Here is a 68329-nt window from a genome sequence, read left to right as displayed (position 1 = left end):
CTGGTACCTCGTCTCTCTCGGTCTCATGAGAGTCACCTTGAAAACTGTTGTAGCTTATAAGGAGAACCCTTGCTTTGTCTGGTCAGAACGATTTGGCAGCACTACTGAGCGCATCTCCAATGCTGTAAAATCCTTCTCTCTTGCAAGATTATAATAAAGCTGATTCTGAGTGACAATCATCGGTCTCTGTCTTGGTAAAAACAAATTTGTCTACAACAGATGTAAGGGTGCACGGCCACTGAGACATTTCCAGGTCAAAAGGAGAATTTTAAAATCTATTCTGTGTCCTATAGGAAGCCGGTGAAGGGAAGATAAACCCAATAAATATGTTCAAACCTACAAAATCCAGATAAGAGACAAGCCACAGCATTCTGGACAAGCTGGAGACATAAAAGGAAGACCTCAGGTTCTGCATAGCTAGATGGGGTCCTCACTTGGGCATTGCGCCATTGACCCGCTCTAGATAACACCTTTAAAAACTTTTGGAATGTCAAATAACACTGTGGATGTCATGATTTCAGGGGTTTTTGTTTGGGTTTTATTTATTCTTATTTCCAGTTTGTGTTTTGGATCCTGCTTCTGTTTATAATTTCCCTGGTTGTGCTTTAGTTTCTTATTATTGTTTTCTAGTTCATGTTCTGTCCGTTATGTTTTCTCCAGATTAGTTTGTATCATTGGATTTCTGTTTTGCCCGAGTCACGCTTTGTTCGCCATGCCTCTGTCAGCCATAGCAATCAGCTTCATTTGGTCCACCTGCATCATGCAATCAGTCTCTTTGTTTCACCTGCACCACGCTCCATATATATGTCACCCATCTTGTTCGTTCTGATCCAGCAGGTTGACTTCACGACAGACACATTCTGGTTCTCTGTATTTATTCTAACAAGAGACAAATAAACAAGTTGGTGGTTAGCAGCTCCAGCAGCTTCTGCCCCACAGTAACAGACAGCAACAGAAAAAAGGGCGAGCTGACTGTGATTGTATAGTGGTTTTAACATAAATTTACATCAATTTTCTACATTATATTTAACACAGTTAGCAATGAATACATATATTGTGGTAAAAGAAACAGAGTACACACAAATATTTAACATTCAAAGACTATCGTACAATTGGCAACTGAATTGTTACTTTGTATCTAAAAGTAAAACATACCTAACAAGAGACAGATAAACAAGTTGGTGGTTAGAACCTCCAGCAGCTTCTGCCCCTATACATTAAATAAAATACAATAAATAACTCTAGACAAACTACTGAGTAATCAAATGAACAGTTGATAAAACAGTTAGCAGTTGTAACATCAAACACAGCTGAAATACACAACATGAATTACAATAACAGTTTAAAACATTTACAAAATATGGCAAAATCGAATATGAAAACATTTATATAATGAAATTAATCTAAAATATATGTAGAAAAATCATATTTGTTAAGAAAACACAGAGCTGATCCTAATACATACTACTAGCAACCAGTAACAGTCAGCTCTTCCCCTTTTTCTGTTGCTGTCTGTTACTGGTTGCTATGGTAACCACCAACTGACAAGAGTAACATAAAAAATGTATATAGCAATAAAAGTCAGGAAAAAAATAAATTGTTGATTAAATAAAATGAATTTGAAGAATAAATAAACCAATTTTGACAAACTTCACATCAATAGTGATGTTAAAATAAAACCCCGTTACACTCTCCTCTCCTGAATTTGTCAAAATCACAAAACAAACACAATGTATTCAGGAAACATATAGAATAACATCCCCAAAATTCCAAATAAGTCCCACCATATCTCATAATCAACGAATTGAATGAATAACACACCAACAACAAAGTGTGCTCTGGCGAACTGTAAAGCTGTTCAATGAAGAACTCAGGAGGGTAGTGCAGTGCTAATCACAAACCCATCACAGACAACATAAAAAGTGCCCGAATACACTTTTAAAATTCAATTAAAACTTATACTAACCAATCTACAAAAATATTATTCAGAGATATATGGAGCAAAGAAAGTACATTGAAACATTCACAGGAGGGGATGTCTAATAAACTACGCTCTGTTAACACTAAATAAGGAAGTCGCCCAATTTCTCAACTTAGTCTGTGCCTGCAATGTCTGGGTGTTCATAGATTGGATAAGCCTACTGACAGGTCGAACAACACGACCAGTCATCATTGACTATATCTTCACAGATATTATCTGTCGCACCAGTGTTTGCAGATGCTACTTGATCTTCAGGCAGATGAGGTGAATCCATGTGAGGAATCTGAGAGACCCAGTGCTGAGTGCGAACAGTATTGTCTACTGCACAGTCAAGTGTGAGCTGCTGACCAGAGAGATTCACATCTTCATTCTCATCTGATACACAAGAAGGAGTAAGAGAGGCAGGCTGTGTATGTTGCTCACTGGAGAAATCGACAGCCTCATTTCCAACTGAAGCAGAGGATGAGATATGAGAAGCACTTTCACCAGCTTCGGGCATGACTGGCGGGAAGTTTACACATAGCAACAAATTACGGTGAACCACTTTTGTCTGACCTGAGATGGGATGGCGGACTTCAAAGATGTGGGTCTGAGGATTGGTGCTGACCACGGTATAGACCACTTCTCCCCATCTGTCTGCCAGCTTCCTTCGAGCTCTCTCTGCTTTGTTTGCTAAGATAACTCTGTCACCAATTTCAATCTCCACACCTTTGACTCTTGTTGTATGTGTTGGCTTGCCGTCTTTGTTCATCACTTGAATGTTTCTCTGCCACCATCATGGCTTCATGAAGATCTTTTCTTAGCTCTTTGATGAACTGTGGGAATGAGACTTCACTGTTGTCTCTCAGAGCAGATTTGAACAGGACGTCAACAGGGAGGCGGGGAACTCCAGTTGTCTCATGAATGGTGCTATTGTACATGAATGTCAAGGTGTGTAACATCTGAGGCCAAACATGTTTTGCATGTGGTGGAAGAGTTCTAATCATATTCCCCAAGGTACGGTTGAAGCGCTCAGCAGATCCATTTCCAATTGGATGATAGGCTGTGGTGTGAGACTTTTTTTACACCAGAGACCTGAAGAAGGGCTGACATCAACTCGCTCTCAAAGTTTGCTCCTTGATCTGAATGTATTCTTTCAGGGAATCCATAGTAACAGAAGAAATTATCCCACAGTTTCCGTGCTACTTGCTTGGCTGTCTGATCAGGACAATAGAAGGCATGTGCCAGCTTGGTAAAATGGTCAGTCACAACGAGAACATCAATAGTACGGTTCTTGGAATCTTCTGCTGTCCAGAAGTCTATGCATACTAATTCCAATGGTGCTGTAGTTTTTATGCTCTCAAGTGGTGCTCGGCCATCCGGGTCTGGTGTTTTACCAACTACACACCTGGCACAGTGCTTAACATGATCTCTTACATCCTTCTCCATAAAACACCAGTAGAACCGCTGTTTCACAAGGGAGAAGGTTCTGTCTTGACCTTGGTGACCTACATCGTCATGACACCCATGTAAAGCATCCTCTCTGAGTGACAAAGGCACAATGTATTGGTGTCTCTTCTTCCTGGTGATTAGATCCTTAGACACACGGTACAAAATACCGTCCTCTATCACCAGTTTGTCCCACTGCCTCATAAGCCTCAAAGCACTCACAGTTTCCTTATGTCTCTCCCTCCTTGATGGTTTACGATGTTGTTCAACATAGAATATTACTCTTGCTAGGTCAGCATCTTGTCGTTGTCTGTCCCTAAGATCTTGTTTGGAAAATGATGGCAATACATCTTGGCCAGTGGACATCACACTCTGGATGTGGTCCACCAACAATGTAGATGTGATTCTTGTGGCTGTATCCCAATTATTATGACAGTCTAGGAGAGCTGACACCTCTGATGCAGACAAAGAGCTGACTGAAGGGGTTGTTTTGTTGGGTGCTGTCACTGTGCTTTGGCGTGAAGGTTTCTGGGTGGCTTGACGAATATTTGACTCTCTGAAAACCTCTTGAATATCTCCTCCAGATAGACTCTCAGACTCCTCTAACAGACATCTGTATGGTTCACTGATCAGACGCTGACTTATCCTTCTCCCAGCAAAAGGCTCTCGACTAAGGGCATCTGCAACAACATTTTTTGGCCCGGGTACGTACTTGATATCAAAATCATAAGCAGCCAGCTTTGCAACCCAGCGTTGCTCACATGCATCAAGCTTTGGTTTGGTAAGAATATGGGCAAGTGGGTTATTATCTGTCCAAGCAGTAAAAACATGACCTTTCAGTCAATGGCTGAATTTCTCACATACTGCCTATTTTAGTGTCAAGAACTCCAACCGGTGAGCAGGGTACTTACTCTGAGCCTTGTTCAAGGTCTTACTGGCAAATGCTATAGGACGAGCCCGTTCATCACCTTCAGTAACTTAGGATAGTACAGCACCTAAGCCATCAGACGATGCATCGGTGGAAAGGATGAATGACTTGGAGAAGTCAGGGTGAGCCAATATAGCATTATTGAGCAGTGCATCTTTAAGGTTTTGTAAAGCTTGGTCACATTCAGGAGTCCAGTCTGCAGCTGTGAGCTTTTTGTAAGTATGTGGACGTTTACGCCCTCTCCCTTTGTTTGAGCTGTTGTTCTTTGTTTCAGATGTCAGTCCACAGAAGAGCATTTTGGGATAAAACGTTGGTACCACATGACTAAGCCCAGGAACGACTTGATCCTCTTAGGGCAGGGTATTTGGCTATCAGGAAACATCAGATCTGACTGGGACATCTTAGTTATAGCTTCTACTTTGGCAGGGTCTGTTGACACACCACTGCTATCAATGACATGGCCCAAGAAGTGGACTGAGTGGCGCAGAAGGTGACACTTCTTGGGGGCTAGTTTGAGGTTGTGTGTACGCGACCGTTCAAAGACCATCTCAAGCCTCTTTATGGCCTCCTCCTCACTGGGTGCGAAAACCAGCAAGTCATCAAGGTAACAAAGTAAGCTCATGAAATTCTGATCTCCAAAAATCATCATCATCATGCGCATGAAGCTAGCTGGGCTATTACAAAGTCCTTGAGGGAGCCTGTTATACTCATGAAGACCAACAGGTCAGAATCAGAATCAGAATCAGAAAAGCTTTATTGCCAAGTACGTTTTTGGACATACAAGGAATTTGTTTTGGCGTAGTCGGTGCAATACAATACAAATTAAACAGTACAAACATATCTACAATATAATATAAATATAAGTGCACAGTTTTAAGTGAGTGAGAGTAAATATAGAGCAGTATAAGATGTAAGAGCAATACAACAGTGCAGGTGATCATTGTGCAAGTAAAGCAGGAGTCCAAGCTGAGCGTTAATGTAACGCATAGAGTTACAGGTTACAGGTGTCCTGTCAGCAAAAAAAGGGGGGGTGTGGGTGAAAGGGAGAATGTCAGGGTGGTTTCTGGGCTTTGTTAACCAGGCTGGTGGCAGATGGGAAAAAACTGTTCTTGTGGCGTGAGGTTTTGGTCCGGATGGACCGCAGCCTCCTGCCAGAGGGGAGAGTCTCAAAGAGTCTGTGACCAGGGTGGGAGGGATCAGCCAGAATCTTCCCTGCCCGCTTCAGGGTCCTGGAGGTGTACAGTTCCTGGAGCAACAGTAGACTGCAGCCAATCACCTTCTCAGCAGACCGAATGACACGCTGCAGCCTGCCCTTATCCTTGGCTGTAGCAGCAGCGTACCAGATGGTGATGGAGGAGGTGAGGATGGACTCAATGATGGCTGTGTAGAAGTGCACCATCATAGTCTTTGGCAGGTTGAATTTCTTCAGCTGCCGCAGGAAGAACATCCTCTGCTGGGCTTTCTTGATGAGGGAGCTGATGTTTGGCTCCCACTTGAAATCCTGGGAGATGATGGTTCCCAGGAAGCGGAAAGATTCCACAGTGTCAATTGTGGAGTCACAGAGGGTGATGGGGGCAGGTGGGGCTGGGTTCTGCCTGAAGTCCACAACCATCTCCACTGTCTTTAGAGCGTTGAGCTCAAGGCTGTTCTGGCTGCACCAGTCCAACAGATGGTCCACCTCCCATCTGTATGCGGACTCGTCACCATCAGAGATGAGTCCGATCAGGGTGGTGTCGTCCGCAAACTTCAGAAGCTTGACAGACTGGTGACTGGAGGTGCAGCTGTTGGTGTACAGGGAGAAGAGCAGAGGAGAGAGAACACAGCCTTGGGGGGAACCGGTGCTGATGGTCAGGGAGTCAGAGACGTGCTTCCCCAGCCTCACGCGCTGCTTCCTGTCAGACAGGAAGTCAGTGATCCACCTGCAGGTGGAGTCGGGCACACTCAGCTGGGAGAGCTTCTCCTGTAGCAGAACTGGGACGATGGTGTTGAAGGCAGAGCTGAAATCCACAAACAGGATCCTGGCATAGGTTCCTGTGGAGTCCAGGTGCCGGAGGATGAAGTGAAGGTGAGGCAAAGGCAGTGAACTTCTTGTGCTCTTTGTGCAGGGGAATATTGTAAAACCCAGACGTGAGGTCCATAGTGCTGAACAGTGCATTGCCTCCCAGAGCAGCAAGACAATCTGCTTGGTGTGGAAGAGGGTGTGCATCCTTCACTGTACGTGCATTTAGCCATCGGAAGTCAGTACAGATGCGGAGTTCTCCATTTCTCTTCCAGACTAAGACAAGTGGTGAAGCAAACTCACTGCATGATTTCCTAATGATGCCCTTGTCTTCCATTTCATTGAGTGTCATCCGCAGCTTTTGGTAGTGAGCTGGGGGCACACGCCTGTAAGGAAGTTTGAAAGGTCTTTCATCTACAAGGTGGATTCTGTGGACAAAGTATTTCACTTCACCACAATCCAGTCTATGCTTTGAGAAGATGTCAGAATATTTCAGAGCAAGCTTATACATTTTTCTTTTACAGCCATCTGATACCTCACAAGAATGTGTCAGGATGTGACATTTTGGACTTTGTGGTTTTGTTTACCTTTTTATTAGATGTTTCTTACTTGTGTTTTGTATTCATGTTAGTTGTGGTTTTCTGTTTTGGGTTATCTTCTGCCCCCCATTGTGCTCTCCCTGTTCCCTTGGCATTGCTTTCCTGTTTATTTTCTTAGAATGGTTTCCTTATGATTATTATTATTATTTTCTCTTAGTTCTCTGGTTCCCTTGCACTCTCATTTATTAGTTTCTTTTCTGTTACTCCTCTCGTCATTTGTTTTCCCCTTTTAGTTTTTACTCAGTTTAAGTTCCCTTTATTCTCCAGTTCTTCTTAGCTTTGTTCCTCTAGTTCATCTTTGTTTTCCACCCTCTCCTTTATAGGTTAGCTTTAGTTATTGTTTACTTAGGTTTCTTTACTTTTGTAGTCTGGGTTTCCTTATGGTTTCTGTTTTTGCTAAATGCTTAGGTTGTTGTGTTCCCTCCAGTTTCTCAGTTTCCTTCAGTTTATGTTTATCCTTGATTCTTATGCTTTATTCTTTATCTTGGTCTGCTTACTGTCTTGTTTTTAGTCCCTTTCCTCATGCTTTGGTTTTATTAGGTTCACCTGCTCCCTCTGCCTCCCAGCCTCCTTGTCTCACCTGTTCTTAGTTTCTTTGATTACCTGCCTTTGTTTTCCCTCTGTTTATTAGTTGGTTTTGTTTCATTGTTCCCTGCTGGTTCCTCTGTTTGTTTACACTCTGTTCTGCCTGTGCATTCACGCTCACTACCCTCGTCCTTGCCTTGTTTCTGCAGTGTCAGTAAGTTTGTTTTGGATTCCGGTTCTGTGTTGTACCTGCAGTGATTTTGTTATGTTTTTTTTGATCCTTCAAATAAAATAAGGATTATTTAAGATGCTGCATCCAAGCCGTTGTCTGCACTTTGGTCCACACCAAAACCACACCTTGACAGAATGAAGGTCCAGATCACTTAAGCCACATTCTGTCAGGGCCTCAGCCATGTCTGACAAATCTGAATCCTTTTCAGCTTTGATGTGTTGTCCATTGGACTTCAGATACTTGATCACATTTGTTCCTAAGATAAGCTCATCCACTTGACCAGGAACAACTAAAGTGGGCACGTATACTATATATATAGTATATATCCATATACTTCAAACTGTAGATCACAAACTCTCTTTGGATGGGCTCTTTGTCCTCCACATCCAATTAAAACAAGATCTAGATTCTGCTGAAAATCACTGCTCAAAATGCCTGCAGCAATGAGCTTCTGTTCACAGAACATGCCATGGAACCTGTATCCAACATAGCAGACACAGTTACACATCCATTAATTACTACAGGTGTGTAGAACAAACTATCACTGCCATTTAAACGCTGTGTACTCTGGAGAATTACTGTCTTCTGGCTGGAAAAGCTCTCACAGGCTGACTCATATACTGACTAAATCACTGCTGAGGGAATTTTCACTCAGGGTCACATTGTCCCTCTCAAAATGTGGCCTGTCTAGTTTTCCTGATGGGAAGGAGAGATTGGTGCAGACTGATTCAGTGGAGAGGACAAGTTAGGGTACTGAAACGTCATGTGGACTGGCTGGTGACATAGAAAACACAAGCGATGTAGCTGGCAGTGAGCGATAGTAGAGTGAGAGCTTTCACTACAGATGCTACAACCTCTGGGCCCTGAGACCCTCCTTCTCTGGAATGAGTTATTGTGGCCTCGGAAGGCAGTAGGCCTTGAAGAAGTAGTCAGACTACTCAATACATCACTAAGCATCTCAGTGATCTTCTCCATGCTGTTCTGTATTGTAGTGAATTTCACGCTTTGTAGGAGTTAACTTACATTCTGCTTGTGGGAATGCATCATAACTTCTGTCTCCATTTTCCCACCCTCCTGTGTGGTATTGCTCATCACTGAAACAGCTTGTCTGGGGTGGCTCTCTGCTATAAATGTACTTTGAATTTCATTTCCCTATGATATTCATCAATCCTCTCTTGCACCTCTTTAGCTGTCCAACTGTCTGCCAATTTGTTCTTGAATACAACAGACAGTGAAGGTTCATTGCAGTGTCTCACAAACATCATGGCCACCTCTTTACTGATGTCACCTATGCTTTTCCTTTGACGCTGGAGACACTCCTCAGCTATATCAGCTGCTTTATTCAGACGAACCCAGTAATCAATTGGACTCTCATTAGCTCTGGGAAGTGTACTATAGAAGTCAGCGAGAGGCAAGCACGAGTATGTGAAGTCACTGAAATGTTTGAGGATTGCATAAATTGCTTCAGGTTGCAGTTCGACACTGAGCAAAGGGTCACTGTGTATACCTATTCTTACAACATCTCTGGCTCTTCCCATTAACTTATCCATAATCTCACCAGGCTGATCTGTAATGCTAACGTTTTTCTTTTTCAAATACATTGACATCAGATCGACCCATTCAAGAACAGAGCTTTTGTCAGTTACATCACCACGAAAAATGGGAGGTTCTTTGACATCCCATTTAAGTGCCATGGTGAGCTGTGTGGTCAACTGTAGTGCCACAAGCTTGTACACATTTGCCTTCTCTGGTCTGGTTAGTTACAGTGTCTTTATCTGACAGTAGCCTTGCCATGACTGAATCTCCTATGTGTTTTCCTAGTTCTGTGATTAGAACACTTAAATGTTTCAATGTAGCATCTGTTTCACTAGGCTGGGGATGAATTGGGGAAGAGGTATGAGGGCTCTGGACATTGTGCCCATTGAATAAATCAGCCCCACACTCATGAGTGTTAGTAGGAATCCCTCTGCCATAACCTGGAGAACCCATATAACTTAGATGAGGTGGTGATCTTGTGTATAACATTGTTCCTCTACCAAAACTCACTCCTCTAGAATGTGTCCCCATGTTCAATTAATTCTGTATTATGTTCTATATCAAACTCTTCTGTCATTCCTACTCGAATATGTCACAAATCAAATTAGGGAAAATAAAGTATATATAGATTTCACAAAACGAACAACAAAAAAATGCTGTATCAAGACAAAATTATTTTTGCTTTGTTGTTTTTTGTTTTTTGTTAACCACGGTAGCTGATAAGACTTTTTCTCCAAAAATAACACACTGTTAGATAGATATCAAAAAGGCTGAAGAACAAATAAACTCATACAGTAATATGTAAATGCTAGCAGAAGGATGCTAGAATGCTGTGCTAATCATCTGATCCGTAAATTGCTGTATCACCAGTAAAACCTGAATATTCATATGGAGTCTGACTTTAACCCACTGGAGGTCAGATTAGCTCAAGGCTGATCTTCATTAGTCACGAGGTCACGGCACCAGATGTAACCAATCTTGTTGGTTCTGATCCAGCAGGTTGACTTCACGACAGACACATTCTGGTTCTCTGTATTTATTCTAACAAGAGACAAATAAACAAGATGGTGGTTAGCAGCTCCAGCAGTTTCTGCCCCACAGTAACAGACAGCAACAGAAAAAGGGGAAGAGCTGACTGTTACTGGTTGCTATGGTAACCACCAACTGACAAGAGTTACATAAAAAATGTATATAGCAATAAAAGTCAGGAAAAAAATAAATTGTTGATTAAATAAAATGAATTTGAAGAATAAATAAACCAATTTTGATAAACTTCACATCAATAGTGATGTTAAAATAAAACCCTGTTACATATACACCATCATTCTGTTTACTCGTCGCAGAAACATCGCTTCTCTTTGTTTGGCTGTGCCTGTAACGCCAGCTTTGTTAATTCCTGCCTTCTCTCGAGACTGATATTTGTTTTTCTTAAAATAAAGCTGATTTACTTTCGGTCAGCCTGCCTGGGGTCCACCATCACACCACGTCTGACAGTGGCTGAGTGGAGGTATTGTAAACCTGGCTCTTTGGGGCCGGTACTGACTGAAAACATAGAAAGATGGCAGGGAAAAGCAGGACAGAGGAATGTTTGGAGAATGTGAATTAAATATGTTGATGAAGCAATCTCCAGGGAATGTTGAACAGATTAGAGCAAGGTTACAGGAAGCAGGAATACTGCAGAAAAGGCAGATGAAAAATGCTGTGAGAAAGGCAAAAATATTCTTATCAGACTGAGAAGTTAAAGCCTCCATTTAATTGCTCTCCTCTGCACAACAAATGCAAACACCAGTTAACACCTCGAGTCCCCCAGAAGCACGACACCCTGACCGCACAGATAAGAAGGTGCGTCATCCAAATCCCACATTTTCACCTTCTCCCTACGTGGAAACATGACTAATGATGGAAAGAATGTTACAAATACAACCTACTATCCACACACCATCTGAACCTCAGAGCACAGCTCCCATAATGGACCTTTGTTGGTACCAAATGAATTACTGGAAACTGACTCCTTCCCTGGAGATGATCCTGATAATGGAGCAGCTGTGCATTACATCACAATAACTGCAGAGAAGAGTAAAAATCCTTTACTTTATAAAGACAGAATCTGTTATGGATTTCACTTCCAATCCGTTCAGCCAGATCAAAACTGTGTCCTAAAGAGACCTTTTCAGGTCGTGTTATCTGCTCATCTGGTCTACAGATGACCTCCTCCCTCAAGTCTGACATTTAACAACACTCCAAGCCCACCACTGTTAAATCCATGATGGGCTTCCCAGGTCCTGTTTCCATACAGCAGAAACGTCGTCCCAGATTTCTCTAACCTGGTGGTCCCACTGAGAGCTCTGATTAGACAAGCAGGATATGAAAATAAAACTCTCCCCCCCCCCCTAAAATGGACCATAGAGTCCGGAAAAGCATTAGTGCATATGAAAACTGCGCCCCCTAGAGCATGTAATCTGTGCTCTGAACCATTTCATCTTGATCCTCATCCCAGCCGCTTCACACTCGGCTGCAAACCGCCCCAGTGCAAAGGGTGACAAAGGTCCAACATGCACCGGGAACAAGTCCGACTTAGTGCACAACACCTGCTGACCAAACTCCTGCTCCGCTTGTTCAGAGACCAGCTTGCCCCTGATAAAGGGCCCCTGATAAAGGGCCCCTGATAAAGGGCCCCTGATAAAGGGCCCCTGATAAAGGGCCCCTGATAAAGGGCCCCTGATAAAGGGCCCCTGATAAAGGGCCCCTGATAAAGGGCCCCTGATAAAGGGCCCCTGATAAAGGGCCCCAGACTGCGTACTCCTAGAGCGCCCCCCACAGGGCGGAGCTGAGTTAGAAATTCATCAACCTTTTTAAATAAAAATTCATGAATTGAACAATTAAATCCTGAATTACTTTGAAAGTGGACTTTTATTCAATAGAATGAATGAAACAGTCAATGTGAAACATCTTCCTAATCTAATCTGGATTATAGTTACTATACGTGGTTATTATATTTTAGGGAACACAGCAGTATTAAATAATGCTATGTCTGAATCGGATGGGTCGGTATGACCTGCATATAAGTTTTAATAGAAATCTCCTCCAGTGGAGACTGATTCAAGACATTTTCTTCTTCTGTTGCATCTGGAGTTGACTTGTTCCTGTAGTAGAAATTCTGCGAGAAAAATCTTTGAATCTGAAATTGTGTTGTTTGCTTTTAGCAATTTTAGTTTTCTAATCTCAGATTGGGAGATGTGACATTAGTTGCGTCCAAATATAGTATCTTTGGTCCGGCTTCATTTCAAGTTTTTCTTTTTTGAAGAGAAATATTTCTGCTTTGACGCCAGCCAGAGGACAAACAGAGAGACACAGTTCTGGACATGGGTCGGAACCTTCCGGCTTGTATGACCAGAAATCTTTCAATGTAAAAACAATATTTAATTTCTGCAGCTGTGCCTGTATTTTAAATGCAAACAAACATTTGGTCGCCAGGAGGAGCTCTGAAGAACTAGATTCAATGACGTCACTTGAAAGTCACATGACAAAACAGGAAGACAGACGATCGATCCCAGACGTCCCGAAACCAGCTGCGGATTAAAACCGAGTCGGAACCTGGATTTTACTTTGAAAGAATCAGCGCGAGGGAAGGTAGGGGTTCATGTAGCGCGAGCCAACAGGTGATCTGACACGTGGCTGCGCGCGACCAGGTGTAGTAATCAAAGAGAAACATGCAGGAAGGTGGAGCCCTGAGACAAAAATGAACACCTCAGAGTTCATTCGGAGGAAAAATGAACTGAGTCTGGTCCAAACGCCGAGTTCTGGTCCAAAGAACTCGGCCAAACAGTAACCATAAAGCAGCTCAGGTCCAGTTAAACTGAATAAAATCTGAATGGAGTCTGGTGCAGAGTTAAACACAGCCCAGTAACTGTTCATTTTTGATCAGATTTAACTCAGTTCCACTCCGATTCTTCAGTCTGAATGTGAACAGTTCAGTTCTGGTTAAACTGAATAAAATCAGCATGGAGTCTGGTACAGATCAGTCTTTGAATTTTATTGATTATTTGAACTCAGATAACAGATTTTATTAGGATACCAGTCATTTTATCCATAATGTCACATGTAAGGATTGATAATACATTGATTATTGATAATCTCCTTGCAGTATGGAGGATGATGAACTTCCGTCAGAGGATGGGCTGGGTGGCTGTGGCTCTCTTCCTGCTGCTCAGCATCATGGTAGCGTACTACGTCTTTGAGATCATCAGTCTAGAGCAGGTACAGAGAGACGGCATCGACTCATTGGCACTGCCTCCTGCTGTCTCTGCCCACCTGCCACCACTTCCTCTGTGGGCGTGGGCATCGGTTTTCCTGGTGCCGTACCTGCAGCTCTTCCTCTTCCTGTTTTCATGCACGAGGGCAGATCCCCGTGCTGTCGGATATTGCATACTTCCTGTCTGCATCTTCCTGCTGTGCAGTCGCCGTGGCACAGCCAAATCTACCAATCAGAGAGCTGGATTGCTTATTCACATGTAGAGACAAATGGACCAGTGTGATGTCACTTCCTGTGCCTGTAAACAAACACGCCAACAGTTTGAGTGTTCACTGCCCTCAGTACAAACTAACAGGAGCTGCAGGCTGCGGCTGACAGTCCATGCTGACCAATCAGAGAGCAGCATTTTCTGTTTGTTATTGCTGTATTTAATGACATGACACACTGGTTACCATGGCAACTTTAATATGGCATCAATAAAGTAACAAAACACCATGTTTCACAGCAGGAGTCTCAGCTGGTTTTGGATCTTTTAGCTATAGGCTGCAGGTCAGAGTTCAGACTATTCTCCTCCTCCTCTTCATCTTCATCACTCTGTTCATCTCCACCATCGGCTTCATCACCTGCAGCGGGTAAAACAGGTAAATCAGACCAGAAAGCAGCTAAACACGACTTGTTTCTCATTACAAAGAAGTTCAATAACAGCTGCTGGAAACCTGCAGAGCCTCATTCAGGAGATTTAACCCATCAGATTATCTCCTGGTTATCTGGTTTATCCGTCACTAACCATCAGGTCCCAGTAGCTCTGTGCTGGCTATCTGGTTTAACTTTCCCACTGTGGAAAAGGCAGACGGGGTACTCCACTGTACAACATGGAATACTGTGGGATTCGTTTAAATGTGGATGTGATCTAATGAATGTGCTTTCACAGAACAACGGTGTCCCTAAAAGGATGATCACATTGAAAGAACAGTGACAGGGAGAGAGTGTGTTGGTTGCTGCAGCTCCCGGTCTGTGTGTGTGATGGGAAACAGTCAGTCAAGGCACCTGTCAGTGTCTGAGAAACCGGATACAATTTCTGAAAGTAGTCTACCATGAAATGTGATAATTTACTTCCTCAGAGTAAATTTAAGCTCATTATGGAGTCCTTTAAGGAAGAACGGGGTTTAAACAATGCTTACAGTTGAGCACGGTGATGAGGAGCCAGGAGGCATGTACTTCATCTAGGTTTAATCACATTTAATTGTATAGATAATGTTAACAACTAAATTAAATGAATTATCTTAAGCATAATAAATACATACAGGTAATCAATAAAAAATGTGTTTAACAGAAACAAACATTTCTTTAGCCTGTCTGAAGAGCAGTCATGGCTGAACTGAGGCATATTTTTTATTTACAGTTTAATCATATTTGACATTCTGAGTACTCCACCTATTATTTGCTATACATAATTGATATGGATTCCATCTGAGTTTTAAAAGTGCAGACATTTATTTGTAGTCTATAGGGTGTACCTTGCCTCCCACCCATAGACTGCTGGAGATGGGACCCACTATGGAAGAAGCCGTATAGAAAATGACTGACTTTATGGTTTGCAATAAAAGTCAGAAGTGTATTTTCTATAATTAGATAAGAAATGTATCCTAAAGAAACTCATTAGTGGAAGTCAATGATCTGTAACAACCGACATGATGGTCAACACCCAACAGATGAGGATAAAACCCATCAAGGCCACTAGAGGGCGAATTTCTGATGGCAGACTGATGAACATTCGTAAATATAATTTTATAATTAACTCTTTAGCAACATTTTAACTGTTTTCCTGATGAATTTCAGTATTTAAGCTAATAAAAGCTTCAAAACAATGATTTCATTGGCTGACGCAGCATGGCTGGCAGGATCACACGATAACAGTGCCGCCATATTGCCTGGGTAAAGATGTGTCCAAAGACGGAAAACAGCGCGTAGATGGTATGGGGTAAGAATGGTGTCAAAAACAACGTGTATGTAAAGACGGAAATGTGTGCATATTAGTCAATAGTTGTGCAGAAGTAAAATCCAAAAGAGGTAAGTCCCTGCAGCTGTTTGTTTAGGTGACGTGATGTTTATCTGACCATAACGTGCAGCGCTCCCGCCCCCTCTCCCGCAGTATGGCAAGCCGTTAATATCAAAATTAAGGCGTTGTAATCCGTAAAAACCGGATGCGCCGTTATAATGTGCGGTGGCGTTTAATGCATATTTATCACCAAGAGACAGTCCTATTAGCGCTCAGCCACTAGATACTATGGCATTTTACCCAGTCAGTTCACTGCAATGCCAGGCACAACCAGAAGATTCCTGATCTTTGGGGAATGACAAGAAGTAAGTACACGCTCCTGCCATTCTGCTGCTGCCTTAATCACACCCACTTTAACAATAAAGTTTGGTGGACAGTCAACTCACTGTACTTGTTATTTCTGGACAACAAAACATCAGTCATCTTTAACAGGCAATTAATGATCAGTTTAGCTAGATAACAATATTTGATTACACATACACAACCTACAGAAAGACTTGCGTCATTTAGTCCACTGCTGTATTTCTTCTACTGTTTATTTGTTTTTGACTTGTACTATGCCTCAGTTTATGTTTTGGTAGTTTCATGTTTAAAATGACAAAAGATGCAATAAAATGATACGGTGTTTATCAACGTGTAGTTCCTCTTAGATTACAGCAAATGTGAGCAAAAGGCTGGAATCTTACATATAAGTCATTAACCGTTAAAGATGACACGTTATTGACGTCACCGCTATTTGAGATTCACGACGCATCCAGTTTACGGATTAGAACGAGTTAACGTACGGATTATTTTTCACCCTAACGTCTTGCCATACCCCAGGCTTTTGTTGCTCAACTGGAGCAGCACCGGAAGCTCACCTCGTGCACTGCCCGCGCGCGCTCTCTCGCTGTCAACGAGCTCGGTAAGAAGCTGTGACGCCTTCTGGTTGAGCTCGGAGATTGCGGTGCTCAGTGCGCTCAGACCGGCTCCGGTTCGGACGCTAAAGGTTCGTTTCTGTCCGTCCTTAAACCGCAGCTCCGCGCGTACAGATGCCGCCTCCATGTTGGTGACCTCTGACCTCGCCGGAAGCCGCCAAATACGAGCTGCTGGACGTCAACCGGAAGTAGCTGTCCGTTAGCAGGAGCTCGCGCTTCGATATCAAAGGTCCGCTCCTATCAGACACACTGATCATCATCGATCAGCTGATTGACTGCTCAGTCACGCTGGGAAGCGTCAGGGCGTCCTTCCGCTCCGGTCCTGCTCGGTTCGGTATGTTCCGTTTCTGATCCGAGTTAACAGCGTTAGCATTAGCAGTCTGAAGCTGATCAGGGATCGATAACCAGTATATCAATAACATGTAATCCTGGGGTAAATGATCAAAAACATGCTGATTATTCATCTCTTGGTTACCATGGGGACCTGTTTGGATCAGTAACCCGATCTTTTATGCCCCGGGCTAATATGGTAAACTATAAATGAAACACAGATTATTTAGGTCTGGGTTACCATGGGAACCTGTGGGACAGGTGACAGTTTTAAATTCGGTTAGATGATCTGGGATCAGGATAATACTCCTGATTCCTGTCTGTTTATGTTTAGCCACAGAGTTTCTGCAGGTTTTTCTTCAGTAAATATTGTCTCATGGATGCTCCTCCTTGGTCCATCATTTTTATCCGTTAATTTGTTTCCTCATCAACTGATCTCCACCCAGGAAGATCTCCACCTCATGAACCCCAGATATAATCTGGAGTCCGGAAAAACATCAGGGATCAAACCAGCTGACTGTTCATTTTAAAATTCCTGCCCGACTTCTCCCAACACTTAAAAGCACTCTGCTGGGTTTGGTTCTGCTCGGCTTCTTTTCTAACGGGCCAGCCCTGCAGCTATCCCGTCTTTCTCCCAGCCCTGCCTTTGGGATGTGGTTTTCCACTGATCTGTGAGTTTCTTCTTTAGGAAGAAGATAAAGATGTGTGAGGAGCAGACCGTGTCTCTGGTGGATGTTCTGGAAGAGGATGAGGAGTTAGAGGAAGAAGCATCAGCTGTGTTGGCAGGAAGTGATTCTGATCACTGCTCGTATCCTCAGGTATTCCTAAACCACACTAGATTAGTAATAATTGATATGTTTAATCTGATGCACCACGGATCAGAAGGGGTTCCTTTTAAAGCATATTGTCCTTACCCATCGGATCTGACTTCCTGACGTGTCGTGTCTGTGTTTCAGGGCTATGTGAAGCGGCAGGCGCTGTACGCCTGTAACACATGCACACCGCAGGGAAGCGAGGCTGCAGGCGTCTGTCTGGCCTGTTCCTACACATGTCACGAAGGTCACGACCTCTTTGAACTCTACACCAAGAGGTGCTGTTTACCAATCAGTAGATGAGTTTAACAACATCAGATCAATAACCAGCTGTTAACTGTATGAGGCTGCCTGATGAGACCCACACAGCTGATCAGTTTCAGTCAGATCATTAATAACCGATATTAATGATCCTGTTAAAACTCTTGTTCTGTGGTTTCTGCAGAAACTTCCGCTGTGACTGTGGAAACGGGAAGTTCTCCGGGCTGCAGTGTAAACTACATCCTGTGAGTTCACCTGAAAACACATGTTAGCACACCTGTACTCGCCTGTCCTGCAGCCACTCAGATGTTAACCCTGCGTGTGTGTGTGTGTGTGTGTGTGTGTGTGTGTGTGTGTGTGTGTGTGTGTGGTAGGAGAAGGACGACGTCAACAGTCTGAATAAATACAGCCATAACTTCTTTGGAGATTATTGCACGTGCCGGCGGCCGTATCCAGACCCTGACGACCAGGTTAGACCCTCAGCTGAACCTCACCTGTTCACCAGGAGAAAAATGAAGCCATGTCTCACTGTGATTGGCTACTTGTATCCAGGTGGAGGACGAGATGATCCAGTGTGTGGTGTGTGAAGACTGGTTGCATGGCAGGGTGAGTCTTACAATGGACAGGTGAACACAGGTGGTACCAGATATTCAATTCAGTTAAAAAATCCTTCATTCATCCCAGAAGGAAATTAAATGTTGTTGTAGCTCATATCATCCAAGGTTTCTTCAAAGAGACGTTGTAGATGCTGATGGCTGTGGACAGGAAGGATCTCCTGTAGTGCTCCGTCTTACAGCAGATCTGAAGAAGCCTCTGACTGAAGACACTCTGTTGTTGTAGGACAGTCTCATGAAGAGGATGTTCAGGGTTCTCCATAATGTTCTTCATTTTATGAAGAATCTGTCTTTCCATAATGATCTCCAGAGGTTCCAGAGGAGTCTCCAGAACAGAACCAGCCTTTTTTATCAGCTTGTTGAGCTTTTTTAAGTCCCTGTTTCTGATGCTGCTTCCCCAGCAGATGATGGCAGAAGAGATCAGACTTTCCACAACAGACTTATAGAAGATATGCAGCGTCTTGCTGCAAACACTAAAGGTCCACATAGAAGTTTATACAGCTTGTTACACATTCAGTCATGGCATTGATGTCCTCTCCATGTGTCTGGCCCAGTGCGACCCAGTCTGGAGCCTTCAAGCACCCTCACATGGCTTCCTAAGCTTCTGTGTCTCTTTAGCTGGTGACTTGTCTGCTCACCTATCGGCTTACCTTCCTGTTTCTCTGTTTTGCAGCACCTGGGTTGTGTAGTTCCAGACTGTGTGGAGATGCAGGAGATGATCTGTGAGTCCTGCATGAACAAACATCTGTTTCTCTGGACCTATGCAGCTCACCTGGGAGGTAAAAGATTCTGTTTCCTGACACCGGTTACCTTGCAGGTACCTGTTGGACATCCTGTCTCACTTGTGTGTGATGTTCTTCTGTTTAGTGCAGAGTCCAGCAGTACAGAAAAAGGAGGAAAAAGGAGAACAGTCAGAACACAGCATCCCTGAATCAGAAGAAAAGGTGAGAACTTGGCTCACCTGGTCTTGGTTGATCTCTATAGCTGCACGGCAACACTGATCAGCTTTCTTTACCAATCAAATGTTTGGCAGAGTGACAACATCGATGAGCCCAGCTGTAAACGCAGCCGTGAGGAGGCGGAGCCAAGCTGCAGACTGAAGGAGCTACAGGAGGCGGGTCAGAAGAGAGACCAGTCAGGAGCCGTGTTCTGGCCTCCTGCGTGGCGCTCCAAGCTCTGCTCCTGCAGCTCCTGCCAGGTCTTTATCTTTCTCACTCTGAAGGTTTGCCTGACCCTCTGAAAAGGCGTTAACTAACATGTGATGGGCTTTTCGTGACTCAGGTACGGCTGTCTGATGCCGGACTGTCCTTCCTGTTGGACGAATCAGACACCGTCCTAGCCTATGAGAACAAAGGAAAGAACAATGAACAAAGACAGCAGGGACACGACCCTCTGATGTCAGCGCTGGACAACCTGAACAGAGTTCAGCAGCTCGAGATCATCCATGGTACACACAATTAGAACTACAGCTCCCATAGTTCCATGCAGCTGTACTGACAGTTTCCATCTTCCAGGCTATAATGACATGAAAACTGAACTGAAGGACTTCCTGCAGACTTTTGCATCTGAAGGAAAGGTGAGTTTAACTTGCTGTGATGAAGACTGAGGGCGGAGGGGTGGAGCTGTGGCCCTGAGTGGGTGGAGCCTTTCCCTCCTGTCTGTTTGGGTCCGGTCTCTGTGTTTCTCACCTCTTGTTTACATTTTTGAATCAGCTGACATGCAGCTTTCTTGTTGCAGGTCGTGACCCCTGATGACATCCGTCAGTTCTTTGAGCAACATAGTCGTAAAAGACGTCGAGCAGACTCCGGACCTTTCTTCTGCTCCTGATCGGTCCTCCTCAGTTTTCATTCTGTGAAGAACTCTTCTTCTTCAATTTTAAACTTTCTGAAATTCTACTTTGAGACATTTTCATGTCAAATTTCTCTTAGTTTCATCTTTGTGTTTCTGTTTGTAATGAATAAAAGTTACCCTGAGCAATAAGCCGTGTTGTTCTGTATCAGGAGGACCAAAAACAGAAACGGTTGATCTGAGAACAACCATGGTCAACCATCTGAGGCATCATTTCCAACAGTCCTCTCTGTGCTGGTTACCAGTAAAAACCTGAATAAAATCTTCCAACTGGATCCTTCAGTGGACATGTTCACACAGTTGGACATTTTTGAAGAATTTTAAAGAAGAAGCAAGGATTTTTATCTAAGATCTGAAACTGATTGGATCAGGGTCTGCTTTCTTAAGTAAAGGTTTAATTGTAGCAACATTAACCCCAGCAGGAACTATCCTGCAGACCCACATCAGTACAGTGGAGGACCCATAAAACCAGATCAGGAATGACTCAGCTCCAAGAATCTGTGGTGTTACCTGAGCGTCAAGCTCCCCAGATACAAAAACTGATGCAACACCACTCATACTGACCCCAGAACCCTCACAAACCCAAAACTAACAGACCATAGAACCAAAACAGACCTGAGAACCCACAGGGACCCCAGAACCTGCTGATACCTAACTTGACCAGCAAAAGAGTAAAATGCAGCATAGTTGAACCCGTTGAGGTTAAACCAGTGAGGATGGAAGTCAGAGACCAGATCAACCACTGCCAGGTTCTGTTTGGGTTTTAACCGAACAGAATTCCTTTGTTTTTACTGCATTCAGCTGTGAGTCAGAGGTAGAAATACTGAATGTAGGTCTGGAACAATTAATCGATTATTGAAATAATTTACTAATTTAGCAATGGAATAATTGTTAACTGGAGTAAACAGAGTGTGAAGCAGCTGGAAGAACAACCTGCTCAGAGCAGTCATTAAGGCAAAACTACAAAAAATATCTACATTTTGCATTTAGGATGAAAAACCTTTGTAAATATGCTCCATCCAGAACTTGAGTGGCAGAGCTTTAGCTTCACCTGGTTTAAATTCTGGAAAACAATCGCCCAATAAGTACCTTTTGCTATCAGATTATTAATGGTTTAATCAGAAAATAGTCGACAGATTAACTGATTTAGCAAAATAATCTTTAGTTTCAGCCCCGGTTTAAATTGAAACTCTTCAGATACACGGATCGGAAACTTTTATCCGTTTATGACCTGCGGGCGATGACTGCTGGTGTGTAATAAGAGCAAAGGGTGATGCTGCATTGGATAAAAATTAGGCACAGTGACAATAAAATGTTCTGTTAATCTTACAGAGAGGTAGAACGGTTCTAAGAAAGGTTCTCACTCAAACCCAGAGAGGATGTACTGAATATCTGACAGAACTGAGACGCAGACAGTGGTACAGATGTTGGTAATGATGCCTCAAAGCAAGAAGGACCTGGAACAGTTCTCCTCAGGTTCTCCTTGTACATCTCTCTGGGTACTCTGATCTCCTCCCACAGACCAGAAACATGCATGGTAGGCTAACCGACCTCTCCTGGGCCTGACCCGACCAGGGTGTACCAGCCCGTCATCCACTCACTAGAGACAGGCACCAGGCCACTGTGACCCGGCATGGATGAGACCTACAGACATCTAATAAAATAGGGACAGTTTTCATATTTTGAAAATTTTGAGCAAGTAGGTTAGACTTTTGAAGAAATTGTTTCATATCACCTTCTGGATTTTTATTGTTAAGTTTCACTTTCCTTTTAACTAAATTTAATTGTTAGAGGCCGTTCTATGAAGGGTGATGAGAACTAGCCATGGCTCTGGACCCTGAGGCAGATGATCTATATTTATTGTTTCTGTTCCTAGCAAAAGAACAGTAAATGCATAAATAAAACACTTATAGAACATTAAAAAACACCAGATTAATCCTTACATGCTGAGAGTCTGGATCACAGCAGGGAAATGGGAAGAACTGACGACTGGATCAGGAGCTTTAACAGCACCATGACCCAAACATGGATTCTGCCTGCTGCATGGCCTGCAGATGTTAAAGCTGATGCAGCCAGATGGTTCATTGTGTTTTCCTGTCATCCATCCGTCTGTCATGTATTTCTGATGCAGAGCAGAGCTCCACCTGCAGTTCTGCTCCAACATCAAACACCTACTTTTCTCAGCCTCATCAGGGCTCTTTGTTCTGCAGAGAAGCTCCAGCAGAGCAGGTTCAGGATAAGCTCCTGGTTTCTGTCTCTGAGGCAGCAGCTGAACGTTATCACATCATCCAGTAGAACCGACCCTTCATTCCGGGAGCTGTTGGTCCGTCCAATCAGCTCTCAGCTGGCTCCTCCTCCTCCTCTTCCTCCTCCTGCCCTCACCCTCAGTTTGACTTTAACCTTCCAGCTGTTCACACAGACCAAGCAGAAGCTCAACATCAGCCAATCACAGAGCATCAGGTGTGATCAGGTGTGGGTTGTCATGACGATGCTAAGCTGTGTCCTGAGGATGGGAAAGTCTTCAAGTTTGACTCGTCCAAAAGAACTCCTGAAGGAGACAAAGAGGATAATCTACAGCAAACCTCCTCGACACCGGATTGGAGCTGCTGTGAGTAACTAATTATTAACCGCCAACTAACCATGATTAACTAATTAATAAGTAATACCTCAGAAAGCAGACTGGAGCTGCTAAAAACAGAAACTGACGGATAATCGATCACTGAGCTGGAGGTGAAGCTCCAGGAGTACTTTCTATGGGTCTGAACTGCAGCTTCACTGAGCAGAGAAGCAGTAGCTCAGCAGATGGCCCGGTCCAGGAAGGTGTCATAGCTAGGCAGAACACCGGACCAGGAGTAGCTTCTATGGAGAGAAACGACAGAGAGAGAACATAAAGGCAATGGCAGCAATAACTGTAGTTAATATATGGCTGTAGTAGGAGAAAGTAGCAGCAAGTTTTAAGCCTAGCCTTAAAAGTAGACAGGGTGTCTGCCTCACAGACTAAAACTGGGAGCTGGTTCCACAGGAGAGGAGCCTGATAACTAAAGGATCTGCCTCCCATTCTACTTCTAGAGACTCTAGGAACCACCAGTAAACCTGCAGTCTGAGAACAAAGTGCTCTGTTAGGAACATATGGACCAATCAGATCTCTGATGTATGATGGAGCTAGATCATTAAGGGCTTTATATGTGAGGAGGAGAATTTTAAATTCTATTCTGGATTTAACAGGGAGCCAATGAAGGGAAGCTAAAATAGGAGAAATATGATCTCTCTTTTTAATTTTCATCAGAACTCTTGCTGCAGCATTTTGAATCAGCTGAAGGCTTTTAACTGCATTTTGTGGACATCCTGATAGTAAAGAATTACAATAGTCCAGCCTTGAAGTAACAAATGCATGGACTAGTTTTTCAGCGTCACTCTGGGACAGATCGGTGGTGCTGTTCAGCTGAAGAAGGTTCTGGAAACATGTTTCAAGGATTAATGCAAAGTGAAACCATTTGGTACCATCTGGTAAACCTTTTCTCTGTTGTTTCTTTCTGACAGCAAAGTTTCTTCGTCATGTCTGTGTTCGCTGCAGCCATGTTGGCTCCGGCTGCCTGGATCCTTCATCACCTGCCAGAATACCGAGAGAGGGCCCAGCAAGTCCCCCGGACCTGACTTTCCTCATCATCATCTTCATCATCATGTTCTGTGTAAAACAGTTAATGTGTACTGAAACCAGTGTGTTAATGGCTTTGGTTCTGAAACCTGCATTTCATAGAAGGTTTGAGATGTTTTGTGTTTGTAATACTGAATTTATTTTGGCATCATCAGCATTTATTATGATGTCATGAGCAGTTCCTCCTACCCTCCAGAGCTCACCTGTCACCTTTTCAAAATAAAAGCGCTCTGTGATTTTGGTCATTTTTCCAACAAATGGAGTGAAACTGAGAGCCGTTTCTATTTGTTTTCTTTCATCTGCTGGATTTATAGAGTTAATCACATCCTGTTTAAGAATGTAGGCTCCCACAGACACAGGAAGTTGTCCTCATCTTCATCACCAGACAGACGATGAAGCATCAACACTCTGGTGTTAAGAGCTGCTGCAGCGAAGCAACAAAAAGTTATTCTGGTTGAAGGTTTAAGAGGTAATTTCTTCAGTCAGATTCATAAACAAGAACCCCCTCTGACCACACACACACACACACACACACACAAACACACACACACACAAACACAGATGCAGTGTGAGACCTCCATCAGCTATGAGAAAATAAACATTGGTCCTGAATACATGAGCAGGAAATGAGGTTTGAGGTAAATAAACGAGTCAGAGATGGGAGCATCAAAAACAGAGATACCAGAAACTTTCCTGTCCCTCCTGCACACACACACACACACACACACACACACACACACACACACACACACACACACACACACACTCTTGTTTTGCTATATGTAGTGAGGACCATGTGTTGACTTCCATTGACTCCCAGTTAAAATGCATTTTTAATAAATTATCACTAAGATTTTTCATTCCTTTGTTTTGAAAATCACTTTAAAATGTAGTTTAGTTGTTTTCCCCTAGCTGCAGATTAACTGTAAACCTGCTGGGATGAAGGATAAATAAACTTTTTGATGGTTGTTTGGTTTTTGGTTTCTGGGTTTTTGTTGGTCTTATTCACAGTTCAAGTTTTGAATCATGTTTCTGTTTATTTTCCTGGTCATGCTTTAGTTTGTCGTCTTCTTCATATTTTGTCAAGTTTGGTTTTCAGATCTGGTTATGCTTTTGCTTCATGTTTTTCTAGTTTCTGTTAGTTTGTGTTCAAGAGTCTCTGTTTTGTTCTGTTAATTCGGATCACCTGCACCTATTAATCTGTCTTCTTGTTTCACCTGGTCACACTCCATAAATATACACCTGTTCTGTCATTCATTGTGGAAACATTTCTCAAACCAAGTCTTGTTTTTTGATCATGCCATTTCTTTCTCGCTAACCTGTTTGTTGTTTTGTTCCTGCCTCCTGCTGTGAGTGAGTTTTTGATATTAAACCTTTTTCACTTACCATCACGCTGCCTGCTCGTCTGCATTCTGGGGTCCTATATCTCGCAAGCCGTAACAGATTTGCTTTAATCACTAGACAAGAAATGATCAGAGTCAATGTTGCTGCCAGTCTTCAACATGCCCAGGGTCTCCATGGTAACCTTTAAAGGAACATTTTTTGTGAAGGAACCACAGAGGATGAAACTGAGACAAAAGATCTTTGCAGCTCAGTTTGTTATTCTGAAAGGTTTCAGAAAGTGCTGCTTCTCTTCTCATCATCCAGGAAATAAATATCTGTTCCTGATCTGTGCTGCTGCAAAACCTCAGGTGCATTTTATCAATAACAGGAAGCAATAGGTAAGAATCTGATAAATGTCCTGTCTTACCAAAACCAGCCACACAGGGACAGTCAGGAGTCAGGTCAGGTTCCTCTGAACAGAAAAACTTAAAATAAAAAAATCCTCATCCATCAGAACTTCATTATCCAAAAGAACATTAACACCGTACATCAGAACTTCTTCATCATCCATCAGAACATCTTCATCATCTAAATTGACTGCTGTGGTTTAGAGTGAAGGACCTAAAGGTGATTTCAGAAAAAAACAACATTAGTTTAAACAATCTGGAGGTTTTGTTTCCTGTTCTAGACAAACAGAAAGAAATCAGAGACTTGAACACATCATTTTATGTAGCTCCAACTGTGAAAGAAGTTTAGGAGGAAGTGAGATAAACTGCTAACTTTAATCCATGAGATTTTGCATCATCTCTGGAGCAGCATCTGTTTCATCAACAAAACCTTCAAAGCTTCACAGGACTAAAAAATAAATCTCAATGTAATGTTCCTCTTCTGTCAGAGCAGAAGAGTCATTTTAAACAACATTTTTCTGACCACAAGAGGCTTTAATTAAATGGACCCTTCAGAACCAAACACGAAGAAGTGAGGTGAATGTATGGAACAGCAGAGCACTGTCCACAAACATGCAGCTACAGAGGAAAGGCTCTCCTGAATCTCCTAAACTCATCTCTCTGCATAGAAAAACTTCCTGCAGCAAGAGTCATTTGTTCTGTTGGGAATGGGTCAGAACCAGGAGAATCTGAATTTGGACAACCAGAGAAAGCATGTGGCAAAGAAATCCATAGGAATGGAAACTCTCCAACATCCCAGCTGGAACATGCTCTCCACAGAGAGTCAGGTGAGATCAACTGGGCAAAACAGGAAGTAAACCAAAGTTTATGTTTCTGTCACCATGGTAACCTCCGCATCACATGCTATCTGGTTCTGTTACCATGGTAACAGATCTGGGACTTTTTTTTAGACATAATGTTTCTCAAACTTCTAAAGAACATCAATAATATTTGTTCAGGTTGGTAAAAATGTGCGGCTCCTGATGCATGATGGGGGTCCTCTGATTGGCGTGAAGATGTTCAGATGTCGGTAAACTTGGCTGAGACACAGTGAGCTGATGGTCCAGGTTTGTTAAAACAGGAAACCAGGAGATGATGCTGATTCCTTAGTTCTGCAGGACCCAGCATTGTTGTTGTTGTTGTTGTGGTTCCCTCCATTGTTTGGTGCATTCTCTCTGGTTCGGTCACGTTCTCTGGCAGAAGAAACACAAAGAGAAACAGTAGGTTTTATAGGACAGGTTTGAAGTTTAGGAGATGAATGGATGTAGATCCTTCAGAGGTTGGAGAAGATGAAGACATGCTTTCACCAGCCAGGCAGTAGCTTCTCCATCATACAAATAAGTATAAGTTGATCCATGAAAACATCTTTCCTTTAATAATAATTAATTAATTAATAATTTAGACTTTACTGATCTCATAATGGAGAAATTGCCCTCTGCATTCAACCCATCCCTTAGAGCAGTGGGCTGCCGTTATGCGGCACCTGGGGAACATTCAGGGTTTAAGGGTCTTGCTCAGGGACCCAGAGTGGTAGGGTGTGGGATTCAAACCAGGCTACTTGTGGCCTCTCCAGGACGCAGAGGCCCTGCTCTCTAACCACTAGGCCACCACCCCCAGGAGTTTACTAATTGGTGTATGTCAGTTTGTAAGATCCATCATTTCATTTATTGGTCACAGATTCACTGAAATCAAATATTAAACAGGAAGGAGAGACGAACATCACACCATCCAGAGCTTCTCTAGTTCCAGTTTCTCCTGCAGACCTTCTGTTTGGAGACCATGTCAAAAACATCTTTACAACATAAACTGAATTCCCTCTAAAACCAGCTCTTATTCCACACCTGATCCAGTAACTTTTCTCGGGTTCTGGTTGCTCCTCACATGCTTACAATGAGAAGATCAGAGGTGTGCCTTACAAACAAAACCATGTCAGCGGTGTTTATTAATTTAGCATGATTAATTTAATCAAAGAAACAGTGACAAACATGTCCCCAACATCACTAGTTAATTGCAGTCAGGTTTCATCTTCACTCTCAGGTTCTGTTTTCATTGATCCAATTATTCCCAAAGGTTCGGTAATATTCGGTAACGTAACTTTCCTCGTCTGTTTTCAGTTAACCACCCACCTTCTCAGCACTTTATAGCAGACGTTGAAGGCCATTAAGAGGATCACAGCGGATGTGGAAATCGTAAGGAAGATGTTCCGGAGCCCCGGGAACTGAAGGCTCACATCTGGAGCATCTAAAGGCCGAACTGCAGCAGCACAGAGAGATGATGGTGAGGAGGAGGAGGATGAGGCCAGGGGGAAGAATCAGGATTAAACAAACAGCTCAGGGACATTTTTTGCTCCACTCAAACTAATTAAAATGTCAGATTATCAAAATAAAAGCCTCCAGTAGCTGCCAATCAGGAGCTGGAGCCGCCCACACCTGGAATATGAATACTGCAGAGGTCAAAGGTGAGAAGGCTGAGACACAACGAGGCTTCGATGGTGTTCAGGTTTGTTTCCTGATTTGTTGAGTTTATGCAGCTGTATCGGTACCAATCAGTACCCATCAAGTGTCCATGCCTATCAATACCAACCAATAAGAAGGTGAATCAAGAGCAGAACTGTTTACCTGTCAGCTCTCTGGGTGGGCGAGGAGGAGGCGGGGGAGGAGGAAGAGGAGGAGGAGGTAACAAGAAGAAAGGACCACACCTGTAGGTTGTCTCCATGACAACATGTGGACACGCCCCCCAGATGATCTGCAGATGCAAAGACATGAGGTGAGCTTGAGTCTTTGTTTTCATGAAGATCAGAACTCCTGAAGGACCAGTTCAGAACCACCTCAGAACCAGTTCAAACCTCTCTAATAGAAACCCTTTCTGACAGGTTATCTCTCTGACATCAGGGCACTGTCTGCCCCCAGTTTGTCCTCTCAGGTTGTAAGCTGATATACTTGGAAGCCAGCAGACAAATCTCAGGGCTAAGTTCTCAGGCCCTTTTCCTGAGTGACAGAACATTTTCTTCTAGTTTCTTTCTGCAAACCATGAATTCTGTAACGTCACGCAGTTGTTTCTATGTCACCCAGTTTGAGCTGTTTCCCCAACGTTTCAGTTGAATTAGTTCTGATGATTAATTTTAAAGAGAAACAGGATGGGTCTTACCTGAGATAAAGGACAGAAGATCAGGAGGAAAACTCCCAGCATCATCAGGGACATAGATCAGATCAGAGCAGATCCTGGTTCAGTCCACAGCTGGGATCTGAAACGAGCTCCAGACACTCTCCATCTGATCCAGATCTGATTGGTCCCAGAAAAAATGAAGAGGTGTGGAGGCGAGAAGAAAGAAATACCAGCTGGGGAGGGCGGTGCATTCAGGTGCAGGTCGTGATTTCCAGCTCTGGCGACTTCACTGACTGATCAGAAACCAGCTGCCTCATCTGAACCTTCCTGAATCTATTGTCTCTGCATCGTTTAATTCTGCCTTCTGCAGTTTTATACGTTCAACACCATGTCATGGTCACTGTCACCAGAAATCTAAGAGGAGCTGGTGGATCTGATCTGACCAGGATCTCCATCTACATCATATTCAATTCAATTCAATTCAATTCAGTTTATTTATATAGCGCCAATTCACAACACATGTCGTCTCAAGGTTCTTCACAACAGTCAGGTTCATACATTCTAATTAATCGTAACCATTGAACAGTTCAGTCAGATTCAGTTATTTATTCAAATTGGATAAAAAGTTTTTCTATCTAAGGAAACCCAGCAGATTGCATCCAGTCAGTGACTTGCAGCATTCACTCCTCCTGGATGAGCATGTAGAGACAGTGGACAGTCACTGGTGTTGACTTTGCAGCAATCCCTCATACTGAGCATGCATGTAGCGACAGTGGAGAGGAAAAACTACCTTTTAACAGGAAGAAACCTCCAGCAGAACCAGAACCAGGCTCAGTATGAGCGGCCATCTGCCACGACCGACTGGAGGTTAGAGAGAACAGAGCAGAGACACAAAGAGAACAAAGAAGCACTGATCCAGGAGTACTTTCTATGGGAAGGAAAAGGAAATGTTAATGGATGTAGCTCCTTTAGTCGTTTCATCTAGAAAGAAAGAACAGATAAACTCTGATCCAGTTTTCAAGGTTAGAGTCTGAAAGAGAGCACATAGAATTAGTCACAGTAGAAGCTCAGTCAGTAGCCATGTCTAGGAGAGAGAAAGGGTTAAACACTGAAATGTGGATCATCTGTAGAAGGTGAGCATTAAGTTGTTGCCAGCAGAAGCTCGGACGATTCCCCTCTCCAGAAAGGTGTCACAGGTAGACACAGAGTCAGGCCAGGTGTAGCTTCTAGGAAGAGAAAAGAGAGAGAACATAAAGTTAAAAGCTGGAGGAAATCCCTCCAGGATTTTCCCCCAGCAGTGTTGTCAGCGGACAGAACGGGCCGCCCAGCCACTGCTCCAGAGGTTCGCTGGAAGCTAACCCTTTGTTCACAGAGCTTTCTTCAAACTTCGTCGTGTTTGGGCAGTGTAATAGAGAAAGATTTAGATTGAAATGATCTAAACGTTTTTCATTTTATGAAGTTTGGTTTTGTTAGTGTGAAACTCAGCTATCTTGGTGCTAGCAGGCTATCTTGGTGCTAGCTGGCTATCTTGGTGCTAGCAGGCTATCTTAGTGCTAGCAGGCTATCTTGGTGCTAGCTGGCTATCTTAGTGCTAGCAGGCTATCTTAGTGCTAGCAGGCTATCTTAGTGCTAGCAGGCTATCTTAGTGCTAGCAGGCTATCTTGGTGCTAGCAGGCTATCTTGGTGCTAGCAGGCTATCTTAGTGCTAGCAGGCTATCTTGGTGCTAGCAGGCTATCTTGGTGCTAGCTGGCTATCTTAGTGCTAGCAGGCTATCTTGGTGCTAGCAGGCTATCTTGGTGCTAGCAGGCTATCTTGATGCTAGCAGGCTATCTTAGTGCTAGCAGGCTATCTTAGTGCTAGCAGGCTATCTTATTGCTAGCAGGCTATCTTAGTGCTAGCAGGCTATCTTAGTGCTAGCAGGCTATCTTGATGCTAGCAGGCTATCTTGGTGCTAGCAGGCTATCTTAGTGCTAGCAGGCTATCTTGGTGCTAGCAGGCTATCTTGGTGCTAGCAGACTATCTGCAGTGCTTACTTTTGTGTTCTGTGTGTGTTTTTAAAGTTAAGACAAACTTTATTTAAAGGGTGATTTTAAACAGAAGATTGATCATAACGCGGTTATGCATTTTAACCCTTTTATTAACGGTATTTTAAAGGTGTGTGTTTGATTCTGGTGCTAAGCTATCAGCTTCTTTGTTAGCTTTAACTGCTGACGGCTTAGGACACGTGCTTGCTGCTAGATAATATTTACCCAGAAAGTTGTTAGTTTTCAGGCTAGTGAATAATAGTCCCTAAACATTATTTTACTAAATCTGATAATTAAGTAAACACCATTAAGACCCATTTCTCCAGAAAGATTTGGCTCTTTTCCAAAATACTTCCTTAAATATTTTACTATTTCGTTTAATAATATTTCTTTAAATATTATCTTAGTAAATAAAATCAGCTAATGAGACACCGTTGAGAAATGGTCATCCAGAAGGTTGGTTTTATTCAGCAGATCATTATTTAAAACATTATTTTATTAAAATAATATTTTATCTGATCTTACATTGTGAATGGTTGTCTAAACGTTTTCTGATTATTGTCTAAGTTAGTTCCAAGACTAACTTAACTTCATTTCCAGATTCTTCAAGATAATCATTGGTTCTCAAACATAAACATTGCATGGTAATGTTGCATCACTCTTTTGGTCATAATTATCAATCATCTTTAATCAACTTGTTTATATTGTACATAGTCCATTAGTCTCCATTATTCTTTCATTCTGCTTTGTAGTTTAGTTGGATTGTTTTAGCAAAGTAAAGAGTTTGTTGATTGAAATATGTTTGACTTTGAGATGACTTATTTTTGTTAATAAATTCTTGTATTTTAATAAATTGTGTGAATTTATTCCATATATGTGCAGAGTTTATGCTGTTTAATAATGTCAGAGCTCGTCTCACACCTTTCTATTCTGTTCTAATACCATCACCTTACTGGGCTGGTATTCACAGGACAACCCTTAACAGACCCAAATATTATTTGATCAAATTGGAGCTAAATGGGCTGCACGGTGGCGCAGTTGGTAGCACTGAAGGTCCTGGGTTCGATTCCCGCCGGGGTTCTTTCTGCATGGAGTTTGCATGTTCTCCCCGTGCATGCGTGGGTTCTCACCGGGTACTCTGGCTTCCTCCCACAGTCCAAAGACATGCCTGTTAGGTTAATTGGTAACTCTAAATTGACCTTAGGTGTATGAATGAGTGTGTGGTTGTGTCTGTGTTGCCCTGTGATGGACTGGCGACCTGTCCAGGGTGTATCCTGCCTCTCGCCCATAGACTGCTGGAGATAGACACCAGCTCCCCCGCGACCCACTATGGAATAAGTGGTAGAAAATGACTTACTGACTAAATAATATTCTCAGATTCATGATCACAACATCTTTATGAAGGGTCTCATGTCCTGTTGATGGTGTTCAGTTTCAAGCCCTCCAGGATCGGTGTGGGACATCGGGTCATATGCCTTCTTGTAGTCGGTCCAGGCGACGCCCGGGTGTGTGACTGGTGTGTCAACCAGTAGCCAACACTAGATTCTTCTTGCAATTAGAGTTAGTTAGAGGCAAGGGACCTGTGGTTGAGTTTATCCTCCTTATGGCAGTCCACTGACCTCAGGAAAAAATGTGTTGGGGAACCAGAATGTTCTGATTAGAATTGGGCTACCAGAAGACACACATGATCGAAGAGAAACAAAATAAATATTTCTAATTATTTTAGTCTGCTGGGAAAACTGTTTTGAACATGTAGAGGTGTGCACACCAAGCCTGAAAAGATGTACCAGGACTGAGAACACACAGTGTGTCCACAGAAAGCAGACTGATTAAAAAACGAATCACAATAATTACTGATAGATTAGTCCACATTTAAAATGTTCACTAGTAGCAGCTTCACTTTGGTACTTCTGGCTCCTTTTCAACTCAACTTGTGTCCGTGTACATGACTGCAAACATGAATGTGCAAAGACGTTGGTTGTGAAGCCAAAACCATGAATTTCGATCTGTGGAGGATTCTCATGTAAAAAAGGACAAAATACAAACCGCTAGCAGAACATGATCCAAACATGAAAGCAGTCTCTGCCAGCAGGATATTTTGGGTTGAGGGGTCTATGGCTGAAGGGTTCTGGGTGGGGTTCTAGGCTCAGGGCTTCTTAATAAGGGTAGATCAGAACTTATTGTGGCCGGTGTTGAGGGTGGGTGTAGTTTTGGATCATGTTTGGAGGGTGTTTTGGGTTTGTTTATTGTTGGAAGAAATTTACAGTTTTGTGTTTTGGGGGGATTAGGGGCTTATTAGTGGACGCTGAATGTAGGTTTCTGGTTGTGATGTAGTTCTGGAGCTCCCACAGTTTGGATCATTTCCCAAATAAAACATTTTGTGAACTTTTTATTGAACATCAACAGCCTCAGAGCCCGATCTAAAGTTCCATCACACATCATTCCAGCTTGTGGTTGAACAGGTGAGGAACCAATTATTGATCTTATTCTCACTGTGTAGAGATTGAGGTGACCTCAGCTCAGCCACCGTCATGTTTTATTGCAGGTTTCATCAGTTTCTTGTCTGATGCAGCAGCAGATTCAGGGCAGTGGTAATGGAAGGTTATTGACCTTCACAGATTAATGATCAATGATCAGCGCCTGCTGCTCATTAAAGTTTCAGGCTAGTGCAGTAAAAACGGTTTAATGACACATCAAAACATAACATCATCTGTTCAGTTTCTATGACAACAACCAGCTAATTAATGTCCCGTTGAAACACAGCAGTGAGATCATTGGTAAAAATGTTCCAACCAATCAGAGTCCATGTGAGAGTCTGATGGAGACCTGCAGTCACACCTTTATTCTTCATCCTCCTCTTCTTTCATCGGTGGTGGTGTAGTTTGTGTTTGCTTTGATTCATATTATCCGTTTCTGATTTAGTTCATCCTGGAAGTTTCCCAGATAGTTTTTCTGTGCCCGAAGCTCCAGGTGCTGAAACATCCTCTGGAAACAGAAATCATTTGAGCAGATGGAAGCAGGAATAAGTCATCAATCCCAGCCCATAACAGAAAAATGTTTATGAAAGCTAAATAATAACATATCTGCACCTCAGCTTTTAGATTTCAGCAGTTACAGTATCAACAGTCTTCTGGTCCAGCTAGTCAGCTTTCATCATCCACAGACAACTCCTGGTGTTTCAGGAAACGGATCAGACCTCCAGGAAGTGGCAGCTTCTTCAGCTTTCTACGTCCAACAAGCTGCAGAATCTGCAGCCTGCAGAGCTGCATCAGTGGCCGTGGTGGAGCTGAAACATATGGGGACTGGTGAGACTGGAAACAGGCCTGATAAGCCAGCAACACTGACCTCCAGTTATGTGCAAAATAACAGCCGTCTGAGATCACTAACCAGATCAATCACTGTTTCTGACAGGAATTATATTATTTAATGGATAATTTAGGTAAAGTGGAAGAAAAGAAACCCATGGCAAGCATGCTGTGGTTCTGGGTTTTAGAACCAGAAACTGAAAATAACAGCAGTGTGGAGTTCAGTCAGCTAGGCCTGTGAACAAACAGGAGTCAAACAGGTGGTCCTTATTTAAGGAGAAAGGCAGCAATTGTTTGACCTGCTGCTTATAGAGAATTTATCTCTAAAAATCTGAATGAAATGGATCGTTCCAGATGTGGCTCAGAAGAACCGTGTACTCTGATTAAAAAATGGACTGGAGGGGAAAAGACATATTAAAAAGTGCACAAATGATGCTACTAATCTAAAATGATCTCAAATGCTTTAAAATGGAAACTAGAAACAGAGATGTGGAAAAAAAACAGAAAACCAGCAACAATTACAGCAACATTCCAGGCAGTGGTCCTCAACGCTCATCCTCAGGGCCTGCTGTCCTGCAGCTCTCAGCTGCTGCACACCTGACTGCACATCTGACTTCAATGCAACACTTGGTGGCAGCTGAGGAGGTCATGCAACTGTTTGAATCAGGTGTGCTGAAGCAGAGACACATCAAAAACATGAAGGATAATGGGCCGTGAGGACCAGGGTTAAGAACACCTGATCAAAGCTAAACCAAAAACTAACTCAAAATCAGTAATATGACAAAAAACAGAAACACTAGTAACATAAACCAGTAACAAACCATCAACTTGGCAAACAAGTTCTTGGCTTCATCAGATCAACAAATCAGGAAATATTCATTGATTACCTGCTTTCTCCTTGATGTTGCTCCACCCAGAGTAACTGTCCAGGTGTTCCATCAGTCTGGAGCAGAGAGTCACATGACCAACGTAGTCCAACAGGACATCAACGATCGGCCCCACCCACCGAGAGATGGTTGCAACAGAGATCATCTCACAGAACTGTCAATCAATCAATCAATCAATCAATCAATCTGTTCCACTTTCCTGAACTCTTTTCTAAAGTGATGTGTTTGCGCTGCTGTAATCTGATTCTCTGGATCTCCTGGGCTGCCATCTCCTCTGAGGGAATCCTTCATTTAGATAAGGACCATGCATGAAACACCAGAACACCTTGTGAGCTCACCTGAACGCCCCTCCTCAGCGGTGCCTCTGTCAGAATTCGATCCGAGTCATCATTCCAGTTTGATTGACCGGTTTTTAGAGGTGGATGAGGCCGGTTCCCGTACACGCAGTCGAAGCAGGGCAGAGCGTGGCCTCCGTGGTCAAGCAGGTACTTAAAGAGGGGAAGGTACTTCATGGAGAACATGTAGACTGCCGGGAAGGTGGTGGGATGGGTGGGGATGGCTGCATTGATGTCGGCATCGTGCTCCACCAACAGCTTGACTATCTGAATGCAGCCCATCCTTGAAGCTACCATCAGCGGTTTGAACATGTCCAGGTTTGGGTCGGCGCCGGCGGTCAGCAGCATGCGAACGGCCTCGATGTTGTTGTTGATGACGGAGAAGTAGAGTGCGGTGCTGCGGCGGTCCTCGTACAGCCTCATTCTTTCCTCTGACAGCTGAGCATTGACGTCAAAGCCCGCATCAATCAGCATCTCCAAAGCATCGTCACGGTTACGCTCTGCCGCCAGGTGCAGTGGGCTGATCCCAGTCCGCCGGACTCGGGGTCTACTGGTGACTGGGATCAACATCGAGACGATGCTGGAAAAAAAAGAAGAGCTGGGACCAGTCTGATTGGATGGTAAATGAAACGGGGAAGATGTTTCTGGGCATTCGTTTGTTCTGAAATGCTGAAAGCAGCAGTTTTACCTGATGGTCTTTATTGGTTTATTTAATCTGGAGGTCAGTTTTAAACAGATCTTTATTTTGTCTTGGTTAACTGGTTTATATGACCAAAACAATCATGTCTCTTAGGTTTTCTGACTCCAGGTTCATGGGAAAAAAGACAAATGTACATCTGGCCCCAGAAACCCTAATCTACAGGTTAGGGTTAGGTCTTTCTGGCACACTGTGGTCAAGGCAGATAGTCTATCCTGGTCTATCTATGATCCAAACTCCATGCTAGACTTTTTAAGTTTATTATTAACTTACCAACTAGCAGCCTACAGCATGCCACTGGAAAACATCATTTTAAACAGAACATTTCTCACTTTGTTTTATAGAATCTACATTATAGACTAGAAATGGACCAAAAAAATGAAAAACTCTCAACTGGCAATACAAAGGGATCAGGAAGCAGCAGCTTCATGAATGTGTGATCCATTTGAAGATCACCTATTCTGATGCAGCTGGGAGGGACTGCTGCTCAAACACTCAGCAAACTGTTCCACATGCAAACACATCAACCTATAGTGAGACTATGTTTTAAACATGTTCTGTCTTGGCACTATAGGTGTACCACATGTGCCAGTGCATATGTAGGCAACCAGGGATCCATCAGTCTTGTGTTTGTATGACATTCAACCTTTTGGATGATTTGCATGGATGTGTGTGTGCATGCCTGTGATTTTCCCATTTGGATCGCACAGTCCATGGAGCCCATTGTTTTGGTGGTTGTTAAGGAATACGGCTGATTAGTTTCTGCCTCAGATGATTTGTACAGCTAAGAACAAGTCATTTTAAAGATGTTAGTGGGAATTTTCTGTGTTTTTCTGGAACCATACAAGGTGACGAAGTAACAACAAGGAAGGTTTAGCCTTCTCCATATGTTGGTAAAAAGCAATCAAGTATTTCTCTGATGTAAAATGTACAGGTTCTGTGCTGAGTTCAGAAATAACCACAACCTTCTGTTTGATGTCAACCTGACCATCTAAATTCCCTTTTTTTGCATAAAACTGGATTAGATCAGAAGCTATGTCTGATTAATTCAGTGTCATGAGAGGTTTGCATTTTTGTTGTTCTTGTAAAATCTGCAGCTTTGTCTCTGCTCAGGATCTGTAAGAGTTTGCAAGTTTAAATCTTGTTAAAGGCTTACTTACGCATCACTTCCTCTCTGCGCAGCTATATGAAGCGGCAACATTCCCGTTTTTCCAGGCTTGTTGGGATCACCTTTCTGAGACAGAAGCAGCTGCACGACGTCTTCATGTCCCATTTTAGCAGCTTCATAAAGTGCTGTGGCTCCATCATCAGCCTGAGTGTTGACGTCTGCACCTGCAGGAACAGGTGACATTCCAGGAGTCAATGTATTCCGGCGAATCAGACATTTACTGTTTGGATCTGAGATGGGACCCAGAACATTTTAATAATCATGAACATTGGCCACAATCAGGTCTATTTTGTAGGACCAGGTCCATCATTGAAGAGCACCTCGGTGAACCTTTAGTTAGCAGTAGCAGAAGTGTAGTTCTCTATTGTTGTTATCCAATTTTTGGATTAGCATATCTGTTTCTGGTGGTTCAGACTCTGAGCTGAATCAAGGCCTAGCATGGTTTGGACCTGCAGGGTCCTTAGCCTCAGCTTCCAGCAGCAGGATCTGTAAAGACGTGCGTTAGATGTTCACACAGAATCTTTTCAGATACCATGTTTGATGAGAAAACGCAGCGTGGCCAGCTGCCCATTCTGAGCGGCGGTGAAAAGCGGGGTGATGCCGTACATGTTGCGGAGGTTGAGTTTGGCTCCGGCCTTCAGCAGCATCTCACAGATTTCCAGATTGCCTCGAACCACGGTTTCCTGTAGAGCGGTCCAGCCTTGAATGCACCGGGTGTTTACGCCCACTTTGTGGTTCAGCAGTGCCGCAACAATCGCACCATTGCTCCTTTCACAGGCTGCAGAAAACAAAACATACTTTATTAAATAAAAATGGATAGATGGATGGATGGATGGATGAAACTTTCTGTTAATAGCATTAGATTGAATAATTTATGAAGAGAACAGCTGATTGTTGGAGGAAGTATCCTTGTCAATTCCTCTACAAAACACTTCCTGTTTTTAGATCTCTAAAGGAGTGCCACAGGGCTTGTTCACGGGACCTATTTTTTTCTTCATCCAAATTAAAAATCTGTGCCAACCTGTCAAAAATAATGAATTGTTTAATTATTTAATTTAATGCAGATGACAATATGTACAGTATCACTGGTTTTCCTTACTAATACAGTGCATGGTCAATTCAAATGGATCTAAATGTTTAACAGAAGACAGAACTGGAATACAGGGCAAGCCAGGCATGTCAACACTCTGTCGAAGAAGCTAAGAAAGTATGAGAGAGACAATGAGGTCTGATTCCATCTTGCTGAAATAAGCACAGACTTCAGATGTCTTGTTGAAACGTGGACTCATCTGGCCACAGAAGACTTTTTCTCAGTCATTTTGTCCATTTGAGATGAGGTACAGGGGTTGGACAATGAAACTGAAACACCTGTCATTTTAGTGTGGGAGGTTTCATGGCTAAATTGGACCAGCCTGGTAGCCAGTCTTCATTGATTGCACATTGCACCAGTAAGAGCAGAGTGTGAAGGTTCAATTAGCAGGGTAAGAGCACAGTTTTACTCAAAATATTGAAATGCACACAACATTATGGATGACATACCAGAGTTCAAAAGAGAACAACTTTTTGGTGCACGTCTTGCTGGCGCATCTGTGACCAAGACAGCAAGTCTTTGTGATGTATCAAGAGCCACGGTATCCAGGGTAATGTCAGCATACCACCAAGAAGGACGAACCACATCCAACAGGATTAACTGTGGACGCAAGAGGAAGCTGTCTGAAAGGGATGTTCAGGTGCTAACCCGGATTGTATCCAAAAAACATAAAACCACGGCTGCCCAAATCACGACAGAATTAAATGTGCACCTCAACTCTCCTGTTTCCACCAGAACTGTCCGTCGGGAGCTCCACAGGGTCAATATACACGGCCGGGCTGCTATAGCCAAACCTTTGGTCACTCATGCCAATGCCAAACGTTGGTTTCAATGGCGCAAGGAGCGCAAATCTTGGGCTGTGGACAATGTGAAACATGTATTGTTCTCTGATAAGTCCACCTTTACTGTTTTCCCCACATCCAGGAGAGTTACGGTGTGGAGAAGCCCCAAAGAAGCGTACCACCCAGATGTTGCATGCCCAGAGTGAAGCATGGGGGTGGATCAGTGATGGTTTGGGCTGCCATATCATGGCATTCCCTTGGCCCAATACTTGTGCTAGATGGGCGCGTCACTGCCAAGGACTACCGAACCATTCTTGAGGACCATGTGCATCCAATGATTCAAACATTGTATCCTGAAGGTGGTGCCGTGTATCAGGATGACAATGCACCAATACACACAGCAAGACTGGTGAAAGATTGGTTTGATGAACATGAAAGTGAAGTTGAACATCTCCCATGGCCTGCACAGTCACCAGATCTAAATATTATTGAGCCACTTTGGGGTGTTTTGGAGGAGCGAGTCACTATCCTGCAAGAAGAATGGCTTAAAATCCCTCTGACCACTGTGCAGGACTTGTATATGTCATTCCCAAGATGAATTGATGCTGTATTGGCTGCAAAAGGAGGCCATACACCATACTAATAAATTATTGTGGTCTAAAGCCAGGTGTTTCAGTTTCATTGTCCAACCCCTGTAGTGTCCTCCAATCCCAGCTGTGCTTCTGTGCAGAGTTCATATAAGATTTCTTGATTATGGAATACAGTTTGAGGTCACATTTCTTGATGCAGAGGTCAACTGTGTTAATAATGATGGTCTTCCAAAGTTCTTTCAAGGTACTCCTGAGTCCACATGGGTGTATTGATCACAGGAACATGATGGTTTCTCATGCAGAACTGGCTGAGGGCTCAAGTACCGTCCAACATACTGTAAACAGTAACCTTGTCTTCATAGCAAGGGACCAAACTGCAGTTTATCTGGACACCACCAACATTGGTGGTTATCTAATGATGATCATCGTTCTTCAAACATTGATTTAAACCTATACAGCTGTCTGTTGCTTACCTCTGTACAGCGGTGTCTCTTTTTCATAGTTCGGGATTTCAGGGTCAGCTCCATTTTCTAGCAGCACTTGAACGCATCCCTGCTGCACTCTGCTAACGGCGACCAGCAGTGGCGTCTCGCCACAAGATGTCCTCTTGTTGACCATTCCTGGTTGAGCTAAGCACAGCAGAAGCCATCACTCTTTATGACATCATGGTGTCCCTCTGTGGGTGTGTCCAGGTGTGAAGCTACCTGAAAGCAGCATCCGCAGACAGGAGTCCTGTCCAAACCAAGCAGCTTGATGAACCGCCAGCCAGCCCGGTTTACTTGGCAGCATCAAGTTGGTTCCCGGACACATCGCCAAGGCTTTCACTTTGCTAGGGTTACCTTCACGGATCGCCCGGAACAGAGGTTCCTCCTCCCTGTAGGGACAAAAAAACGTTAGCACCCTCCGGATCAGCTAGTTACCTGTCTCTGATTTAATCATCTTCCTGAGCCTTTCTAGAAGACAGCAGGACTTGTATTTGGTTCTTGGAGTCCAGTCTCTTTTAAAAAGCCATTTCCGCTAAAACCGACAGGAGTTCAAAGGTCCTAAAGTTCTAAGGAGTCAGAGTTCAGGAAGGTCAGCCCTGCAGACATGACCTCAAGATGTGAAGCAAAGCTAATAAAACTGAAACTGCTACTGAGGTTAGTACTGAAGAAACAGATGATACACGGTAGATCTTCAAGAACCAAGAAACCAAGCATCTACATCTTCAGCTGAGACTTCCTACCTGTCTCATCTCCACACCTGATAACAGGCACAGGTTTCTCACCTGTACACCTTTTTCATTTGGTAGCTCAGCTCAGTCAGGTGGTTTCACATGCAGAGGGGAACTCACTCTTCAGGTTCTGGAGCAATGTGGACCAAACTGCCGTCTGTTTTGTAGTATGCCACCATCCTCTTCCCAGAACCCGTCATGAACCGACTCACTGTTCCATTAAACGTCTTTCTATCAACATCCGAAAATCAACCAATCAGACCACAGAGACATATCACAGCAGACAGTCAGAGCACAGAGACATTAATTTATAATTCAGATGTCCATTACGCCAACCTGAGATGTTTCTATGCATCAAATAAAATCTAAATAAAACCATTCATTTACAATTAATGTGCCAGGCATTCATACAAAGCAGAGTTTTAAAATATTACTGGGAACTGTGGTACATTTCTTTAGTGATCATTTACGGACATGCCTGCATGGTTGTTGGTGGTTAGTGCAGCTGCCTTGCAGAGAGAAGGTCCTGGGGTTGTGTCAATGGCATGCATGGATTGCTCTCAGTCATGTTTCTGTCCTGTGTTCTAAACCCTGCGGTGGGTTAGAATCTAGACCAGCAGAACCTGCCTTTTGTCCATCTGGGTGATACTCAGCTGATACGCCCCACCCTCAGAACCCTGCAAGGATTAAGAGTGTCCAGAAACTGCTAGATGTTTAAAAGATTTCAGGCCTGCAGATAGTCTGACTGAAGACTCACTAGATTGAGGTTCTTCTGAGGTTTGTACATTTCTGACTGGAGGATCAGAATCTGAGCTTCCATGGAACACCTTCTTTGATCCATGCAGCTCCTGCTGAGCAGCATCTTTTAATGAAGTGCTGGAAAAGCTTTCCTTATTTCAGTGTGTCCTCAGGGAGAAAACAAATGAACCAAAAAAAAAAGTCTCCATCTGAAGCTGCATCAGATGAGTTTTTCTGTGTCTTCACGAGCTCGTTTAACTCTGACCTTTAACTTGATTCTGATGTTTCTGGATTTTATTACCGAGGTCTCAGCTGTAATCTCATATTCTCACATTGCACATTTTAATGCATTCCAAACATCAACAGCATTACATCCAAGGTTTCCACAGCAGTGGCTGGAGGTCACCTGGTTCCTCAGGTTGTTGTGAGCTGTGAGTCGTTTTTAGGGCGCCTTGTGTGGATGTATGAATGCAGAGCAGTGTTAAAACCAATTACTCAGAATCTGGGTGCCTACCTACATCCTGGAGGTCCTTCATGTTCTTCTCATTCTAACAAATATTTGTGTTGCACATCATCCTTAGATGTATTAAGATCTATGTTCAGAGGTTCATATGTAGACATAATACTGTGATGTTCAGAGTTAGTTACTCAGTACTTTAGATGAATTTGCAGACAGTTGGATCTCTAAAGCCCACAGTTTGTTCCAGCCTGCAGAAGAAAAGGAAATCAAAGCTACTTACAGGTCAGGAGGCTTCTCAATGGGAGGGTTTGGAGAACTGTACTGAACACTCGTCTGGGGCGCAGGTAGATTTTGGCTGCTGGATTTTGGACGTTGGTATCTGTTGGTGTTTGGCTGGTTCGGCTCGTTGTCCTGGAAACGTGAAGTCTGTGTGGTGGCGGTGGTGGTTGGAGCAGTGGCGCTGTCGTCTGTGGAGGCGATGCGGTGTGTTTCCGTCAGACTGCGCTCAATGGCGAGTTGCAGCAGTTCGTCATCACTCAGATTACTGTAGAGAGAATAATCCTCAAAGGCCACAGAAGAACCTGCAGAACTAGAGCGAGAGATGCCGGCTGACGCCATAATAGGTCCAACTGTCTGAAACAAACAAGAACAGATGAGACTTTATTCTTCAGGCCTGTTCATCAGGCTCATCATGAAGATTCAGTGATTTCCTCCAAGATCTCGTGCAGTCTAAAATAAAAAAACAATAACTTCCTCCTCACTGGACCTGGACGTAAAACTGAGCAGAAACAATTAAAAACTAAAGTTTATACTCGTAAAATCATGGAGGAGGGGAATAAATACCATGACCAGGACACTCAGAGCTGCATTTCAGAACAAACCAGATGGATCTGAGTGGAGGATTATCCAAAGAAGAAGCAGCTGCTCACCTCTCCAGAGAAATCCACAGTTTATTCCAGAGTTGTTCTCTTGCTCTGTCTTGTTTATCCAAACTTGACCCCGTGAGGGTGCCGGCGCTGGGGGAGGGGCCTGTTCCAGGTTATTTTAAGGATCTGCAGTCAGACCAGCTGACCTTTTCTCGGACTAAAGTTACAGAAGGAGTAGAATAAAAACAGCTGACTCACACTGACTCAGGCTGCAGGAAAACTGATTATTTCTACAGATAAATCTGGATTTTACATGCATGTTCATCTGCTCAGGGTTCCTCTCGGCCAGGTCCGTGTTCAGCACCAAACCATGTTCTGAAGCTCTAAGGTAGTGTTCTGTTTAAGCATCAAACAGCTTCAGTTTTGGTCTCCGTGTTCTGATAAAACTTCTATTGAAGCAGCAGAAAACGATCATTATGTTGAAACAACTGTCAGGATCTGCTTCATTTTAACAGCACTAAATAAAAACATCCCTGAAACTTTCAATCACATGAGGGTCAGAGAACCAATCAAATTCCTTAAAAATAAACTACAGTGCAGTCCAGACAAATATCCTAAATCCCTCCAACAAAACCGGAGCTGAAGAGGACATTATTACCATCAGTTCTAATTATAATGAGGTGATTTCAAGTGATCCTGGACTGATCCTGACTGGGGAATCGCTGCCCTGCAGGGTCTCCTCTTGGGCATTCCCAGGCATCTGAGGGGGGTTGATAGATGTGGTTTCTGCTGTGGTGGTACAGGTGGACTGTACCATCCTGATGGTGGACTCCCTGTCAGGATCTGTGCTTTGTCTGTTTGTTTGGTGCTGTTACTGTGCTTAGCCCCTAGATGGCGTGGAACCTGGAGGAGAGGTGACAGGTGTTCATCATTCCCTTGATTACCTGCTGAGGAGTATATTAGGAGGAGGCTGCCAGCTACTCACTGTCCCTGAGTGTTGTCCCTTAGTGGTACAGCTCAAGCAACATTGCCTTGTCTTGTTCTTGCCTTGAACTTTAAGTAATTTGAATTTGTTACCTTGCAGGATTACTAGAACCTGACCTTGCCTTTTTATGTGGAACTCTGCCTGGATTAACCACTTCTGGAAAGAAGCTATCAAGCTCCATGATCAAAGACTCTAGCCTTTCGTTACTTCATTGGACCACACCGGTCAGCAGCCTCCTGAATTCTTCACTTCTTGGATCACCCTTCAAGAACCTTGTCCACCCTCCTCCTTCCACTGCACCAACTTCTGAAAGCCCTGGACCATCTTATCATCCTGGCACACCATTATTCCACCATCATCTGTCTCACGGGTAAACAACTATTTGGTCTCTCCGCTTCACACCTCTGGCGGATCATTCCACCAACCCAGTAAGGCTGAATTATTATTCTTGAGTTTTGACCCTGAGTATTCACTGCTTACCAGCCTGTTTATTTTACAGTTGGTTTCACAGTTCCAGTTCCCCTGCCCATTTCACTACACTGTAAATAAACACTTTACCGTAAAACTCTGTCTCCTGAATTGCTTTCTGCATGTGGGTCAAATCCGTTAAAAACAATATGACACTCCCATCACAATGGTGTGGTGGTGTTTGGACCATGTTGCAGCATGGTGGGTTCCTGGCTCGTGACCTATGGCTCTAGGGAATGTTCCACGGTATCTGTGGACTGTGGGAATTGAGATGGGCCCTGGCAGGGGCCTGCTCCCTTGACTCCTGGGGCCAGGTAGGATGGCACAGGGCCCTTCCTCTGTTGGTCTTTCTGAGTCCGCTGCAGATGGCTGATGCCCATCGAGTAGAACTGGGGCACTGGGGGGGTTTCCTCCTCTCCCAATGTATCATTTAATACTCTTATGTTCCATCTTACTTTTAAATAGTTGAGGTGACTCATGTCAAATGAAATTTTATGCTGATGCCAACTGAATTTGCAACCTTTTGTCTATAAATTTATTGAGAAAGTTGTTGAAACCCAGCTCAGATTCTGGTTGTCTAAGTTGAAGTTCTCCCATCGTGCACCCATGGAAACTGCTTCAGTAGAAGTTGACAATGATCTGCTGATGCAGAACAATGTTCTGTGTTGGTCCTCCTTGATCTCAGAATATCCTCAAAGGATATTCTGCTTCAGGACAGACAAGCTGTCCTCAGACTCTGCTCCTCTAACCTGTGAGGATCCACAAGGCTCAGTTCTGGGCCCGTTTTCTTTTTGTTTTTTACATTATTCTATTAGCTGGCATTATTCTGTCTTTTCCCGATGTCTCCTATCACATCGATGCAGATAGCATTCCACTGTATTCATCTTTTCAGCCGCACCAGCTGGTTAGGGTGTCCATCCTCTCCCTGTGTTTTTCCCGAATCAGTAACTGGCTCTCCAGCTATTTTCTGGTATAAGACACAGACCTTGATAATGGCTCCTAGTCACCAGCATCCTAAAATCAATCAGCTTTTGGTGACCCCTAGATGGCTGGCTGGGAAATTATTACTGATGTAATGAAACAGTTATTGCACCACCTGAACTACATGATGGATAATGAATACACCCACATCTCTACAGTTACATAAGTAGATATTAAAGCAGCTTTACTACAGTCCTGATTATTACATTTTGAGAAATGGTTTGTATGAATTTTGAAACTGAGAAGAACTACAGGCCAAGATGACAAATCGTCAGCTACTTTTAGGTTGTGAAAGCAAAGCTGTTGAAACAGAGCTGCTGCTTGTCTTGAAGTGCAGCCTAAAGGTTGGAGAACCTGTACCAACACACACAAATGTCCTACAAGGCACACATTATTCTGCCGAATTCATGCTGAAGTAAAACAATATTCTGAAATCCTTTTTGCTGTAAGTGCAGATCAGCAGGCTGATGTATTCCTGAAATCGGTGGAGTTTTTACTTCATCCCTGAAATGCTTCTGGTGCTGAAATCTTTTCTTTGAGCTCAATGGCGCTGCATATAGCTGCCTGGGCGTTATATGTGCTTTGTTTTGTTTTTGTATGTTAATGCCGTTTTCTGCTGTGAAGCTTTTGCACCAGTGAAGAGCTCTTGAACATCAGGGGGACAACTCCAGCGGATATATTTCCCATTTTTTCTTGCATCAGTGGAATTATTGGACATTTTGGTGACGGGGTCACTAGCTGTTCTTTGCGCAGTGAAGGAAATAGAGCCGGGTGCTCTATTTTTCTCATAACATTCAGAATCAGCTTTATCGCCAAGTTCGTACATACAAACAAGGAATTTGACTCTGGTACAATTTGCTCTCTGGTTTTTGTTTTTTGCATTAAAGAATATACATATATACAATATACACATTGTGAGGGATTTACCCCCTCCCTAACAGGTGCTGTTTTTTGTACTTCTAATATTCTTATTTAGTTGGTAAATGTATTGCTTTGTTGGGAGGAAGTTATTTGCTTTATTTAATATTTTGTTTTAATCATTCTCTCTTCTCTTTGAGGTCACCTGGTCTTGTGTTGCCATGGAAGCGCACCCATGAGCAGTGCTGACAAGGACCTGGTGTTTTCAATCAGCCTCAAAGGGAAAATCCATTGTTTGAGAGAGAGGGGAGATGTTTTCTGGATTTTGATTGGGCCCAGATTGTTTTTGTTTTAGTTTTGAAGTTGTTATTTGTAATTATGTAAATATTTTTCTAGGAATATAGTTTAGTACAAATGTTTTTCTATCTGGAAATGTAAAGGTTGACTCCACCCCTTAATTAGTCCAGGTAGGAGCAAATGCTTTAAACACCAGGTGTGTTAGATCAGTGGGGAAGCTCTCCCTCCTGTGGTTGGAATGTATGTGATGCTGTGAACTGGAATGAAATGTTTTGAAGAACAGCATAAAACAAAGTCAGAGCTCTATAAATCCTGGATTCTGTCTGAATTCTTTCATCGCAAACCAACACTTGGTGTCAGGAGAGGGATGCGGCGCCAATGTCCAGATAAGCGCTAATTATGGGTCCAAAGCAGCAGACGAAAAGCCTCAAAGTGGCAGAAGCAGCGCCAGTGGGGGAGCCAGAGCAGGAAGGAGCTACAGGTCAGTCCAGTGATGAAACAGCATCTGTGGACATGAGCAACATTGCTGGCATGCTGGAAAGATGTCTTCAGTTCCAGAGTGACTTTGTTGAAAGATGGGACAAAGAAAAGAGTAAGCAAGAAAGGAGATGGCACCAGATACAAGCTGAAGTTGGCAATCTGAGAGATGATCTGGGGAAGCAGCAGAAGACTGAAGATGAAGCTCAAGCCGGCCCCTCTTCAGAAGCAGATGTAGAGCCAGCTTCTCGGCATCAATCTAAAGGTGAGCCAGTACAAAGATCATGGACTCAATTGGATATTCCAAAGTTTGAGGAGGGAGATGACATTGAACAATACCTGACAACATTTGAAATGTTAGCAACAGCATACCGGTGGCCCGAGAGGGACTGGGCAGTAAGGTTGGTACCTCATCTCACCGGTAGGGCCCGAGCAGCATATGTGGCCATGGCTGCAGAGGATTCCTGTGATTATGCTGAAGTAAAGGCAGCCATCTTAACAAAGTATGAGATTAATGAAGAAATGTACCGACAACGATTTAGAGAGCCGGAGGTCCGTGTGAATGAAACCCCCTGAGAGTTCTATAACCGTCTGAAAGACCTTTACCTGAAATGGATGCAACCTCAGGGAAAAAGAAAGGATGACATTGGGGAGATTCTCATCTTGGAACAGTTCTACAGTTCTTTGTCACCAGAGCTGAGAATATGGGTCAAAGAGAGGAACCCAGCATCGGCACAAGAAGCAGCAGAACTTGTTGAAAACTTCTTGGCTGCCAGACAGGGACCAAAAACCTTCCGATACAGCCTTCAACAGAAGGCCAGCTTAATGCAGGGTAAGTCTGTGGGATTTGGTTTGGGTGGTGGTCCAGGTCAGATGACAGGTGTAGAGAAGCAAAGGGGGAAAACATTCTCATATAAGCCTAAGTCGGAAGCAAAACCGATTGTCTGCTATTTCTATGGTCAAGAGGGGCATATAAAACCAGACTGCCCATTGAGAAAAGCTAAATCAGCATATTTTTGCACTGTACCGAGGCCAGGGTTTGCCGAAAACAAATTTGAAGGTAAGAAACAAGTCATGGAGGTTAGAGTAAATGGAAAGCCATCCATTGCTCTTTTGGATACAGGAAGTGTACAGACCTTAGTCCATCCTTCTATTTTGAGAAAGGAATGCTACTTAGGGGGCCCAGGCCTTGATATTTGCTGTGTGCATGGTGATCACAAAACTTACCCCACTGCTGCAGTGTATCTACAGGTGGCGAACCAAACTTATCTTTTAAGTGTTTGTGTGGTGGAAGGTCTTGCATATAAAGTTATTTTGGGTCAGGATATTCCAGTCTTACCTGAACTGATCCAGGCTTGTAAGTCAGTGTATGTTGTAACCAGATCACAAACACAAGCTAAACAATTAGCTAGGGAGGAGGATTTTGAACCTGCACCTGAGGCTGTGGAGGAATGCCAGCAAATAAACTTTGAAACTACTGATGAACTAAATCTTCTGCAAGAACTGCCCTTTACTGTTAATCTTCCTTTTGAGAGTGTGGTTAAAGTGAGGAAAAGTAAACAACAAAGAAGGCTTCAGAAAATGGCAGGCACAGTTAGGCAAACATCATTGGGATTGCCGGATCTTGAGGGGGACATTGTGAGTTCACAAGTTGACTTCCAGAGATTACAACAGTCTGATGAATCACTGAAGGGTCTTTTTGATCAAGCAATTTCTATCACTGATGGAGAAGTGGGTAAACAGCCTGATGGGGGTGATTATATCCTTAGGGATGGGTTGCTTTATCTTCGTGGGGGGAAACCAGGTTCAGAAAAACTGGTGGTTCCACAAAGTCTAAGGGATCAAGTGCTAAATTTGGGTCATGGTGCTCCATGGGCAGGGCATTTGGGTTTTAAAAAGACTTATGATAGGATTTATGCCAGGTTTTATTGGCCAGGTCTTTCTAATCAAATAAAAGAGTACTGCAATTCATGTTCAGTGTGTCAGTTGTCAGGAGGAAAAAATGTCCCAAAATATCCACTGCAGTCCTTACCTATTATTGATGTTCCTTTCAGCAGAATAGGTATGGACATTGTGGGACCACTTGAACAGACCCAGGCAGGAAATCGGTTTATCCTGGTGGTATGCGACTATAGCACGCGCTTTCCGGAGGCTTTTCCCCTTAGAGATATAACAGCTAAACAGATAGCTTATGCTTTACTCCAGTTGTTCTCTTGGGTGGGGATTCCATCAGAAGTACTTACTGACCAAGGTACTAACTTTTTGTCAAACAATCTTAAGCAGGTCTACAGATTGTTGGGCATAAAGGATATTCGGACCACCCCCTACCATCCACAGACTGATGGGCTGGTGGAGAGGTACAACAGGACATTAAAGAGTATGTTGAAGAAGTTTATTTCTGTCAATGGCAAAGACTGGGATAAGTGGTTACCCTATCTTCTGTTTGCTTACCGTGAAGTTCTGCAGGCGTCCACTGGCTTTTCTCCATTTGAACTTCTGTATGGCAGGCAGCTGAGGGGTCCTCTGGATGTTCTTCAAGAGTCCTGGGTTGGCATGAGGGATCAGTCAACCAATGTCATCAGCTACATTTTAAATATGAGACAGAAGATGGAGGAGACAACTAACCTCGTAAGAAGGCACCTGGAGAAGGTTCAACAGCAGCAACAGACCTGGTATGATAAAACGGCCAAGTGCAGATCCTTCAAACCAAGTCAGAAGGTTATTTTATTACTTCCAACATCTGACAATAAACTTTTAGCAAAATGGCAGGGGCCATACACTGTTGTAAAGAAGTTAAGTGCAACCACCTATGAGATTGAGATGCCTGAGCGAAGGAACCCAAAGCAAACCTTTCATATCAATCTGCTTAAGGAGTGGAAATCCCGGGCTCCGCCCCTTAGTCATCAGTGCTTTGTGCGTGCTGTGGAAGAAGAAGATGATGATGATGAGGTTGAGATGCCATCTGTAAAAGACTGTGTTATTTCACTTGACCTCTCTCATCTCACCCTCACCCAGCAACAGGAGTTGGAGGACATTATTCCTTCAGATCTCTTCAAAGAACAACCAGGTTCAACAGTCTTGGTGGAACACGATATTTGTCTGAAGACCAGTGTCCCCATTCGGCAACGAATGTATCGTATTCCAGAGAGGATGTCTCCTGTGTTGAAGGAGGAAATTGAGGTCATGTTGAAGCTTGGTGTGATTGAACCATCCACCAGTGAATGGACCAACCCGGTGGTTTTGGTAATCAAGAAGGATGGGAGCATCCGTTTTTGTATTGACTTTAGAAAGGTAAATGCTCAATCAGATTTTGATGCCTACCCATTGCCAAGGTTGGACGATCTCATTGAATGTGTTGGGCAGGCTAAATATATAAGTACCTTAGATCTTTGCAAGGGATATTGGCAGGTTCCTCTAACAGATGCTGCTAAGCCTGTCACTGCCTTCAGGACCCCGCAGGGATTATGGCAGTTTACGAAGATGCCTTTTGGACTTCATGGCGCACCCGCCACATTTCAAAGACTGATGAATAAGGTACTGTCAGGCATGGAGTCATTTACTGCAGCTTACCTTGACGATATTGTCATTTACAGCAACTCATGGCAGGAACATTTAATTCATCTGAGACGGGTGCTGCAGACCATCAAGCAAGCTGGCCTGACTATTCATCCCAAGAAATGTTCATTGGCAAAGAAGGAGCTGCAATATTTAGGCCATATCCTGGGTGGAGGAGTCATAAAGCCAGTGAAAGACAAGGTGGAGGCAATCAAGGCAGCAGAAAGACCAACAACCAGGAGGCAAGTCAGGTCCTTTTTGGGCCTGGTAGGTTGGTATCGTCGATTTATCAAGAACTTTTCTGCTAGAGCTGCTCCACTTTCTGACCTCACTGGAATATCAAAAACAAAAATTGTGTGGGGAGAAGCACAAGAGAGGGCCTTCCAGGATTTGAAGCAGGCACTGTGTCAAGAACCTGTACTGCAGAGCCCAAACTTCACTTTACCCTTCATCGTTCAGACTGATGCATCTGCCAGGGGAATTGGTGGGGTTCTTTTGCAGGGAGAAGCAGAGAAGAAACCAGTCGCCTACATTAGTAGGAAGTTGTTTCCGCGAGAGACCAGATATTCGGTGGTGGAACTGGAGTGTCTGGCTATCAAATGGACGATTGACTCTCTTAGATATTATCTTTTGGGGCGAGAGTTCACTCTGGAGACTGACCATCGGGCACTGAAATGGTCGGAAACCATGAAAAACACAAACAGTCGCATAACACGCTGGTTTCTGTCTCTTCAACCTTATCGGTTTAAGATGGGCTACATTCCAGGAAAAGAGAACAGAGTCGCAGACTTTTTGTCTCGCTGTGAACCGCAGCGAGTCTCCTGAAGGGGAGGGAAGTGTGAGGGATTTACCCCCTCCCTAACAGGTGCTGTTTTTTGTACTTCTAATATTCTTATTTAGTTGGTAAATGTATTGCTTTGTTGGGAGGAAGTTATTTGCTTTATTTAATATTTTGTTTTAATCATTCTCTCTTCTCTTTGAGGTCACCTGGTCTTGTGTTGCCATGGAAGCGTGCCCATGAGCAGTGCTGACAAGGACCTGGTGTTTTCAATCAGCCTCAATGGGAAAATCCATTGTTTGAGAGAGAGGGGAGATGTTTTCTGGATTTTGATTGGGCCCAGATTGTTTTTGTTTTAGTTTTGAAGTTGTTATTTGTAATTATGTAAATATTTTTCTAGGAATATAGTTTAGTACAAATGTTTTTCTATCTGGAAATGTAAAGGTTGACTCCACCCCATAATTAGTCCAGGTAGGAGCCAATGCTTTAAACACCAGGTGTGTTAGATCAGTGGGGAAGCTCTCCCTCCTGTGGTTGGAATGTATGTGATGCTGTGAACTGGAATGAAATGTTTTGAAGAACAGCATAAAACAAAGTCAGAGCTCTATAATTCCTGGATTCTGTCTGATTTCTTTCGTCACAAACCAACACACATATATAAATAAAAAGGTGCATTGCAACATCTGTATGCTGTTGTTTTGTACTATTAAATGTTCAACAGAGAAACAGCCTGTTTCCACACATTCCTACACAACTTGTTTTTATTTTTTACTACATATTTCCAAATGTATTTATGTCAGCTGTACGTTTGTCTATCTGTAGCATCTTACCACCAAAGCAAATTCCTCCTACACATGAAACATTACTTGGCTATAAACTTTTCCTGATTATAAAACAGAAACAGCTTCTCACAAAGTTTCTCTGGTGCCCTCTAGTGTATCTCCATAAAATACAACCTCTTCCAGAGGCACATTTGTGCTTTAAAGGTTCCAGGCAAACGTTAGAAGATCATTTTAGAAACAGGAACCTCTGCATCAGAATTTTATGATGCAGAGCATGAAATGAGGGTTCCTGCACATTTTCCTATCATAATTTCAGAGTTTCCAGAATCAAACTTCTAGAGTTTTAATTCCCCTTTAGTCAAATTTTAAACTAAAATCCATTCTCTCTAAATTTCTGCAATGTTCAATAAAAAAACTGCAGAAACCAGACACCAGCAGAGCAGAACGGTCCAGCTGTCTGTTCCTTTCACAGGCTGTAGGAAACAGAAGTTACTTTATTAAATAAAACTGACCCCCAAACCACTGGAACATGTTTATTAGAGATGGTATCCTGGTGTTTAGGCCTCACTTCCTTTAGTGTGTTAAATACACAGCTTCTTCCACACGTATTGGTGCCTCTGGTGAATCCTTGGATCCAAAAGTGACTACGATCACGCTTATCGTATACAACAAGGTTAAGTAATGATATTGCTGTTCAAGTACCCAGCATTCATTCATAAAAAGGGTGTAATAAGATGAGTGTGGCTTGACTTTTCTTCTGAGGCCTCCAGAAGCAGCCCTAATTGAAGCAGATGTCCCCCCACGACCTGGAGAAGACATCAGGACCGCAGCATAGCACGCCTTCCTTCATGCACGTCCAGTTAGCGAGAGCTACCAACACTGAATTTGCCACAACGTACCTTTGTCGTACAGTTTGGCTGCGCTGGCTAAAACGCTGATCCCCTTACAGCTACTGAGATTAGCTGCAACGCTGGTCCCTTTAATGCAAAAAACACATGGATGACCGGAGAGCTTCGCTTCCCTCGACAGGTTTACTGGTGGTTCCTAGAGTCTCTAGAAGTAGAATGGGAGGCAGATCCTTTAGTTATCAGGCTCCTCTCCTGTGGAACCAGCTCCCAGTTTTAGTCCGTGAGGCAGACACCCTGTCTACTTTTAAGGCTAGGCTTAAAACTTTCCTTTTTGATAAAGCTTATAGTTAGAGTGGCTTAGGTTATCCTGAGCTATCTCTGTAGTTATGCTGCTATAGGCTTAGACTGCTGGAGGACATAATGACCACTTTCACCCTCTTCGCTACATTCTCATACTACTCACTAATTCTGCATTATTTGCTGTTATTTCAGCTTTTAACTTTATGTTCTCTCTCTATTCTCTTCCTAGAAGCTACACCTGGCCTGACTCTGTGTCTACCTGTGACACCTTTCTGGAGAGGGGAATCGTCCGAGCTTCTGCTGGCAACAACTTAATGCTCACCTTCTACAGATGATCCACATAGTCCTGTCTTTCAGTGTTTAACCCTTTCTCTCTCCTAGACATGGCTACTGACTGAGCTTCTACTGTAACTAACTCTATGTTCTCTCTTTCAGACTCTAACCTTGAAAACTGGATCAGAGTTTATCTGTTCTTTCTTTCTAGATGAAACGACTAAAGGAGCTACATCCATTAACATTTACTTTTCCTTCCCATAGAAAGTACTCCTGGATCAGTGCTTCTTTGTTCTCTTTGTGTCTCTGCTCTGTTCTCTCAAACCTCCAGTCGGTCGTGGCAGATGGCCGCTCACACTGAGTCTGGTTCTGGTTCTGCTGGAGGTTTCTTCCTGTTAAAAGGGAGTTTTTCCTCTCCACTGTCGCTACATGCATGCTCAGTATGAGGGATTGCTGCAAAGTCAACGCCAGTGACTGTCCACTGTCTCTACATGCTCATCCAGGAGGAGTGAATGCTGCAAGTCACTGACTGGATGCAATCTGCTGGGTTTCCTTAGATAGAAAAACTTTTTATCCAATTTGAATAAATAACTGAATCTGACTGAACTGTTCAATGGTTACGATTAATTGGAATGTATGAACCTGACTGTTGTGAAGAACCTTGAGACGACATGTTGTGAATTGGTGCTATATAAATAAACTGAATTGAATTGAATTGAACTCGGCACCTTTTCCTCAGCACGGTTCACATAAGAGGTCGTGTTTGGGCAGAGAAGATTAGTTTAGAATGAAATAATCTAAATAATTTTGGTTTGGTTTTGTTTGTGTTGAGAAAACTTAGCTAAGTGCTAGCATACTAGCTGCTCAGCTAATGATGTGTTCTGCGTTGTGTTTTAAAGTTAAGACAAACTTTATTTAAAAGGTGATTTATAAACACATGTTGGCCATAACACGCCGTCAACGCGTATGCAATTCTATCCTTTTATTGATGGTATTTTCAGAATCAGAATCAGAATCAGAAAAGCTTTATTGCCAAGTACGTTTTTGGACATACAAGGAATTTGTTTTGGCGTAGTCGGTGCAATACAGTACAAATTAAACAGTACAAACATATCTACAATATAATATAAATATAAGTGCACAGTTTTAAGTTTAAAGGTACGTTTGATTTTAAAGGAGTGGTAACAAGCTATAAGCTTCTTTTCTTAGCTTCAACCGCTAACGGCTAAGTTAACACGTGACTCACTGCCATCTTATGAGTCTATTAAGAATCATTTAATCAGAAAGGTTGTTAGGTTCAATCTAGCAAAAAAGATATAATTCCCTAATTATTTTAGGGTTGATGATAATTAGTTATCCAGAAGGATGGTTTTATTCAGCAAATTATTCTTTAAGATATTTTATTAAAATAATGTTTGATCTGATCTTGCATTGTGTTTGAAGGTAAACCAATTATTGTCTAAATTCATTCCACAACTAACTTAACTTCATTTCCAGATCTTCAAGATAATCCTTGTTTCTGAAACATAAATAACATTGAATGGTAATATTGCATCACTTTATTGATCATGGTTTTTAACCATCTTTGATTCATTTGTTCATATTGTACACAGTTGGTCTTCCTTATTCTTTTATTTTGTTTGGTAGTTTAATGGGATTGTTCTAGAATAGTAAAGAGTTTGTTGATTGAAATATGTCTGACTTTGAGTTGACTTTTTTTGGTTAAAAAATTATTGTATTTGAAGAAATTGTGCATATATTCCATGTGTGTGCAGAGTTTTGCTGTTCAGTAATGTCAGATCTTGGCTCACCTCTTTCATTATTGTCCTAAATGGTCATAAAAATAAAGAAAATCAGCAAATGAGAACGTGTGTCTAAAACTACTGACCAGTAGTGTATATATATTCAGTATAGAAGAGACTCTGTCTTGGTTGAATAATGTAGTTGTTTTTATTGACCAGTATCAGCAACAAACAAAATATCTGGAAAAGCTCCTCATGCCCATTGTCAAGTATGGTGGACGATCTCTGATGCTGTAGGCCTGTTTCTCTTTCCCTTTTAAACCTCGTTAGAGAGCACTGCCACGTGAACACGGGAAATCAAACAAAAATTCTGGTGGCCTTTGCCAAAAAACAGAAAGTGGGCTGGAACTGGTTGTGGTAAAGGTCTGCAGAACCACAACCCTAAAAATGCTTCAGCTCCTCCTTTACAGTTTATCCAGTTTGTTCCGGCATATTTATTTTAGCTCTGCAATGGAGACTCTCCTGTCCAGGCTGAGGTTCAAGCATGACAGGGACAGGTGTTCCTTCAGGTGCATCAGCTGACCTCAGGTAAGTGAACAGAGCACATCATAACGAAGGAAGCGGATGAGCCGGACAGGAAGTGGAAGGTTGTGGAGCAGTTTGATTCTCTTCACTCCGAGCTGACTCCGGATCGTCAGTCTGCAGAGCTGCATCAGAGGATGAGGAGGAACTGAGGAAGAACAGAAACAGGAGAAACCTAAGCCCTGAAACATGGATGACAAGGTCTCAGGTTCACCCTAACCCTGAAGCATGTCTTAAAGTTTCTCAGGGTTTAACTAAACCCTGAAACATGTCTGACAGGATCCAAATCTTGCAGTTTAACTCACAAACTGAAACGTTATTGTTACACCTGTTCACCTTAAGTGAATGTAATGAATCAACCTACATAATTTATAGAATATTACACATTTAGTGAAATTAAAGTTGCACATTTTCCTCGACTTATGATGAAAAAGGTATACATGGAGGCAGTTTCAGGCTCCAAAAATAAAAACATAAAGCTATCATCAGTTTTCCACCATCTGTTATTAATGCAGCTGTGATTCTGACATTCACTCCTCATAGGCTTTAAATTCCCGATCAATTATAATCTGTAGCTGTTTAAACCTGAGCTCAGAATCAATTAGTGCTTCGGATAATCTGTGATGGACCTCCTAGTCCTCTGCAGGCAGCTGTAGGCCTGCTGCACTCAACAGGAGAACTTCAGCCTGGTTGGTGCTTTTACCTCGGCCTGGCACAGATAAAACTGATTGATCCAGGATGTTCTGATGAGAATTAGTTGAGCCAGTGTTTATTGTATAAGTCTGGGTCACTGAGTTCTACTTTTGTAAGAATAATAACATGCAATATTTAAAATGATGATGATATAGAAGATAATTGATCCTACCAGCTTTCAGTTTGATGGACGCCCAGTCGCTGCAACTCTCCAGAATCTCCAGAAGTCGAGAACAGAGACGGGCATGGCCGACGTAGTCCAGCAGCATAGAGATGATGGGACCAGATATCCGGGAGAGAGATGAGATGTAAATGGCCTCGCAGTACTGAAACACACACAGAACACCCCTAATGTTACTCATGGTCCTACACTATATGTCAGAAGTTTAGGGTCAACCCTCCAGAACCTTGAATTGAGGTGCTGCAGTCATTCAGTGCACAGAGCAAGGTCCATATAGACATGGAGGAGCCAGTTTGGTGTGGAAGAATTAAACTGGCCACCACAGAACCCTGACCTCAACCCAATAGAAAACAGCTTTTTGACTGAATTAGACCAAAGCCTGTGAGCCAGGCCTTCTTGTCCAACATCAGTGTCTAATCTCAAAAATGCACTTCTGGAGTAAGGGTCAAAAATTCCCATAAGCACACTCCTAAACCTTGTGATAAGCCTTCACAGAAGAGTTTGAGCTGTTGTAACTGCAAAGGGTTGGTGACATCTTGTGAAATCCAATGGATTAAAAATGTGATGTTACTCCAGTTCATGTGCTTGTTAGGACAGACGCAGGGACCTTTGGCAGTAAAATGTACATTAAAGTTCACTTCAGAGTTCTGAGCTCACCTGTATGCAGCGCTGTGGCTGGGAGTGCTGGTTGAACTGCAGTTCTTCAACGGGACGCAGTGACGGAGCGGGGACTGGATGCGGTTTGAGGCCATACACACACTGGAAGCAGAGGTTAGCGTCACACCCGTTGTCCAGCAGCAGTTTGAGAATGGGAAGAGACTCCATGCTGAGCAGGATGGCCGACGGGAATGAAGATGGCTGAGTGGACATCTGAGTGTTGACATCAGCACCGTACCTCACCAGCAGCTCTGCCATGTCCATCCAACTGAGCCGGACAGCAATCAGAAGTGGGTTGAAGATGTCCAGGTTGGGGTTTGCTCCGGCTTCTAGCAGCATCTCAGCAGCTTCCAGGTTTCCATTAGAGACAGAAAAGTAGAGAGCTGTTCTCCTCCTGTCCTCATACATCTTGGAATGCTCATCCGACAGCTCAGCATTTACACTGAAGCCCGACTTGATCAGCAGCTCCAGGATTTCATCCCTGCTCTTGTCTGCAGCGATGTGCAGGGGACTGATGCCACAGTTTTGGATTCTGACCCTGCTGGTGAGCGGGATTAGCAAGGATACGATTCTGTAAATACAGAGAGTGGTTAAATCCCAGAAGAATAACGTGATCCCACACAGATTATTGGAAAGTGTTAATAGAACAACTCCAGTACATCTACAGTGGTGCATCCAGATATAGACAAAGAGAAACTCCAACCTCAAATTTCTCCTTCAAACAGATCCGTCTCAAATAGAACCAAACAACTGAACTGAGTCAGGTTTTGCTCATGCACCACCTCAGTTCTTTCAGAGTCTGGGTTCTATTTGCACACATGCAGGTCTCCTAATTCCAAATCACAAACCCCTGGCATGCAGGAAACCCTTTGGACCAGTTCAGACCGTTTGTGGTTGTTTTTCACAGCCACATGAAGTGGTAGCAAGCCAGACTTGGTGGCTCGGTTAGCGTCAGCTTTCAGGGCGAGGAGTGCCTGCACCACTGAGATGTGGCCGTTCTTACTGGCTTCATACAGTGGTGTAGCTCCATCTCCTGCCTGTCCATTAATATCTGCACCTGAAAAACAGAAATACTGAGCTCCTGGAGGCAGCCAACACATCTCAACTCATCTGAAGAACTGACCTCTCTGAGCAAGCAGCTGCAGGGCTTCTGCATTTCCAGACTGTGCAGTTCTGAACAACGGCTGAATGTTATAGATGTTCTTCACCTTCAGATCTGCTCCAGCATCCAGTAATATGCTGCAGAGCCTCAAACATCCATGTCGGCAGGCTTCATGAAGAGGACTATCACCCTGAGTGCAGGTGAGATTCACCTGAGCTCCATACCTGAGCAGCAGCTCTACAACCTCTTCGTTTGGATGTTCACAGGCTGAAGAACAGAAACAACTGTTAGAAAAGCGTGTTCAGCTTCTTTAACTGATGTCACTGTGATGTCATTGTGATGTCACCTGCAAACAGCGGAGTCTCTCGGACCTTGTTGGCAGTGTTCACGTTGGCTCCATGCTTCAGAAGAAAATCGAGACAGGAAGCATTTCCTCGAGAAGCAGCAAGCATCAGAGCAGTTTCAGTCTTCAGGGTACACCTGTTCACTGAGCTGGGGTCAGCTGAGGTCAAAGGTCAGAGAGGGTCACACATCTGAACCAAAACTTCAGAAGCTCCTCCCACCATCACACTTGTACCAAAGCTCCTCCCATTGTCACACCTAAACAAAAGCTCCTCCTACTGTCATACTTATGAAGTTGCACCTCTTATTGTCATACTGAATTGTCTTACTTTTCTTTCTGCTCTCGGTGGAGGAGGACGTTTTTTCTCTGTCTCCCGCAGTCTCCCATATCTGCCCTGCTTCAGCTCTGTGTCTTGTCTTCTTTTTGGAGCCTCTTTTTGCATATCTCCCAAAATTCAGAGTTATGGATTTGGTCAGCTGGTCTCTCAATGCAATTGATCAAATTTTCTCGAGGAGAAGACAGGGTGAAGGACAGCCCAACTTGTCCAGACGGGACGTTTTTCTCTGGATACACGATGGACTTCTGGCAGAAGTGGAGGATTGTATGTCTGTTGATAATGTCAGTCTAGGATGTTGAAGATGTGTATATAATTGGATGTTTGATATCAGGATTTCTGCTTTTTGGAGTCAGCGGTTACCTGGCATATCGAGAAATTCGGAGAATGTCAGCAGCTGTTCTGGCCATTGTGAAACTGCTTGGCATGTGTGATGGGATCTTCAGGGCGATCAGCACTCAGACTGAGATGTTTCGTGAGCTGAATCGCAGACTGGATGTGATCCTTACACAGGATCGCAGGCAGGTTGCGGTTCCTGGACTCGGGGGTGAAATGGGATAAATCTTGGAGAAAGTTGTTCGCTCGGATCTGGCAGAAAGGACCTGGAATTTGGGTGTTTGGATTCGCCTTTGAGAAGCACCAGCGAGACTCTCAAGGCTGATGGAAAATTAAGAGTCAGCCTAACCCAAATAATTATTGTTTTTCTGAATCTGGCTCCCCTGCACGGCCTTGATGGCTGGCTATCTTCAACTTCTCCTGGAAGTTATGTAAACATGACGCTCTGCTCCCTCTGCTCCCTCCCTTCCCTGAGGACATCTGTGGACCTGCTCAGAACTTTGTGGCCGGTTGATGAACCTTCCAACGTACCATCAAGGACAATGGCCTCTGGGACAGTGATTCATGGACTTACTTGCACACACTCACTTACACACACACACATGCTCAAGATAAATATATGCACCTCCTCACACCACCTTCACCGTTTCCAGCATGATGTTGTTTTGTCAACTTGTTGCTTCTTTGTTCTGAGGTTTTTTGCAATTTCAAACTGTATCCTGCTAAGGATCAAGTGTCAAATATGATTTTTTCCCTCTACTTTCCTAATGTGGTCTCTTTTCTCATCTAACAAGGGCAACGCCTGTGAGTGGGCAGCAAAGCCTCGGTGACCCGTCCCCCCTTTTGGATGGGTTGTACTGGAATTCTAATTTCCCCTCGGGGATCAATAAAGTATCTTTGAATTGAATTTTGAATAATATCAAACAGTGTCATTGGGGTTTGGATGAATTATTCTTCAACTGGAAAACAAATCTGTTAGACAGACAGACAGACAGACAGACAGACAGACAGACAGACAGACAGACAGACAGACAGACAGACAGACAGACAGACAGACAGACAGACCTGACCTCTGACCAGAATCCGGACACATTGAAGCTGACCATAAAAGGCAGCTTCATGAAGAGCGATCCAGCCTTCATCATTGGCCTCAGTCAGACTGCTGGACCTTTTCCGAACCAAATCCATTAAAGCCTCTGTATCTCCGTCCATAATGATTGTCTGTAGAGGACTGAACTTTCTAGACATGAAAGAAAACACTCAGTTCTAACAAACTGAACAGAATTTTGTGTTCGGCATGGAGTTTGACTGGTTCTGTTTCATTTAAGGCCATGACTGTGTAGTTGTTGATCAAATTTGTTTACTGTTTCTCAATGTTTCCAGTGTTTACTGGCTTTTTTCGTTATTTACTGGCTGTTTTTTCAGTGTTTATTGAATGTTTCCAGTGTTTCCCGGGTGTGTTGATAGGCACTCTGATCCATCGGTTGAACTCACCTCTTGATGACCTTGTAGAGAAGAGCAGTTGGGGGGTTTGCACAGTTTTGGACATGTACTGGTTGTGGAGGTTGGGATAGAGGCAGCTGTGTGGGGGGATCCGTATTACAGGGTCTGGGTTCTGGAGGTGGATCAGTGGATGTTGACAATGAGGCTGCCCTCTGATCAAAGTCTGGTAAGTGATGTTTGTCTGACAGGCTTCTCTCCACAGCGATCTGGAGCAACTCTTCGTCAGTCAGGTGACCATAAACACTGAAGTCCTCCAGGTTGATCTCAGACATGGCCATGTTAGATACAACAGTTGTGAGTGTTTCCCTTTAAATGTCCAGAGGGACAGCAGCAGGTCACTTCAGGACAAACTGTAGTTGCTGATATGAGGTGACTGGAGACTTTGAGGGTCAGCTGTTTCTTTTCACTAGACTGAAGCCAAAACGTTGGAGCACTCAAGGAGCTGCTGACCTACGACATACAAAGGCACAAAAATATCACAGAAAGTCACCGTCTCAGATTTCTGTCTGAAACCTGCAGCTCAAACAGAGGCTGTAAGGATGTTCAACGCTTAAACCATGACATTAAAACCATCCATAAACTGCCGAAAAGTATTTTTTAAACACAGCATGATTCTGTTAATCTGGCCATGTGACTTGCTTAAATTGATCCCTTTATTTTTGCATATACATATTTAAGTTTTATTTTATATAAAGTGTCTGGTTACATATTTGTTGTGAATCAGAGCTATTTAAATAAACTGGACTGAATTGAATTAAATTAAATTAAATTAAATTAAATTAAATTAAATTAAATTAAATTAAATTAAATTAAATTAAATTAAATTAAAAGAGACAGAATTTCAGTCAGAAAGTTTAATTCCCTCAACAACCTAAAGCTTCTCAGCTGCTTCTTTACCCCCTCAGACAAAATGGTCACAAACAGAAAATGTTACATCATCAAGTTTTAAACTCAGTAAAATCAGAACAACCTAAATATGACACAGTGTTACATCATACCAACAGACGGAGATCTGATACCAAACTATAACAAATCATGATACAATCAGAAGACACAGAACTCTAACCAACCCTGACAATCAGGTCACATTCCTTCTCTAGAGTATGATGGTTCACCTAAAACATGGAGACAGTCCTACCTGTCAAACTGTAAAATCAAGATCTTGTATTTTACAGGTCGGGTTCTTGTTCAGAGACGAAGCAATGGGTCTGGGAGTTGAACTAAAACTGAATCTTAAGTTTCATTAGCTGTAGTGTCATCAAGCTCTGTTATTGAATCTCTGCTGGCTGAAGCTCAAACACACCAAACTCTCTGACTGCTCATAAGCTTCATTTAAAAAGGTGAACAAAAATAATCAGCACTGAATACAAAAACTAAGCTGCCTTACGGACAGGTGAGATACAGACAGGTTAGGAAACCCAGCAGATTGCATCCAGTGAGTGACTTGCAGCATTCACTCCTCCTGGATGAGCATGTAGAGACAGTGGACAGTCACTGGTGTTGACTTTGCAGCAATCCCTCATACTGAGCATGCATGTAGCGACAGTGGAGAGGAAAAACTCCCTTTTAACAGGAAGAAACCTCCAGCAGAACCAGAACCAGGCCGCCTTCTGCTCTGACTGACTGGGGGACTGAGAGAAATAGTTCCAGAAAACTACAAAAATGTTGAATTCCTTAGATTTTTTTAAGCAAAATTAAAAACCTGTTTGTTTAGAGTTGTTTTGTAAGTTATGAAGTAAAACGTCTTGGTAACAGTTTCTACTGGGGTTAAAGATTAATTAGGATTTTTCACCTTAAAAGGACCTTCCTGTCCACAGTGAGAAGCAGTTCACTGTTAAAGACCCCTCCCTGACAGACCGTGACTGAGCTGGGCTCTACTAGAAGAAGTTATGAGGAAGGTACAGAGCACCAGGAAGGCTTAGACTCTTGGTCTAGACATGGACAAGTTTTTAAAGGACTATTTCCCCATTATAGATGGGGAAATAGATAATGGGTCAAAACTATTCTAAGGAGTTGCCTCCTCCCCAGGGAGAAACGTTTGGTTTTATGTTAAGAAAATACGGGCCATAAAGCATCAAGTCCATTAATTAATTTTAGTCTGTTGTCCAACTTTTCTTTACTTTTCTTTATAATGCCACTGCAATTTACTTTTTCATCTTCATGTAAAGCACTTTGAAGTGTCTTGTTGCTGAAATTTGCTATACAGATAAACTTGCCTTGCACACAAAAAGAACTTAGAAGCACTAATGCAGGAGTACTGTTTATGTTAAAGAAAAGTAAAACTTTGGCCGTAGTAGCTCCTTTAGTTGCTTTAACTAGGAAAGAAAGAGGGTTAAATACAGAAAGACAGAATCAAGCGGCAGCAGTAGCACAGCCAGGGCCTCATCCAAGAATCAGAATCAGCTTTATTGCCAAGTTTGTACAGACAAAAAAGGAATGTGACACCGGCACACTTTGCTTTCAACAATGAGGTGTCACAGCTGAACACAGCGCCAGGCCAGATGTAAAGATGTATAAAGGGAAAAAATACAAAGAGAATACAAAGTTAATGGCAGCCACAACTGCAGATCCGCACTAGAGAATAGTAGGAGAGGTGGCAGGGTGTAGCTTCTAGGAAGAGAAAAAAACAGAAGGCGTAATGTTAAAAGTTGAAATAACAGAAAATTATGCAAAATTGGAGAGTAGTATGAGAATGTAGCGAAGAGGATGAAAGTGGTCATTATGTCCTCCAGCAGCCTAAGCCTATAGCAGCATAACTACGGAGATAGCTCAGGATAAACTAAGCCACTCTAACTATAAGCTTTATCAAAAAGGAAAGTTTTAAGCCTAGCCTTAAAAGTAGACAGGGTGTCTGCCTCACGGACTAAAACTGGGAGCTGGTTCCACAGGAGAGGAGCCTGATAACTAAAAGATCTGCCTCCCATTCTACTTCTAGAGACTCTAGGAACCACCAGTAAACCTGCAGTCTGAGAACAAAGTGCTCTGTTAGGAACATATGGACCAATCAGATCTCTGATGTATGATGGAGCTAGATCATTAAGGGCTTTATATGTGAGGAGGAGAATTTTAAATTATATTCTGGATTTAACAGGGAGCCAATGAAGAGAAGCTAAAATAGGAGAAATATGATCTCTCTTTTTAATTTTCATCAGAACTCTTGCTGCAGCATTTTGAATCAGCTGAAGGCTTTTAACTGCATTTTTCCCGTTAAGCGGAAGCTGGGTGACGTCGGCTACGCCTCGGATGGGATCTCCTTGGAAACGGAGAGAGACACCCCCCTCCTCCCCCGTCCACCCCCATCCTCTCGTCAGGGATGGATGATGCTAAGCACCGCCGACTGCTCTCCTATTAACAACCAGAGAGCAACTGGGCCGGTTCCAGTGAGCAGATGTTCCCCGGCAGGATGACTCTGAGCCCGCCCGGACCGCCGTGCGGACCGCCGGAGGAGCTGCAGGAGCTGGCCTTCATCGAGCGGCCGATCCGCAGGAGTCTCAAGGTAGGTGTGATAGAGACCGTGTGCTCACACATGACGGAGGAGCTGTCCACATGTGTGAGAAATGAGGAATATGATGAAAGTGGTGGTGATGATGGAACATGCTGGGTGAAGCTGCAGGAAGCGGAGGGAAACCCGCGATGTGCGCAGAGTGACGCAGTTTGTCGGTCTGTCTGGCAGCGCAGAGACTCGGACGGACAACACGGGTCGTCTTCAGGATCTCCTCTCTGCACTGAGTCAGCAGAACCAGGACTCCATTAGTCAGTCACATCATCAGGTGTTTAAAGAACTGCAGAAAAATCAGTCAATCAGTGATCGATCCATGAACCAGCAGAGACTGGAGGACAGAGAGACTGGAGCTACAGAAAGACAAAATTTCACTGACTTACAGAGTTCAAATCCTGATCATTAAATTACTCGATTTTATTTAATATTCACTGAATTCAAGAAGTAAGGAGAAATGTCTGTAGCTGACACAGGTCACAGTCTAGAAACAATGAAAGACATGAGGACATGGTGAAAAGGGGGGAAAACAAACCTTTTTGGGATGGGTAGATGATAACATGAAATAATGGACATGAGGACATGAAAACATGAAGTGATAAGAGTGTAGGAGAATAAGAACATACGAAGACACACAAACAAAAAGTAATGAAGACATGATAATATGAAGAAATGAAAGAATTAAGTAATAAAGATATGAGGACACCAGAGGATGAAGACATGGAAACATGAGGACATGTAAACTCTGACTTTAAAAGTCCTTGAACAGCATCCTGATTTGGTTGTACCTCTGATCTGACAGATCAAGTTGATCTGATCACTAACTAATCAATAAACCATGAAGTGATCAATAACTGAACTAATGCTTGATGTCACAGTTTCCTCTTCTGCTGTAGTTATGTGGGCGTGGTTTCATCCTGATGGAGGCGGAGACTCTCAGAAACCTTTTGATGTTTTTTTTTTCAGACCGCAGAGGAGATCGATCAGCTGACTGTGGATGAAGACCTGAACGATGTGGAGAGAGCTGTATACCTGCTCAGGTGAGGTCTGGAAGAAGTCTATGCAGGCCACCTGATGAGGTCACGAAGGTGATTGATTAGGTGTCTCTGCAGAGGATGTAGAATAGAAACCTCAACAAATCCAACCAATCAGAGCCCAGGTTTTTGAGACGTTATAGTGAGGGGATGCAAGTAGCTGACCACCACCAGGCAGGGTTAACTCAGCATTCCTTCCACCGCAGCAAACCAGAACATCTCTTTAAGTTCAAACGCTTATTGGGAAGAACACGCACCTGCTGTAACCTGATATGAAGGATCTAAGGATTTAAAAAATTGACCACTGGTGGGCTGACTGGTGGTGCAGGGGTTAGCTCTGTTACCTCAAAGCAAGAGCTTCCAATGATCAATTCTTGGATGGGGTTCTTCTGTGTGGAGCTTTCATGCCGGTTCTCCCTGGATAATCCAATCCACCTTCCACCCTTCTTCTTTGACCCAGTAAACTCTGAAGCTAATTAAACTCTGGAGCTAATCACCACTTCAGTCCCAGAAGATATGAACTAGTTCACTGAACTGATTCACAAGCAGAACTTGTTGGACATGGATTGAAGAGTTCAAAGTGTTTCTGCACCTAGAAAATTAAACCAGAACAGAACCAGAACATCCAGCTATGCTCTAACCAGTTTCAACCACTCAGGTGTTTAGGTTCAGGTTTTGCTGTTTTTATCAGGAAACGTTCTCCTTCATTTCCCCCCTTTCTCCTCAGTGTGGGTCAGGAGGTCCAGAGAGCTAGCGTCATCAGCAACCTGCCAAGTCTTGTCCGTCAGAACCCAGCTGAGACTTTTCGTCGAGTTGTACCAAAAGTTCGGGTACGTACAATCTAAACAGAACATTATATGAACATGACTGCGAGAAAGGTTTCACTGCAATTTACCTGTCCTACCTGTGTGAGCCAGGAGGTCTTGAATGGAGCCGGTGCTGAAATCCAGCTCGCAGCAGCAACCTCATTTTTAACCATCCTGCAGGATGACATCATTCTGATCCACACACACACCTACTCTATCCTGAAGACTGTGCTGCTTCACCTGAACCACAGAGATGCAGGTAGCCCACACCTGGGGTCTAAAGTACTCTTTAGGTTCAACATATCCTTGGTGTTTTGGACTTACCCGATTAAGCCAGGCCTGTTAGTCAGAATCACCAGCAGTCTGGTGATAGTACACTGATGATTTAGTTGTTTCTGAAATAAATAAACCTGATGTTACCTGCTGACAACCTGATCCTGATTTGGTGCACTTACCTGAAGTGTTGTTGGGTTTTTCGCTCGTCTTGTTCGTAGTGGTGAGCAGTGCCTGGTTGGAGACTCTGCTGTCGGCCATCAATGCTCTCCCCAAAGAGACCATCAAACAGGAGGTCAGTTCCCAAACCATGTTCTGGTTTTACCTGTTAACCTTTGATCCAATGTCCTTAAAGGGAAGTATCTTATGAATAACATGAATTGTAGGGTTCTTCTCGGTGTAAATCCTGCTCCGTACCTATCTTTCTCTCCATCCACATTTGCAGGGTTTTAGAAATCAAAACTATTAAGTGAAAGAACTAACATCCAGCCCTCCATTTCCCGCTGCAACATGTTGCCAAAAGGACATTCAGACTTGTTCTCTTTTCATGTTTCTGTTCCCTCTCCCAGCACTGCAACGGCCCTCTAGCACTAAGGGCACCAACCTATGAGCAGTCTTGCTCTTCAGGAACTCTGAATATCGTTGTCCTAACCTTTCCCTGTTTGGAATGTGTTGCAGTCTGAAATGTAGGAAAGGGTGGATATTGACCTATGACACCTGAAAGTGAGAAGGGGAATTTCTAGTTTCCTTCTCTCTGATGTGGACTTGCATGATTCTGTGTTCCCAGGTGCTGAACCCTCTGCTCTATCAAAGTCAGCTGTCTCACTCCGTTCAGGCCCGTCTAGCTGCCTGTCGCATTTTAGGAAAAGCTTCCTGCAAGTTTGATTCTCTCATGTGAGCGGAGCACAACATGGAACATTAGGCAGAATATCGGGCTGAATTCATATTTGTCTAACCCGCTGTCTGTGGTTCTGTTCATCAGAGTGAAAAAGGAGCTGCTGCCATTGGCCCGTTCTTTGTGTCGAGATGTAGAATCAGAGGTCCGAGTCTGCATGTGCCATCATCTGGAGAGCATGGCCAGAACCATTGGGTATACAGAAAGCCAAAACTGTCAAAACTTTACCCTTAAGTTCTGCCGTACTGACTCAGCAGCTTGGGTTTGTTCTTCAGGGTGGATGACACCAGAGCCGAGCTCCTTCCAGAGCTGCTGGAGCTTGCTGGGGATGAGGAGAGCAGTGTTCGACTGGCTGCCTTTGACAGCATCATCAGCCTGATGGAGATGATGGATGGCGGTGAGTCCAAACCAAAACAGGACCACCTGCTCTTCATTTACACTCAGCTTAAATCCCCTCCTCTTTTTCAGATGACCGACTTCACCTGTTGGTTCCCTTGGTGATGTCGGCATGCGATGCTTCGTCACAGGTGGACGAGGGTGTAATGGTGTCACTGTCATTCCAGTTTGGAAAACTTTGTAGTGGACTGGCAGGTTAGACTACACGGTTACAACAGAACCTTCACCAAAATTCCTCTGGTTTAATTTTTAAATACATTTGAACCCAGAGGACCCTCTTACAGAATCGGACCTGGTATAGCAATGAACTCAGGGTAACTTTCACACACAACTAGGCCTGGTACTACT

General features: G+C 43.4%; 7 protein-coding genes and 1 long non-coding RNA gene across 23 annotated transcripts in view; 5 read left to right on the top strand and 3 right to left on the bottom strand.

The window, feature by feature from the left end:
• Nucleotides 1-12706: 12706 nt before the first annotated feature.
• tmem251 (transmembrane protein 251) lies at nt 12707-13985 on the top strand. 3 transcript variants are annotated; one of them, XM_047388734.1, is made up of 2 exons: nt 12707-12858; nt 13373-13985. In XM_047388734.1, exon 2 carries the CDS (start codon nt 13381-13383, stop codon nt 13741-13743), a length of 363 nt encoding a protein of 120 aa, XP_047244690.1. In that variant the 5' UTR covers nt 12707-12858; nt 13373-13380; the 3' UTR covers nt 13744-13985. The 3 variants fall into 3 exon arrangements, with proteins under 3 accessions (XP_047244690.1, XP_047244692.1, XP_047244691.1); XM_047388736.1 differs by having other exon boundaries at nt 12757-12887; XM_047388735.1 differs by having other exon boundaries at nt 12782-12917.
• On the top strand, nt 13984-20453 carry ubr7 (ubiquitin protein ligase E3 component n-recognin 7). 5 transcript variants are annotated; one of them, XM_047388733.1, is made up of 12 exons: nt 13984-14121; nt 17475-17604; nt 17743-17876; nt 18044-18104; nt 18234-18329; nt 18412-18465; nt 19147-19252; nt 19341-19417; nt 19507-19671; nt 19755-19920; nt 19988-20049; nt 20211-20453. In XM_047388733.1, the coding sequence occupies exons 2-12, from the start codon at nt 17488-17490 to the stop codon at nt 20298-20300; spliced, it is 1128 nt and encodes a 375-aa protein (XP_047244689.1). In that variant the 5' UTR covers nt 13984-14121; nt 17475-17487; the 3' UTR covers nt 20301-20453. The 5 variants fall into 5 exon arrangements, with proteins under 5 accessions (XP_047244689.1, XP_047244685.1, XP_047244687.1 ...); XM_047388729.1 differs by lacking the exon at nt 13984-14121 and adding an exon at nt 15323-15461; XM_047388731.1 differs by lacking the exon at nt 13984-14121 and adding an exon at nt 15692-15844.
• A 2235-nt stretch (nt 20454-22688) lies between these two features.
• LOC124882388 (cytochrome c oxidase subunit 8A, mitochondrial-like) lies at nt 22689-24944 on the top strand. The gene is made up of 2 exons (XM_047388738.1): nt 22689-22929; nt 23862-24944. The coding sequence occupies exons 1-2, from the start codon at nt 22804-22806 to the stop codon at nt 23973-23975; spliced, it is 240 nt and encodes a 79-aa protein (XP_047244694.1). The 5' UTR covers nt 22689-22803; the 3' UTR covers nt 23976-24944.
• A 956-nt stretch (nt 24945-25900) lies between these two features.
• LOC124882462 (probable serine/threonine-protein kinase DDB_G0278845) lies at nt 25901-29030 on the bottom strand. Its single transcript, XM_047388873.1, has 4 exons — nt 28893-29030; nt 28364-28490; nt 27872-27998; nt 25901-26938 (listed from the first exon to the last, which is right to left on the bottom strand). Exons 1-4 carry the CDS (start codon nt 28944-28946, stop codon nt 26818-26820), a joined length of 429 nt encoding a protein of 142 aa, XP_047244829.1. The 5' UTR covers nt 28947-29030; the 3' UTR covers nt 25901-26817.
• A 4512-nt stretch (nt 29031-33542) lies between these two features.
• asb2a.1 (ankyrin repeat and SOCS box containing 2a, tandem duplicate 1) lies at nt 33543-43212 on the bottom strand. 5 transcript variants are annotated; one of them, XM_047387135.1, is made up of 11 exons: nt 43070-43212; nt 42421-42773; nt 41063-41173; nt 40434-40603; nt 40203-40358; nt 37800-38045; nt 37260-37431; nt 35406-35982; nt 35068-35221; nt 33965-34161; nt 33543-33860 (listed from the first exon to the last, which is right to left on the bottom strand). In XM_047387135.1, the coding sequence occupies exons 2-10, from the start codon at nt 42756-42758 to the stop codon at nt 34019-34021; spliced, it is 2067 nt and encodes a 688-aa protein (XP_047243091.1). In that variant the 5' UTR covers nt 42759-42773; nt 43070-43212; the 3' UTR covers nt 33543-33860; nt 33965-34018. The 5 variants fall into 5 exon arrangements, with proteins under 5 accessions (XP_047243091.1, XP_047243090.1, XP_047243092.1 ...); XM_047387134.1 differs by having other exon boundaries at nt 42984-43101; XM_047387137.1 differs by lacking the exon at nt 33543-33860 and adding an exon at nt 34703-34852 and having other exon boundaries at nt 34023-34161; nt 42984-43104.
• On the top strand, nt 35889-36774 carry LOC124881540. The gene is made up of 2 exons (XR_007041681.1): nt 35889-36022; nt 36444-36774. It is a non-coding gene; the product is annotated as an uncharacterized LOC124881540 (long non-coding RNA).
• A 12327-nt stretch (nt 43213-55539) lies between the features above and the next one.
• asb2a.2 (ankyrin repeat and SOCS box containing 2a, tandem duplicate 2) lies at nt 55540-62570 on the bottom strand. Its single transcript, XM_047388419.1, has 9 exons — nt 62220-62570; nt 61073-61531; nt 60649-60818; nt 58912-59067; nt 58587-58832; nt 58349-58520; nt 57464-58034; nt 56798-56951; nt 55540-56080 (listed from the first exon to the last, which is right to left on the bottom strand). Exons 2-9 carry the CDS (start codon nt 61357-61359, stop codon nt 55935-55937), a joined length of 1902 nt encoding a protein of 633 aa, XP_047244375.1. The 5' UTR covers nt 61360-61531; nt 62220-62570; the 3' UTR covers nt 55540-55934.
• A 1766-nt stretch (nt 62571-64336) lies between these two features.
• The window catches only part of ppp4r4 (protein phosphatase 4, regulatory subunit 4), a 10449-nt gene continuing 6456 nt past the window's right edge, over nt 64337-68329 (top strand). For 3 of the 6 annotated variants that reach the window (XM_047388112.1, XM_047388117.1, XM_047388115.1), the window contains exons 1-9: nt 64338-64577; nt 65544-65617; nt 66339-66441; nt 66529-66676; nt 66912-66985; nt 67478-67584; nt 67673-67780; nt 67861-67982; nt 68054-68176. In XM_047388112.1, coding sequence (XP_047244068.1) covers nt 64470-64577; nt 65544-65617; nt 66339-66441; nt 66529-66676; nt 66912-66985; nt 67478-67584; nt 67673-67780; nt 67861-67982; nt 68054-68176 — 967 coding nt within the window. In that variant the 5' untranslated portion in view covers nt 64338-64469. Of the gene's footprint in view, nt 64578-65543; nt 65618-66338; nt 66442-66528; nt 66677-66911; nt 66986-67477; nt 67585-67672; nt 67781-67860; nt 67983-68053; nt 68177-68329 lie in introns of all 6 variants that reach the window. The other 3 variants (XM_047388118.1, XM_047388116.1, XM_047388113.1) reach the window with 2 other exon arrangements.

This window comes from Girardinichthys multiradiatus, chromosome 15 (assembly GCF_021462225.1).
Source record: "Girardinichthys multiradiatus isolate DD_20200921_A chromosome 15, DD_fGirMul_XY1, whole genome shotgun sequence".
Classification (NCBI taxonomy): Eukaryota; Metazoa; Chordata; class Actinopteri; order Cyprinodontiformes; family Goodeidae; genus Girardinichthys; species Girardinichthys multiradiatus.
The sequence above is the reverse complement of the archived record's forward strand: the minus strand, read 5'-3'. Positions and strand labels throughout refer to the sequence as shown.

What these genes read in the sequence shown, in the direction of transcription:
- LOC124882462 (XM_047388873.1), bottom strand. Translation starts at nt 28,946, where the DNA reads ATGTCCCTGATGATGCTGGGAGTTTTCCTCCTGATCTTCTGTCCTTTA. An exon ending in TCTTCTGTCCTTTATCTCAG is followed by an intron (nt 28,491 to 28,892) that starts GTAAGACCCATC and finishes TTGCATCTGCAG; the next exon opens with ATCATCTGGGGGGCGTGTCC. An exon ending in CCCACCCAGAGAGCTGACAG is followed by an intron (nt 27,999 to 28,363) that starts GTAAACAGTTCT and finishes GTGCTGCTGCAG; the next exon opens with TTCGGCCTTTAGATGCTCCA.
- ubr7 (XM_047388729.1), top strand. An exon ending in ATCACTGCTCGTATCCTCAG is followed by an intron (nt 17,605 to 17,742) that starts GTATTCCTAAAC and finishes TCTGTGTTTCAG; the next exon opens with GGCTATGTGAAGCGGCAGGC. An exon ending in CTATGCAGCTCACCTGGGAG is followed by an intron (nt 19,253 to 19,340) that starts GTAAAAGATTCT and finishes TCTTCTGTTTAG; the next exon opens with TGCAGAGTCCAGCAGTACAG.
- LOC124882388 (XM_047388738.1), top strand. Translation starts at nt 22,804, where the DNA reads ATGACGATGCTAAGCTGTGTCCTGAGGATGGGAAAGTCTTCAAGTTTG. An exon ending in GACACCGGATTGGAGCTGCT is followed by an intron (nt 22,930 to 23,861) that starts GTGAGTAACTAA and finishes TCTTTCTGACAG; the next exon opens with CAAAGTTTCTTCGTCATGTC.
- asb2a.2 (XM_047388419.1), bottom strand. Translation starts at nt 61,359, where the DNA reads ATGGCCATGTCTGAGATCAACCTGGAGGACTTCAGTGTTTATGGTCAC. An exon ending in CTCTACAAGGTCATCAAGAG is followed by an intron (nt 60,819 to 61,072) that starts GTGAGTTCAACC and finishes TTTCATGTCTAG; the next exon opens with AAAGTTCAGTCCTCTACAGA. An exon ending in GTCCATCAAACTGAAAGCTG is followed by an intron (nt 56,081 to 56,797) that starts GTAGGATCAATT and finishes GTTCTTCCTCAG; the next exon opens with TTCCTCCTCATCCTCTGATG.
- asb2a.1 (XM_047387134.1), bottom strand. An exon ending in GCGTTTTCTCATCAAACATG is followed by an intron (nt 37,432 to 37,799) that starts GTATCTGAAAAG and finishes CTGTTCCTGCAG; the next exon opens with GTGCAGACGTCAACACTCAG. An exon ending in GCGCAGAGAGGAAGTGATGC is followed by an intron (nt 35,983 to 37,259) that starts GTAAGTAAGCCT and finishes TTTTTTTTCCAG; the next exon opens with CATCGTCTCGATGTTGATCC.
- tmem251 (XM_047388734.1), top strand. Translation starts at nt 13,381, where the DNA reads ATGATGAACTTCCGTCAGAGGATGGGCTGGGTGGCTGTGGCTCTCTTC.